This window comes from Mercenaria mercenaria, chromosome 12 (genome assembly GCF_021730395.1).
Source record: "Mercenaria mercenaria strain notata chromosome 12, MADL_Memer_1, whole genome shotgun sequence".
NCBI lineage: Eukaryota > Metazoa > Mollusca > Bivalvia > Venerida > Veneridae > Mercenaria > Mercenaria mercenaria.
In genome coordinates this window covers 41,682,506-41,754,594 of record NC_069372.1, presented here as the reverse complement: position 1 = coordinate 41,754,594, position 72,089 = coordinate 41,682,506, and the positions used below count along the sequence as shown (strand labels likewise).

General features: G+C 35.3%; 3 protein-coding genes and 2 long non-coding RNA genes across 10 annotated transcripts in view; 1 reads left to right on the top strand and 4 right to left on the bottom strand.

Annotated features, from left to right (window-relative positions):
• LOC128547349 (uncharacterized) overlaps nucleotides 1-9,617 on the bottom strand; it is a 10,551-nt gene extending 934 nt beyond the window's left edge. The window contains exons 1-3 of the long non-coding RNA XR_008366470.1: nucleotides 9,472-9,617; nucleotides 8,165-8,214; nucleotides 3,529-3,673 (exon numbers count right to left, since the gene is read on the bottom strand). This is a non-coding gene — a long non-coding RNA (uncharacterized LOC128547349). The remainder of the gene's footprint in view (nucleotides 1-3,528; nucleotides 3,674-8,164; nucleotides 8,215-9,471) is intronic.
• Nucleotides 9,618-13,073: 3,456 nt separating this feature from the next.
• Nucleotides 13,074-14,399, bottom strand: LOC128547552 (uncharacterized). Its single transcript, XM_053520540.1, has one exon. The coding sequence runs from the start codon at nucleotides 14,397-14,399 to the stop codon at nucleotides 13,074-13,076; it is 1,326 nt and encodes a 441-aa protein (XP_053376515.1).
• Nucleotides 14,400-15,203: 804 nt separating this feature from the next.
• On the bottom strand, nucleotides 15,204-24,391 carry LOC128547347 (uncharacterized). Of its 2 annotated transcripts, none has more exons than XR_008366469.1 (6): nucleotides 23,754-24,391; nucleotides 21,627-21,696; nucleotides 21,126-21,226; nucleotides 20,587-20,654; nucleotides 17,302-19,462; nucleotides 15,204-15,449 (listed from the first exon to the last, which is right to left on the bottom strand). It is a non-coding gene; the product is annotated as an uncharacterized LOC128547347 (long non-coding RNA). The 2 variants fall into 2 exon arrangements; XR_008366468.1 differs by having other exon boundaries at nucleotides 15,204-15,452; nucleotides 23,754-24,390.
• A 14,600-nt stretch (nucleotides 24,392-38,991) lies between these two features.
• LOC123533882 (uncharacterized) lies at nucleotides 38,992-44,366 on the bottom strand. 3 transcript variants are annotated; one of them, XM_053519833.1, is made up of 3 exons: nucleotides 44,229-44,335; nucleotides 43,297-43,615; nucleotides 38,992-42,631 (listed from the first exon to the last, which is right to left on the bottom strand). In XM_053519833.1, exons 2-3 carry the CDS (start codon nucleotides 43,404-43,406, stop codon nucleotides 41,275-41,277), a joined length of 1,467 nt encoding a protein of 488 aa, XP_053375808.1. In that variant the 5' UTR covers nucleotides 43,407-43,615; nucleotides 44,229-44,335; the 3' UTR covers nucleotides 38,992-41,274. The 3 variants fall into 3 exon arrangements, with proteins under 3 accessions (XP_053375808.1, XP_045171766.2, XP_045171765.2); XM_045315831.2 differs by having other exon boundaries at nucleotides 38,993-42,631; nucleotides 43,297-43,629; nucleotides 44,229-44,366; XM_045315830.2 differs by having other exon boundaries at nucleotides 38,993-42,631; nucleotides 43,297-43,632; nucleotides 44,229-44,357.
• A 7,166-nt stretch (nucleotides 44,367-51,532) lies between these two features.
• Nucleotides 51,533-66,315, top strand: LOC123534348 (density-regulated protein homolog). Of its 3 annotated transcripts, none has more exons than XM_045316566.2 (8): nucleotides 51,545-51,607; nucleotides 54,613-54,703; nucleotides 56,090-56,206; nucleotides 57,298-57,317; nucleotides 58,564-58,654; nucleotides 60,703-60,879; nucleotides 64,790-64,929; nucleotides 66,117-66,314. In XM_045316566.2, the coding sequence occupies exons 3-8, from the start codon at nucleotides 56,101-56,103 to the stop codon at nucleotides 66,159-66,161; spliced, it is 579 nt and encodes a 192-aa protein (XP_045172501.1). In that variant the 5' UTR covers nucleotides 51,545-51,607; nucleotides 54,613-54,703; nucleotides 56,090-56,100; the 3' UTR covers nucleotides 66,162-66,314. The 3 variants fall into 3 exon arrangements, with proteins under 3 accessions (XP_045172502.1, XP_045172501.1, XP_045172503.1); XM_045316568.2 differs by having other exon boundaries at nucleotides 51,553-51,607; nucleotides 54,613-54,693; nucleotides 66,117-66,315; XM_045316567.2 differs by lacking the exon at nucleotides 54,613-54,703 and having other exon boundaries at nucleotides 51,533-51,607; nucleotides 66,117-66,315.
• The last annotated feature ends 5,774 nt before the right edge of the window (nucleotides 66,316-72,089 follow it).

The window sequence follows — 72,089 nt, the reverse complement described above, 5'->3', positions numbered from 1 at the left end:
AAGCCACTATGTTGGTTTTCTCATGGCGTGGCTCATATGTTGTTTAGAGTGGACGTAGTGGTCCAGTGGTAACGCTATCTGACTATGAAACAGTTCAAGCCCCTGCTCTTCCAACTAAAAATGACTGATATTGGGATAAGGGTCGGGAGTATGGTTGCTTTATAACTGGCATGATAAAGAACCAGGGAAGCTTCTGGAATGCAGCGTCTTCTGTTTCTAACAATACTACAAGTCTTTAAGATGAGCAGCCCATATCACCTGGGTTACCTGTGGCAACTATAAATAAGCTTACATACAAACAATACAGTAATGATATTAACGACGTAAACTATTGGTGAGGGCTGTACTCTGCGTGCTACATGCTGATCAACAGCCTTACTCAATCTACTCTAGGCTACTCCTGCTTTTAAGACATCGAGCTAGTTATTTAGGGTCCATATTCAGCAATGTTTATAAAGTCCAAAACAAAATGGAAAATATTTTGTTGTGTGCCCCAAAGTATTAATGACAAAATTTAGCAAGGGTGTTTACAACTGACGAATGTATATTCATGTCCAGTTTCATTATAATCTGTGTAAAATTTACAACGACATAGTGAAATGAAAACTTAGCATTTTAATGTTTGAGTCTGAATTTCATATTTAAAACATCAATCTTTTTAAGTCTGAAACTTATAAATATTCAGGTTGAAATAACCTTGTTTATAGTGAATTTGTACTGACTAAGTTTTGCACAGCTGATTGCATACTTGTGCAAAGCTTCTTTAGATGTACATTCTGTGCTAATTTAATTATGAGACATCAAAGAGAAAATTCAGAATTTTACAGTCTATGTTTCAGATTTAACATGTTGATAAATATGGGCCCAGGTATTTTAGTCCCGTTTCCAAATATCAGCAGAAATGGAACTATTGTGAATATTACTCAGTCCTCAGTATATACACTAAATATATCTTTCTAAATTGCAATTTCCCAATAATCTTTAGCCATTTAAGGAATGATTTTTTTTTTTGGAGTTCATGCGAAATGAATGACAGAATAGGATAAGCAAATCCATAAATCACACTAGCAATTCATGTTTCAAGTTACCAATCCTGTTATGCCGTTCATTTCTGCAAACTGACAACAATGAACAAGAGGACCATGATGGTCCTGAATCGCTCACCTCTTCCCACATGACCCAGTTTTGAGTATGACGTCATTTTTTCTATTATCTGACATAGTGACCTAAATTTTGAGCTCATGTGACCCAGTTTTGAACTTGACCTAGATATTATCAAGATAAAAATTCTAATCAATTTTCATGAAGATCCATTGAAAAATATGGTCTCTAGAGAGGTCACAAGGTTTTTCTATTATTTGACCTACTGACCTAGTTTTCGAAGGTACGTGACTCTGTTTTGAATTTTACCTAGATATCATCAAGGTGAAAATTCAGATCAATTTTCATGAAGATCCATTGAAAAATATGGCCTCTAGAGAGGTCAAAAGATTTTAATAATTTTAGACCTACTGACCTAGTTTTTGACCGCAGTTGACCCAGTTTCAAACTTGACCTAGATATCATCAAGATGAGCATTCAGACCAACTTTCATACAGATCCCATGAAAAGTATGGCCTCTAGAGATGTCACAAGATTTTTTTTATTATTTAACCTACTGACCTAGTTTTTTACGGCACGTGACCCAGTTTCAAACTTGACCTAGATATCATCAAGGTGAACATTCTGACCAATTTTTATGGAGATCCATTCACAAGTATGGCCTCTAGAGGTCACAAGGTTTTTCTATTTTTAGACCTACTGACCTAGTTTTTGACCGCACATGACCCTGTTTCGAACTTGACCTAGATATCATCAAGATGAACATTCAGACCAATTTTCATACATACCTCATGAAAAATATGGCCTTTAGAGAGGTCACAAGGTTTTTCTATTATTCGACCTATTGACATAGTTTTTGGACAGCACATGACCCACTTTTGAACTTGACCTAGATATCATCAAGATGAACATTCAGACCAACTTCCATACAGATCCCATGAAAATTATGGCCTCTAGAGAGGTCACAACGTTTTTCTATTATTTAACCTACTGACCTAGTTTTTGATGGCACGTGACCCACTTTCGAACCTGAACTAGATATCATCAAGGTGAACATTCTGACCAATTTTCATGAAGATCTCATGAAATATATGGCCTCTAGAGAGGTCACAAGGTTTTTCTATTTTTAGACCTACTGACCTAGTTTTTGACTGCACGTGACCCAGTTTCCAACTTGACCTAGATATCATCAAGGTGAACATTCTGACCAATTTTTATGGAGATCCATTCATAAGTATGGCCTCTAGAGAGGTCACAAGGTTTTTCTATTTTTAGATCTACTGACCTAGTTTTCGACCGCACATGACCCTGTTTCGAACTTGACCTAGATATCATCAAGATGAACATTCAGACCAATTTTCATACAGATCTCATGAAAAGTATGGCCTCTAGAGAGGTCACAAGGTTTTTCTATTATTTGACCTACTGACCTAGTTTTTGACCGCACGTGACCCAGTTTCGAACTTGAGCTAGATATCATCAAGATGAACACTCAGATCAACTTTCATACAGATCCCATGAAAAATATGGCCTTGAGAGAGGTCACAAGGTTTTTCTATTATTTGACCTACTGATCTAGTTTTTGATGGCACGTGACCCAGTTTCGAACCTGACCTAGATATCATCAAGGTGAACGTTCTGACCAATTTTCATGAAGATCTTGTGAAATTTATGGCCTCTAGAGAGGTCACAAGGTTTTTCTATTTTTAGACCTACTGACCTAGTTTTTGATGGCACGTGACCCAGTTTCGAACCTGATCAGATATCATCAAGATGAACATTCTGACCAATTTTCATGAAGATCTTGTGTAATAATATGGCCTCTAGAGAGGTCACAAGGTTTTTCTATTTTTAGACCTACTGACCTAGTTTTTGACGGCACGTGACCCAGTTTCGAACTTGACCTAGATACCATCAAGATGAACATTCTGACCAACTTTCATAAAGATCCCATGATAAATGTGACCTCTAGAGTGGTCACAAGCAAAAGTTTACGGATGCACGCACGCACAGACTGACGGACGGACGACGGACACCGCGCGATCACAAAAGCTCACCTTGTCACTTTGTGACAGGTGAGCTAAAAAGTGCATTCAATGCTTATCAACAATGACTAATATTTAGTAATGTAACAGTGTTTAACCATTAGCCTGCTGCAGGCATATGATTCTGCCTCTGCGACCAGTGCAGACCAAGATCATCCTGAACATCCATCCAGTAAATATCCAGTCAGTAAACTTTCGGTGAACACCCCTTTGAATAATAAATGGTACTGCCCAAACTGAATGATAGACCAATCCATTTTAGAAATTTAGCAGGCTAAAGGTTAATGCACATATATCTGGTGTGTTTTAATGGACGAAGACTTCCCAGCAGTTTCACAATTAACAGATATAAAGTATTCAAATGTATAAAACTAAATCTTACCTGAAGGTAGGCAGCAAATTTTGGCAATGCAAACTGTTTTGACGGCACCCTAGATGGATGAGGAGAAGTTGTGTTTGGTCTGTCACGTGACCCATTAGTGTTGGCCTGAATTCTAACCTCACCCATACACAACACAACTGGCTGCCTACAAGAGTAAACATGGACATTGTTAGTTAATGCATGAATATCAAAGATCATGAAGCAGAGCCATTTACACTCCCGAGTTTCATGGAAAATGCCCCCAAAATAAGGTCTCCAACATGTCCGCATGCAAACTATTTGTAGTCTCCAATGTGTTCACATGCAAATTCTTGTCAGATAACAGACAGGACAGACAAAGTGAAACCACAACTGTGCAAGACTGAAGAAGAATTTGCAATAAGTCAGTTGCCAACTTGCTGCTAGGACAGTTATAAATTAACATGAAACTCTGAACTACTAAATACATTCAAAGAGATATCCCTCATATTTCAAGAAAAGAACAGAATAGAATACTTAAATTTTTTCCAATTATGGGCCATTACTAACGTAATAAGCACATGCTATCTATCATTTATGTATAAATGAAGTCATAAAATAAGAAATGTTTAATTCTGATTGTTATAATTAACATAAGAAAATAATTAATATTCAATAAAATGATGTTAATAATATAAACATAAAAGATTATGACTAAAATAATTGCTCTAATTAAGCTGTTGAATTGATAATGAATATTAAATTTTGTTACAAGTTTGCAGTGCGAGACTGCACATACAGCATACTGGGATATCTTTAACATTCATGTGGGACAAATTTTCGTGGCTTTCTTGGTTAAGTCAACCCATAAATTTAATAAAATTCCCATTTATTTTGCATGCAAAAGTTGAAATACACAAACTCATCAATTTATAAAATACCCATTTAGACCCAAACCACAAATTTCCATGACCATGAAATTAAATCATTTTACAGTATTATATCAAATGTAATGAACTAAGTACTAATGGGGGCCAGTTGTAGTCAGTGCTGGCAAGTAAGCCTTAATCGCCATAATAATCAGAGGAAAAAAAAACAAAGCAAACTCAAAATAAGGTGTTGAACTGTTACTTTAGCCCTAACCCTGCTAAATATCTTTAATGAACTTGTCCATCTTTCAATTTGCACAGTGCCAATTACTGTTAAAACGGGTGCTTACCAAAAAGATACATTTTTCTATTGACTGAATGGTGAACGGTGCAGATCTTGATCAGACTGCACAGATGTGCAGGCTGATCATGATCTACACTGGTCGTAAAGGCAGAATCAATCATGTCCAGCACGATAAGGGTTAGACCAGTCATGAAACACAAACTATCCTTACTGAATGGCTTGCTAGTCAATAGTCAAAACTATTGCCCGAGGTCTGTAGACATTCAGTAAGTATTATATGACATTAGAAATATAATCATATACAGTTTTATTTTAAATTTCTGACTTGTTAGCCCAGTAAACCTTTGTTGAATATAGACTTGTCATGCAGCACAAAACTATGGACTGGTGATTTATATAAGGGAGTTGTGTAATAATATACAATAATGTATGGCGCCAAACTTTGGTAACTGATCTTACATCTGAATACTGAAAATATATGCAGTTTTGGTTTTCAGTTGAATGTTCTTATAATGTGGCAAGGTGAAAACTAAATTAAAAGGGTCAATGGTTTTGCCAAGTGATACTCTTCAATTTGGTAGTTTTAGCAGTATTTTGTCAAAACTGGGATTTTTTTTTAAACAATACCTAACAGATGTCTGTATCTTTACAATGATATGTATTTTTGATGCTCTTTCTTATCAAAGGCTCATAATGCCTTTACTTTAAATGTGGCTGCCAATTATTTCCGTCATGAGTACAAAAAATATAAATTTGTTACTAAATCCTATTTTCGATAATTGTTTTCTCTAATATTTGTTAAAGTTTTGAATATTGATGAATATAGTGAGACAGTTTAATTGAATTGTTTTTGGTTATCTCCCTTTATGGCTCTAACTAACATATTAAAAGTATCGGTAACTCTTTCCTGACCATGTAATTATGCATATCATCTATTTAGACAGCTGTTTCATTTGTTTTAACCTTTAGCCTGCTGGCGGCAAGTGATTCTGCCTTGGCGACCAGTGCAGGCTGATCATGGTCTTCACTGTTCGCTATCCAATCAGTAAATTTTCAGTGAACACCCCTTCTAATAATAAATGGTTTTGCCCCGATTGAATGATGGACCAGTCCATTTTAGAAATTTAGCAGGCTTAGGGTTAAACAAAAAATATAAAGCCTTATGGAACTTTAATATTGCTGCACTTCTTGCACTGAAAGATTAACTTTCCATCACAATTGAGTACAATCGGGCCTTTTTGCGTCAAACTTTGGAGAAATTATTTTTTTCTATCTGAAATATGACCCAATAATGGCTATAAGATTAGCAAAAACATACTCGGAAGATTACTGAGAAAATCTGATGGCTTTTCAATTTAACCGTACACAGATACAATTAAATATTGATGGTCTCCGCTGCTGAGCATGAGCTTACAAAAATTGAGATTTTCAGGAGAAGCAATTTCTACATTTTGTTTTCTGAAATGATGCAAAAAGTTGGTTATAAAAATGTAGAAATTGCCATTTAATATCTGACTTTTTGAATTCCAATATGCAAGGTGCTGAGGTAGCAATTTTTCGGCAAGTTTGCATATTTACCTTTCCTTTTTTCCCTCCAACTGAGGTTTTTCAATGTCAGTGTTGTCACCAATTGTAACTGTTGTTATATTTTCTGATACTTTGGAATCATGGGGTCCATTCACTTTCTATGTAATGGAGTTCCGCTTAAGCCGTTGCTAGGGGGCTTGAAGGGGGTTGCACTTTCTATTACTTCTCATGAACAGACTCAGTCAAACCAAGTCTGCCATTATTTTGCTTTGGTGCATTCTATGCTTCCAAAAGATCTTAATATAAATTTTATTTATAAATGAATTCACAGACTGGTTTAGTTTAAACATATTTTATTTCATCCAGTCAAGTAACATAGTCATCGTGCAAAATACATTTATGAAATATTGGATCAGAAAACAAGCATTGTTAGTAAATGCTTATATGAGCCGCGCCATGAGAAAACCAACATCCGCGCAGTCTGGTCAGGATCCATGCTGTTCGCTTTTAAAGCCTACTGCAACTAGAGAAGCCATTAGCGAACAGCATGGATCCTGACCAGACTGCGCGGATGCGCAGGCTGGTCTGGATCCATGCTGGTCGCAAACCCACTATGTTGATTTTCTCATGGCACGGCTCATATTAATTCCTTTCAATTCACAGGTTTACTGGTGCTAAAACTGTTAGTTTAGCATTTAGTTTGGGGATCATCCACATGTTTTTAAGTAATTGCTATCAACATACCATAATTGTAGAAGGTTGAAAGAATGGAAACATGCAGACCTTTTTTTATATCATTTTGGGAATGCTACCTACATTGGGGAAATTGGGAAAAAGTTCTCTGAAGTTCTCAGTTGGAAAAACAAAATGTGTATAAAGATATTTTTTGTATGTAAAGTTTACAAATGTGGAATGGTAATTTAATAATGTTAATAACTGTGTATATTACATCTGTTGTTTACAAAACCACAATATAAACAGATGCAGTAGAAAAACTACTAAAAAACAGCACAATTTTTATGTTTAGAATTCAAGAAATCCATACTGGTTCTGGACTGCCTCCTTTAACTGAAAGTAGATTTATTGTGGAAAAAAGCCCTCCCATTTCAGACATAAACAAGGAGCTGCGTTCAATAAACGCTTGATGCCCCCAGTGGCATCATTGTCAATACAAAGCAACCTAAGTCCAAAACGAGGTCAAGGTCAAACTGAGGTCAGGTGATGTTTGAAGATGAGGAATGGTCACAGGTTACATCTGTATTAGTATCAATTCATTCTAAAACTTGTAAGCGGTATTGATGCTAGACAAAACGGTCCCACTTGGTTAACTAAGAGATGGCCCATATAAAGCAACCTAAGTCCAAAATGAGGTCAAGGTCATGGTCAAACTGAGGTCAGGTGATGTTTGAAGATGAGGAATGGTCACAGGTTACATCTGTATTAGTATCAATTCATTCTTGTAAGCGGTATTGATGCTAGACGAAATGGTCCCATTTGGTTAACCAAGAGATGGCCCATATAAAGCAACCTAAGTCCAAAATGAGGTCAAGGTCAAACTGAGGTCAGGTGATGTCTGAAGATGAGGAATGGTCACAGGTTACATCTGCAATAGTATCAAGTCATTCTAGTAAGGGGTATTGATGCTAGATGAAACGGTCCCATTTGGTTAACCTCGTACGGATGGACGGACGGACAGGACGGTCACTATATGCCTCCCGCATCAGTAGATGCTGGGGGCATAAAAATATGATCAGCTACTTAACCATGGCATAGAAGAATCATGAAACTAGTAAATGTTTCATGATGTGATCATTCACAAATTTTAACATCTTAATAATTTCGTCAAAATTCCCTAAATCTACTCAAAAGTGCATGTAAAATGTTTTTTTATTAAACACTGATGTGGACATTTCAACTGATCTCCAGTACCATTAGAAATGTTTATTAAAATCACACAAAGATTCAGTTATATATTTACCTGATCTCCTCATTGACATAACAGCTTGACAACCAGACCTTGTCAATTTCCTGTAACAGAAAAAACATAACTTGTTGTTTCTAGTTTTTTACTAATTTACTTCTACAGCTGTTTCAACAAGAGGGCCATGCTCACAATGTCATGAGTTTCACAGCTTGAACAGTTTCTGTAGAGGGTCACACAAGTGAAATAAATATAAGAAATTATTTTGACACAGGGCCAGTGTTTTTTCACAAGTTCCCACTTATTAAATATGGATGAGAAATGTGTGACAATATTAAGAAACCCAAGAAACAAGAAGTAAAACTAGATGTGTGTCACTAAGACACTGGTGTCCCCACTTCCTGTCCATGCTTCCATGGACCTCAGTGAAATATCTGTAAAATATAATTATGCAACAAAAACTTTTAAGCACTTTTTGTGTATATTTCACAATGTCAAGAACCATAACTCTGGTCTAGCTCAGTGAAATCCCAAAGAGAACACCAAAAGCACAACTTCACATGCCGTATAACAATCCTCTTATGTTTTATGACTCAAGTACATTTTGAAATACATGGGACACAAACTTTTATGCCCTTAATGCATATATTTCACTAAGTAAATGGCCAAAACTCTGGTCATGCAGAGCAAATTCAGGCTGAACAATATTCCTACATGGTCTAATGCCTCTAAGTAAAATATTTTTGAAGCTACTTTTTTCACAGAACGATTGAAACTCCTCAGCGATAAAAAAATGTTATTTGTACATGGTCAAATAATTTTGTTTTCAATTCTGAAGCAGTGAAAATCTACTTCCGGATGTAACAATACTGATGTTGGGCCATAAAAAAAACGAGACAGAAATGGTACTAAATGATTATGTAGCATTAACATTCAGTTCAGTTTCACAGATGATGGCAGACATAAGCAGGGCCTTCTCTGCCATTTGCCAATGTAGCCAAATGCTACAAATTCAAAGAACTGGCAACAGATTTTTGAAAGCGGCGGCAAGAATTTTATCAAAATGTGGCCAAATTTCAGCTATTCACCTTCACTTTGGCAGTTTCTCTCAAAAAGAGGCAACAACTTTCTGAGGCCAAATCATTTTAATTTTCGCGTCCTAGCGCGAATTTAAGACCGCGCTATTATATTTTTTATTTTATTTTTTCATTTCAAAAATTGAAAATGCGCGAATTAAAGCCCACGCGAAACAGTCCTTTTTTTACGTTTGCACGAAATTTCATGCCAGGAATTTAAATGATTTCACAGTAATAGTATTTCTAGAAATACATAAAAAAGGAGAGAAAAAACAACAAAGAAATTACCACTTGTAGACCTTCCTTTATGGTGATGTGAATATTGTGAAAGGCTCCAAATCCTGTGCGGGCAATTTTGACTAGTATCCCTGTCTTCCTTTTGATAACAAACTGAAGAATCAAGGCTAGTATCCTACAAAACAGCAATAATAGAAGTCAATGTTACAGAAGAACAAGAGCTTGTAGAACTCGAAATACACTTGATTCATTCAGTAACTACGAAAGGAACAGAAATAATTTGGTGACTGTGCACTGGACGCTTGATGTACCGACATCAAATCAATAATTATGGGTCATTTACCAGATCTTAGACTTAAGCATTCTTTAGTTCTTTGGCAAAAAGAATTCTACTGCTCTGGGTCAATGTGACCTTGACCTTTGACCTAAAAATCAACAGAAATCATCTGCTGGACATGATCAACCTCCCTATTAACTTTCATAATCCTAGGCTCAAGCATTCAAGTTATCGTCCGGAAACGGTTTAACTGTTCCGGGTCACTGTGACCTTGACCTTTTACCTACTGATCTCAAAATCAGTAGGGGTCATCTGCTGGTCATGACCAACCTCCCTATCAATTTCATGATCCTAGGCCCAAGCATTCTTGAGTTATCATGCGGAAACTATTTAAATGTTCCGGGTCACTGTGACCATGACCTTTGACCTACTGATCTCAAACTTTTATTAAATGATATACCTGTTTTTTTATCTGTAGATTTAATATAGAACATTCCCAGGACTGTTTCTGTTCATGAGATAAATATATTACCTACAGCAAAGTAAAACATTTCTTCCATTTCTTAAAGGGGAATATTCAATATCTGACCATGTATGCATTTTGAAAGACTTTAATAAAAAAAAGAATCTGGCAAAAAAATATGAAAATTGGACTACAAACATAGAAGGTATAATATGGCAATTGAAACGTTATAATGAAATGGCAGCCTTTTTGGAGACAGTGACGTCACTGTTCTGTCCTTATATAGGCATAGCCAAATTTGGCATATTATATAGCAAAACTGTGTTAAAAACAAACATAAAATTTAAGGTATACAATTTCACAGCTATTAAGGTTCATATATTATGACCTACTAAATATGATTTTCTTACTTGTTATTCACAGACTTGGCAAATATGGTAAAGCCCATATAAAGAAATAATGATGATGTCATTGTGCCCAAAATGCTTGCCGTTTCATTAATAGATGGTATTCAAATGGTTCTATCTTTTTTTATAGTCTGATTTTGATACTTTCTTCGTCAGTGTTTATGTTTCACCTAGTTCTTTCTTAGTAAGAAATGTTTCAAAATGTTGCATGTGGATAATCAGATTTTAGCCATGTAACGGATTTGTTCAAAACTTTAGCATCTGATCATTTACACTCATTTATGTTCACTTAATACAAATTAGATTTTCACTGGAGGTATTTTTAAAATTTAATTTTCCTATCCTGGTTGCCCAACCAAGATAGAGTTATTTTATCATAAGTATAAATTTGATAAACATACTTTGCCTAAGGAAATGTATAAATATTAGACATATTGTAATATATTTGTAAAATATTTGCATTAAAAATTATGTATTCATAAAAATGTTAAAGTGAAAAATGTCGAAATTTTTCTTAAAACTGTCTAAACTTTATCCAATATGTCTCTGCTTAATTGAAGTGAAAAAATTTTTTGAAAAAAAAGCATAAAATACCTTTCTCCTAATTGTTTACAAACAATGTACGTTTTGAACGTTTTACCTAAGTGTCAACAGTCATCATGGACAAATTCGGAAATTCTCTGACATTGATAATAATTTTGTGAAAGTGAAATAACTTTAATAAAAAAGTACAGTAAATTTCATTTTCATTCATTTCATTTGAAAGAAAGATTTATTAAAGACTATTATACGTAAATGAATACTGGCAAATCCGACAAGTTCAGTTTGTTTAAAAATATTTTAACTATAAAGGGAAGTAATAATTGTACATAACATTTAATATTATGTTAGAACTTTTTTATTAATTTATTTATTAATTAATTTATTTATTTCAAAATCAAATTATTCAAGATAGTGATATATACAGACAAACTATTAAGTTTGATTACTTTATAGAAAGAAATGTTTAAATCTTCATAACTATGCAGTTAATTCTTGCATTTTTTCATTTGTTATCAGGCTTAAAATTTCGGATGTTGAACTATGATTGCAGATCTAGATCTACGTTCTAATCTTTACAGTAAAGAACAAATGAACACCTGTTGATCTACGACCTGAACAGTTTTGAATGTTGATCTACAGTTTGCAGACTCGGACTTTACATACATGTTCGTCTACGATCTGAATAAATCCGAATATCGGTCTCGTAACGTTGCTATTAGGCTGTAATATTCAAATGTATCTTAAAGTAACCAAACTTTATCTACTATGTTATTGTAACTGCATATGTCTAACCAGATTAGTAAGGATATTATATCGTACCGTCGTATTCGGTATTAATGATCTACACCACAACACTCTGCTGTTGCGATATATAATGTCGTACCGTCGTACTGTCGACCTCGACACCACGACAGCACGATACTATTGTGAGATATTCGATCGCTACAGCATGACAACACGATTTGATAGTACAGTTATTTGGTGATTTGATACAACAAGACAACACGATATGATAATGCGATATTAAGTCGTCTTGTCGCATCGCACTGTGCTATCGCATCGTGTTATCGTGCTGTTGCATCGTGTTATCTTACTTTAGCATTGCATTATCGTGCTATCATATCCTGTTGTGGTTTTGTTGGACCCTGTTATCGTAATATCGCCCTTACCTCTTAAGGGGTCGACGGTATAACTATACGATCGGTCTGCCAGAACACCATTATGTTGTCTTAAACAAAATATTTTAGGAAACACCTACTTTTTACAATAATAAAGATCGATAATGACGCTAAATATCTGAAACACCGGGCAATCATGAAGTTAAAGGTTATCGATGAGTTCGTATCGACTTTAACATGTAAGAATATTCCAAAAAAGAGAAAAAGAATAGCTAAATTTTATAAACGCACGTACGCTGCGTATATTTTGTGTGACACAGCCTAAGCTCCTTAAGTGACAACATAACTGCGTCCAGTAGATCAGAAAAAAATGGAAAGATTTATAAGACTGGATTCGAATGGCAATATTTAAGGTGATTAGTAAAAGTGACTTGTATTATTCTGCTGTTTTTTGTTTTGTTTTGTTTTTGTTTAGTTTAACGTCACACCAACACAATATAGGTCATTTTCAAGCTTTTATGGTGGAGGAAGACCCCAGGTGCCCCTCCATGCATTATTTGATCACGAGCGGTCACCTAGGAAGAATTCATCGCTCGAACCCACATCGGTGAGGGGCAAGTGATTTGAAGTCAGCAACCTTGACCACTCGGCTACGGAGGCCCCTTGTATTATTTTGTAGTTTTGACTACTTTTAATACCTATTTATAATGTTTACATCTAAAAATCAAACTTACAGATAAGTTGCAAGAATGAACTTTAGTTTAAAATTGGTAACTTATTTAGATGTGTTTAGGCACAGCTCTGAGTTGCTTTGAAAATTTTAAAGCACAAATGTATACGTAAAGTCAATCGGATATATCAAAAATAATTACTTTGTCAGAACTAGCACATGTTGAGATTAAACAACTCCTTTTGTCGTCATAATGTAACGCAATTGGTTTCTGTAGACCAGTGTCTTTGGCTACCAACTGTCCGAGGCATTTCCCATTCTTATCAAACATCACAATATTGTGTGAATCGCATCCAGACAGGAACACGGTTCCATCACTAGATACACTTACACCTAATGTGTTGACAAGCCTTTTGTCCCGCAGTTCTCTTTGTACCGTATAATCTCTTCCCAGACAGACGGCTCCATCACTGCAATCTGTTACGATAACAGTTTCCCCACTGACTGCCATATGTCGAATAGCCGATTTAAATATATTCTGACCATAGATATCTTTTCTAACAGTTTTCAGTAGAGTACCGGATGTACTGTAGACATTTACACCTTTTCCGGTAGATATCCACAGTTCTCCAGGACAGTAAACCATTCCCAAAAGGTATCCAAATGCTACAGTTATCTCTCTTAGCTTAGAAAATGAACTGCCGACTGATATAAACTGAACCTTGTCGTTGCTCATTTTTACAGCGACTTCATTCTGACCAGTACAACAGATACCCATAGGACAGCCACCTAGGTCACAGTGATCCTTGAAGTTATAATTCATATCAAGCCTCTTAATATTCCTATTATCGCAGTCAGCCAGTATGATCGTACCGTCCTGTAGCTGACATACATCAATTATATAACACGTCTTACGGTCGTTTTGCATTTTGATATTTATCTTCTTTTTTGATTTCACCTTATATATTCTTCGGGCAGTTTGACGTTCATTTTCTGTAACGGTATTCACATGTCCTAAAGTTGTCGCTGTCAAAATGGAGGTCTTCAAATCTGTATTTTCTGTAAAACATAAAGCTTTACAACCTGCCGCCTCGCGTTCTTCAACCAATTTTTCTGCATCATTTACAGTCTGTTGTATCAGTTTCATCTGAACAAACTGTTGTCCTGCTTCTATACTGGTAACTGTCTGCAACTGACTACTTACAGTCTCAATTTCCTTTTTCGAATTTGCCATCATGTTGATATTATACTGCAGGTTTTCTTTCTCAGAAGTATAGTTCTTGTTAAGAGCGCCAATTGCTCCATGCTTTAATTTCCGGATATGCTCTATGAAGCTCCTCTCAATGTCCTCGATTTTGGCAAGCACGTCGTCCCTTTGCTGTTCAATGCTATCGATGTTTTTCTGTGTTTTCCTATCAATGGCAATAAGACGCTCTTGAATGTTTCTCGTCTGATTCTGTAAACGTTGTACTTCTTGTTGGTCGACGAGAGATGTGTGCATGTCTTTTATTTCACTAACGTCATTACAGGACCTAAGAAATAAAAGAAAACAAGCAGTTTTATTAACCGCACGTGACGTTGGCAAAGAAAAAAGGCTCGGTAAAAGTGATTCGGAAATAAATTAGATTTATCTAAGTGTTATAAAAAAAAAATCCTAAACAACGGAAGGCGGACAACAAAGTCCCCTTCCCCCTCCAGCTAAATTTGACCAAGGCGAAGAAAATCCCCTCTCTGATTTTAATTATAACCTTATCAATTGTAATGCCTTAGTCATGATACCTTTACAAAATTTTGAGATTGTATTTAACGAAATCAAGGGGTAGAAGAACAAACTTGGGTCGAATTGGGTTGGACGGATTTTGTCCTCTAGTGGGATGATTTTGATCTACATGAAAATACAACACTCATAGTAATCTTATACGTATATTCTAAATTATTGAGAATCGTTTTCATTTACAAGTAATACCTAATAAACAAATGAAAGCCCTAAAAGTATTTTTAAAAATGGTAAAATCTCATTACTTTCATTATTGTCTATTTTGAAAATTATTAAATTTTCTAAAACTATTGAGATCCAAGAATGTAAATATACAAATAATGTAAATAATAAATTGTCATCTGCTGTTACATATTGTTGTACGAAGGTACATATTTTGTTTCAAATAACAGTATATTTGTTAAGCAATTATGTCACAGGGGTAATTAAATAGAGTTGTACTATGTTCCTTTGCTATGCACTTCGCACAGTAGACCATATCATGGTTCCACAGTACATCTCAATGTCCTGTTTGGATGGTAAACGACATTTTGTAGCTATGGTAACCATATTCCTCGTTTTGTAGCAACTGTGTCTATTAGCTTATGTGAAATAAAAGCTTTTCTTTGACCATGCTGGTTGGTACATTTTGTACACAGATACTCCTCACATTCTGGACAGTACTTGACAGCTTCCTCCCTTACATGGTATCCCTCACACTTGGTACATGTGTACTCAAAGTCCGCATCCGAACCGTCTCTGATTGATGCGGAGAATCTTCCTGCAGCCATTTTACTGCTATGTAAAATTTAAATTTGTTTGTTTCATTTTAGTTTTCAGATGGTAGGTATTTTGATAAAATATCAAACTTCATGTCTTTATCTCTCTTTATCATAGTTATACATGTTTGTAAATTTGAATTAATATCTTTATCAAAATGATATCACGTCAAGTCCAAACTAACGGTTCAACTCACTATGATATTCTATTGTTCCGTGTTTTACTCTATTTGTCAAATAAAACTCTATCATATTTTGTACAAACTATTTGAGAATGTGTGTTTAAATGGAATAAATTTGAAATCGGGCCATCTAATATAAAATCACACTAGATTAATATGACTAGAGGGTCATGATGACCCTGGATCGCACACCAGAGTAATATGAGCTACATGTTTCAAATGTCAAACTGATATTTTTAGAATTTTTTTGGAAGATTTTCTGATGTACAATCAAGTAACCCCTGGGGCGGAGCCAAGTTTACCCCGGGGGTCATGAATGGAACAAAGTTTGTAGAAGTCTACTAGGCAATGTAACATATCAAATATCTAAGATCTAGGCCTTCTGGTTTATTTTTAGCAAATTTATGAAGATTTCCCTATATACAATCAAGTAACCCTTGGGGCTGGGTAAATTTGACCCTAGGGGGGTCCAGATTTGAATTTTTTTTGTAGAAGTCTACTAGGCAATGCTACACGTCAAATATCTAAGATCTAGGCCTTCTGGTTTATTTTTAGAAAATTTTTGAAGATTTTCCTATGTAAAATCAAGTAACCCCTGGGCCGGGTAATTTTGACCCCGGGGTCATGATTTGAATAAATTTTGAAGAGGTCCATTAGGCAATGCTACATGTCAAATATCTAAGCTGTAGGCCTTCTGGTTTATTTTTAGAAAAATCTGAAGATTTTTCTATGTACAATCAAGTAACTCCATTGGGCGGGGTCAATTTGATCCCAGAGGTCATGATTTGAACAAATTTTGTCTACTAGGCAATGCTACACGTTAAATATCTAAGATCTAGGCCTTCTGGTTTATTTTTAGAAAATATTTGAAGATTTTCCTATGTAAAATCAAGTGACCCCTGGGGCGGGGTCAATTTTGACCACGGGGTCATGATTTGAACAACTTTAGTAGAGGTCCTCTAGGCAATGCTACAGGTCAAATATCTAAGCTCTAGGGCTTCTGGTTTTTGAGAAGAAGATTTTTTAAGATTTTCCTATGTAAAATCAAGTGACCCCTAGGGCGGGGTCAATTTTGACCCCGGGGCCATGATTTGAACAAACTTGGTAGAGGTCCACTAGGCAATGCTTCACACCAAATATCTAAGCTCTAGGGCTTCTGGTTTTTGAGAAGAGGTTTTTAAAGTTTTTCCTTTCTGTTGCCATGGCAACCAGAGTTCTGCATGGAATTCAATTCTTTGAACAATTTTTAAAGAAGACCATCCAAGGAACATCCCTGTGAAGTTTCATCAAAATTGGCCTGTTGGTTTAGGAGGAGATGTTGTTTAAAGGAAAGTGTGGACGGACGGACGCTGGACGGACGGACGGACGGACGCCGGACGGTGAGCGATCACAATAGCTTACCCTGAGCACTTTGTGCTCTGGTGAGTTAAAAAAATACAAACTTATTCAATTTCACTTTTCATTGTTTTCTTGTTTCACGGACCCTCAAGAAAAATAGGTAATAGATCTACCCCATTATTCACACAAAGAGATTTTTAAAAAAATTATCAGAATATAGATTATGATTTTATTTATATATTTCACAAGATAACATGCTTAGACACGAACTGTATATAAATACGACCAAATTAACTGAAACATTTAAAAGCAGTTATTTCCGATAGTTATATACAAAACCTAACTTACCGAAGTCTGTTAGAGAAATTTTCTTTCCGAATTTACATTATAAGACATAGTTTTTAAACATTTTTCAGTCCCCTGTCAACAAAACACTTCTCTTGTTTACAAGGAATTTGATATGGGTTAAATTTCCTTGCTCTATTTTTAATGTTTAAAGGGAGAGAAGTAACTGAAAATTTCTGATTCTTGCTATCTGCAGTTATTACTCATGTTCATAGTTATTTTCCGCAATGCTAAGAATTGAAAACATAAACGTGCGTGTTCACCTTTGCTAAACCATGAAAAATCTAATTAAGTGTGGTGTTCTGGAAAGAATATTAATGTGACACAATCGTGGCACCGTTAACTATCGCACCACCGTTAAATGTCGCAACCAAAGTCAAATATAGAAAGGTTGACGTGATATGTTACAACCACCGCTAAATGTAGACATTGTAACTAAAAAATTAAAACCGGAATTTTTAACATTTTGACTCCAAATATATATTGCCAACTGCATCAGATAATATATATACAATATTTAAATGCTGTGTGTTATTTTTTAAAAGAGATATTTACTCCAAAAAATTTAGTCCCCATAGCATTTTTGGAAATAGGATAGACAACTCCTGAATGACTATCTCATCAAATTTGCTGATATAAAAATCAACTTAGGTATTTTCCCGGGATACCCTCATTAAAGTCTGTTTCTTCATTTCATTCAGACATGGAATGTAAACAAATACAGGAACAACTTAACAGTACAAGGACATCAAACAACCTATTTCATTTTCCTTCAGGACAGGTACACATGTTAGGTCATACTTGTAGTTAATAAACCAAAATGTAAAACAATTAATTAGCTCATCAAAGAAATGAAGACTAATAACTTCACAATATTTTATTACCTCCCTTCATTACATTTATCATCTACATTCTACATATTTTTTATGGAATTACCTCCCTTTATCTCAAATAAGCTTTCTTATAATTATTGCAATTTAATCAGTCAGTATTTTTACCTTAATTTTCAGACAAATAAATTTATATTTTTTTAATCCATGGTAAGATGAAAAGCATAAATTATATTAAAGAATACCATAAAGCATTTATCACACATGAATGCAAGGTATACACAACAAATAATTTTGAGCCTTGTTGCCAATGACAATGTTGAAAAATATTAAAACTCAGATTGCATAACAGTGAGATAAAATCTTTTTAAGTTAAGTTAATAATTCCCATATTAACTTATGACTACAAAAAATTTAAAGTATGTTGTTATTCCCATTTCAGTCCAACATATCTAAAGAAGTAAATACTACAAAGACAGTATATCAAATTTTTGAAAATAAAATTCCACCAACATATTTTGTTCTTATTTCTTTTATCTTGATTATGTAGTGTACTTATCTAGAATGATGAGATATTTTGAAATGTATATTTCTTTATTCTCCTGGATGGAAAAAAATAAAATATATAAACAAAACAACCAATTATACCAACCAAATTGTAAAATACTTAAGTTTCTTTGATGTTAGTAATTATATGTTGAGACATGAAAACAACATAAAATATCAACATAAAATATAACTAAAAAATTGTGGCACATCATATGTAGATTAGATTAGACTGTATTATACAAATATTTATATGAAAATATGTGACAACTCTGGTTAAATAGAATATTAGTTAACTTATGGTAAAATGTTGAACTGCTTTAACATTAATCTAAAAGTGATGAATGAGTTCATCTTACCATAACTTTGACATTTAATGTATTATTAAGAAAACTATAACATACAAGAAATGACACACAGACAGTATAAGTTGCTGAATGACTGGGTCAGTCTCCACCACAAATACTATGAAACTTAAAAAGTCCAATTAAATGTGTTTTCTTTAAATTAGATTGATCACATTTTAACACTCTATGAATGCAATAGTTAAATGCTTGCTTCTTACATGCATGCAATAATGGAAATAAAAATGATTTAACAATATATGTATACAGTCTTGTCATGATACACATTCTGTACAGATGATAATACATAGAAAAGTCAACATATTTATTATATGGGTCCATCTCAGTTTACAGCTGGTGCATGGCTGTCTTGCACTTGAATATACATCTTGCAGCACAGTTGGGGTAAATTCCATTTCACATGACAACACACTTGTAGCACTTCTGGAAATACAAATGTAAAACTTTATTACATAAAGAGAATAAAACATGATAGTTTTTAAAACAATTATAACATCATTTTAGACATTTGCAGATATTCTAATCTTAGAAATATATTATCAAGCAGCAAGTCAGGTAACTCTACAAATTGACATTTTGTCTAATTTCAACTTGTCTAAGGAATTACCTGTTTTAAGCAGCAAGATTGTGTTGCTACTTGGCTTGCTGGTTTATTTAAATTTTACATATACTTAGATCCACTAAATGACAAGTTATTTAATAGGACTTTCTGAAAAGATTGCATATTTTATAATATTCAATGTACATATATTCAATAAAATGGTGAAAAAAATAAACAGATAAATCTGATGATGTTCACCTATGATCTCACCTAAAAGCTCCAACAACAACCTACAACCTCTGATTAGTATATGATGTAATAATGATAAACTACCTAAAGTGTTTTTATATAGCATGCAAAAACAATGAACTTGAGAACTGCCAAAACTTCACCTTATGAGTAATATATGTTCACTTTTCCCCTTGTTGAAAGTGTTGTTTTTCTTAAAGCATTTGAAATCATAGATATTATAAGTACAATGCAACCTATGTAGAGCAACACCCTGTGGGATATACAAATATTTTAGTTATTTTGAGGTTGTTGTTCTGGAGAAGTAAATTTGATAGTTATATTTCAGCTTAGGGAAATTCTCATGATGTTGTTATAGAGAGGTTTTTGCTTCAGAGTGAGCTACTCTGGAGAGGTTGTACTGTGAAAATTGCTTCAAACTTCATCTCCTTTAACTGAGCTAAATGAAGAAAAACAACAAAGGATTTTCCAAATTTAGAATTTCCTTGTTTACAATTTGACATTTAATGTTAGGCAACTATGCAGACATATTTTTATGTGACACAATGCCGCCTTTAACTATTTTATTCCAATGAACAAATTGTCAGTCTTGACAAAATCATGTGAAAAAAAGATCACAGTAAAAAAATTAATCCTAATCATTTTATATATATTGCAAAATCAGCTTTACAGAACTCATAAGTGACAAAAAATTAAATTCAAATATTGCCTTTGTGATGTGCAGCACTGGCCATGTCTTTTTATCACAATAGTTTACCTTATTTATATCTGTTACTTTTGTCATAACTTCTATGTCCCTTCTGCACTAACAATTGTCTTCAAGTTCTGAAATATTGTAAAACATTAATTCACACACATTCTAGGAAATCAACATAAAATCAGTGTCAAGCATTTGAATATAATTGTTTTAATTATCTTAATACAAAGATACAAATGTACTTCATGTTTTTGCTGACTGATACAATATACTGAAATTTGTATTTCAATATTTATTATCAAAGTACATGTTCATTCTATTTTTGAAATGTTGACATTACAAAGCTATCACATATTTATTACTAAACCATATCTATTATCATTATTTTTAATGGAGATATGTACTTAGTAAATTGAGGGATACACAAAGCTACAGGAAAGAAATGTTTATGCCAGGCTGACATAAAGTCCAGAAGGTTCACATCTTGTCAGGAATGTCAGTCTTATAGCTGTCTTGTACAGTTATTTCAGGAGCAAGAATGTAGCCATACAGCATATAAATGCTTTGAGACCTTTGTTTAACATACAAAAGCATAATACCTCCTGCATTTTTCATAATGGTAACATCTTCTTGGACTGCCACAGGGTAAGACAGGTCAAACAACTGTACATGTACATACTCAAACTTTTCCCTACCAAAACTGAAAATGAAAATTATACAACATTTTTTTTTTCCTTTATTTTTGTACAAAAGATGACCTATGCATTTAATACAGACTTTTTACATTTATTAATCTAAATATATTAAAATTTATAAAATATCTCATAACTCATTGTATGATTAAAATTATAATCATTAATAAACTATATCAAACATGAACCTGAAGTGTTCTAATTTATAAAGCTGCAATTAATATCGAAAAAAAAATGCAACTATTGTATACAATGTATATTAAAAAAAGTATCACGAACCTGATTATAAAACAGTCTCAGTTCAAATGTAATAACACATGACTGTCAGAAAATCAATGTATGTTGTACTTTAATGATATCATCATGACATGAATGCCATCAATAAACTTCATATATAACAAACTATACCACTATGTCAGCCTCTTTCTTGTATTTTCTACAGCTTCCAAAGACAGACTGCAACTACATGTATCAAACACTGTAAGTAAAAGATACAAATAATCATTACACAAGAGAATTTTTCATGTTAAATAAAGGGAGTTAATTAATTGCAATCTGAGAATTTTTGCTAAACATAAAGGGAAGTAAATTATCAATAAAATGAATGAAGAAAAATGCATATATAAGGGAGGTAATTTAGAAAAAAACAACAACTTCAAATGTCAGTATAATGATAGTTGACATTGACAATGACCTATATCAAGTATGCACAACATAAGAAACAGCAAGCACTTGAAAAATGCATTATATTTCCTTGCAATATCAAGAATATTTGACTGTATGTAAGGGTTCTCTACATGCTGTTATACTGAAAAAACTTTAGTCTAAATATAGCTTACTGGTACTGATGATAAACCCGGACAGATGATAAAGTCGATCACCTTAGAAATATTCGACTGCAATTGGTTATTTATAAAATTGAACACACCATCTAATAGTTTTCACTTACAACACCAACTGTTGTAAACAAAAACAAAATTGGTAAATATTCTGTATAAATAAATGACTTACATTTATTTGTATAAAAAATATTTATCCAAAATTACTGGGGAAGAGGGTGTTTTTTGCGCATGCTCACTGTCGAAACATGAAGGCCTGACATTTGATAACTTTTCATTACTTGACCAGGAATGACTGTTGCAGCTTTTTGGGGAACGTTTCAATATAATAATACCAAGAAAATTTTGTAAATGAAAAAGTGTTCGAATTTATCATCAGTCAACGTTCATACAGTCCCCATTTTACATACCCCTTTCATGGCCTCACTTCGTGAGAGTTTGCTTACGAAATACAAATTTGAATTATGTAAAGTTTTCAGCAAAGGTTAAGCTTTATTTTGATACCGACCATTGATTACAATTTGCAGAAATAAAAAAGTTACAGGTAAAAAACCTCATTTTCTGTTCGGGTTTATCATCAGTACCTGTAGATCTATTTATATCTTCAAAAAAAGGAAGTCCCAAATTTCCACAGCTATTCACAGGCTGAAAATTTTAGGTACTAATATCAGCAAAGAGGCTGATATCTATACTTTTTAATAACTATCGTCAAAGGTAGGGAAAAACTTACTGGAAAGGCATAAACTTCTGATCCACAGGTGCCCGTCCAGTCTTGGTGCCCATATGGGTGCCGCCCCCTCAAAAAAAAAAAAAAATAAATAAAAAAAAATAAAAAACACTGTTTTAAGCCTAAAACGAAAAAAAATTTTTTTTGAATTTTTTTCCCCCCCCTATATATACTCTTATATGGAAAAGGTGCATGTGTTGCCGTAACGCTATGGAGGTTTACTAGGACACGCTGTGGAACAACCAAAATGTCCAGTTCAGTACCAATGCAAGCTCCCCTGCTGCAATTTACACATCATGCATTTATAAATAGTAAACCATCCTTTTCTACCTAGTAAACAGCCTTAAATAACTTACATTTAATTCAAACAACCCAATTGTCTAGACACTTGCAAAATAACAGTGACGATCGGCCATTTTGTTTCAAAACGAAAGTAGAAAACCTATTCCGTTGTTTGCGTCTTAGAATTTAAATGTAAGTTATTTAAGGCTGTTTACTAGGTAGAATAGGATTGTTTACTATTTAATAAATGCATGGTGTGTAAATTGCAGCAGGGTAGCTTGCATTGGTACTGAACTGGACATTTTGGTTGTTCCACAGCGTGTCCTAGTAAACCTCCATAGCGTTACGGCAACACATGCACCTTTTCCATATAGAGTATATATATGGAAAAAAATTTTCAAAAATTTTTTTTTTTCGTTTTAGGCTTAAAACAGTGTTTTTAATTTTTTTTTTTTTTTTTTTTTTGGAGGGGGCGGCACCCATAAGGGCACCAAGACTGGACGGGCACCTGTGTTCTGATCTAGTCATTTCAATACATTTTCAGCTCATTTGCATATAAGAAGAAATTTACAGAATTCCCCCTGTTTCTCTTCATTTTCAAAAAAATCACCAAGATGGATATAAACCAAAACATTCTCCTATGTGTCAGCTATCAGATATATATTTCAACAAAAACTGTCAACTTACCTTGTTTTTAGAAGAAGACAAAATTCCATGTCAACTTTCGCTTCCCCGCAAAACTGTACCGGTGCACACATAAAAAAATCTCAACTGTGATTTTCAAAATAATACAGTCAGACCACAATTATTTCCCTTGAAAATAAAATGCTCTACATAAATGCCTACAGATTTGGATAGTTGAAGCAGATTTCGACAGTCTTTCATTTTTAACATTTTTATGAAATACATGCAAAATTGTTGTATAGTTTTGTCAAGAGTTCTTTCACTTTCACAGATGAAAATTTGAATAGACTTTCATCTTTACAAAATGATGAAATAAATTAAAATGCATTGCGCTTTAACGTTTCATTTTTCATTTTCACAGACAATTTGTTGAATTCTAAAGTTGTTGCTTCATTTAAACTAAGTGGAATATTAGACAGAATACAAAGCTGTTGTACCTTCGACACTCGTTTTAACTGTATTAAAATTTAAATTGTTTTAAGTCTTTGAGTGTGTATTTCTGCTTTTAAAAACTAGTTCTCATTCACTGTTCAAACGAATTTAAATTGGTATTTTTGTCACATGGAAAGCTGTGACTGTGAACACAGTGGGGATCGAACACTTGACCTCCGGATTGAGCAGTTCGGGGTAAAATTATACATTAACAGAGTAAATATCTTCTATATATTGCACATGAAAAAAAAATATGGTACCGGGTGATTACTTTGAGCTTTCACAAAACTTGTCCGTATAGGGCTCAACGTAAATGAAGACCTCACACGATATTAAAAGCCTTAGTAATTAATGCTACTGTGACCTAAGATATATGTCACTATTTCATATTATTTAGCTTTCACAAAACGCAGCCGTATACGACTCAACACAGGAACGAAAATCGCATTACAAACTTGTTTTAATCCTGGGCTACAGTGACATGTGTTTGTCCCTCCCTGTCATTGAAGGTATATCTTTGAAGCTAACATTGTGATCAACAATTTGAGAAGTTAGATTGCCGATTCGGTGCTTTGGTTACGGCAGGGTGACGGTATCAATTCGGAATAAAATTATATATTTACAGAGCAAATGTTTTTGTACGTTGCATATGAAAACATTATAGTGTACCGGGTGATTACTTTGAGCTTTCACAAAACTTATCCGTATAGAGCTCAACGTAAATTATGACCTCACACGATATTAAAGCCTTAGTAATTCATGCTACTGTGACTATATATCACCAGTTCATCTTTTTCAGCTTTCACCAAACGCAGTCGTATACGACTCAACGCAGGAACGAATTACAAGCCTGTTTTAATCCTCGGCTACAGTGACTTATGTGTTTGTCTCTCACCGTCATTGAAGGTATATCTTTCAAGTTAACATTGTGGTCTACAATTTGAGGGGTTACATTACCGATTCGGTGCATTGGTTAGGGCATGGTGACGGTATCAATTCGGAGTAAAATTATATATTTACAGAGAAAAGGTTTCAAACAGTGGTATAAAGGGGAGCGGTATTATACTTTTCACTCTTTCTAACAGTGTCATGAAGGGAAGCGGTATTTTACTTTTCACTGTTTCAAACCGTCTGACATGAAGGGGAGTTGTATCATATCTTTAACTGTTTAAAGTAGTGACATGAAGGGTAATGGTATTATAAATTTCACTGTTTCAAACAGTGTCATAAAGGGGTTCGGTATTATAACTTTCACTGTTTCAAACAGTGGCACGAAGGGGATTGGTATTATACTTTTCACTGTTTCAAAAAGTGGCATGAAGGGGAGAGGTATTATAGTTTACTCTGTTTCAAACAGTGACATGAAGGGTAGTGGTATTATAAATTTCTCTGTTTCAAAAAGTAGCTTGAAGGGAAGCAGTATTGTTATGTGCTAGCAGGGGTTCTCTAGACAATGAAATCTAGAGTTCAATAGCTAAACATTTTAGAGCCCCTGTCTGTAACCAGGTTCTCAAAATTAATTTCTGTTAAATAAATAGATCTATGACAGTGTAACAATATTTCATCACCATAATCAATATGCACAGATGTTCTGATGATTTTTATAGAATTCTGTTTTGATTGTTATCCCAAGGCTTCCGTGTTCACGAATTTGCTTAAAGAGCAAAAAAACAGCACGGGCAAGACAGTGGTACCAGTTACCGTAAAGTTCTAATAAGCATATATAATTGTTTATCAAACTTCATTAACTATCTAAATAAATCTTAGTTCCGTAATGAACATTGTTAATAATCTTATTCTGTCTTAAATAATCCAGAGTAGGGTGATAGAAGATTGTATTTATTGACTTTTCTCTACTTTTGTGTTGAATTTACTGTTACTTAAGAAGAAATATGTGCTTTCTGAGAAAAAATTGCGTAAAGATGTTTACCGATTGAAACCAAAATTCTGAATGCCAGATCGACCAAAAATTGATACTTTTATACTAAGTCTGGGTCGGAATGACCAAAAACAGGCCGACCCTACCAGAAACAGGTAAAAACATACAGATTTGGGTCGAACTGACCTTAAAGACGCTCACTACTGTTTCGTATTTTTCCCCAATAATAGATTTTGATGAAATGTTCTGTATTAAAAGATCATGTTATGATGTATTGAAAAAAATGAAATAAAAATACTAGGTCAGCAGCTTTGTTTCAATTCTATTTGCCCCTAGATATGATGCTATTTTTAACATTTTTCAAAATTTCTGTAATCCTAAAATATATTTCAGTAAAGTACGATAACCAGCATAAATTTGATATCTATGCATTTTTATAACGGAAAACAATATATCTATTTGAAGCATGCTCAAAAAATCAAAAGAAAATGATTTTTTAAAGAAAGGAATACTTGTTCAGCAGGCCCAAGGGCTATTTTTGCATATTTTTGTCAATTTTAAGTTGGTACTTCTGCTATTTTATCGAGTTTCACATAATAGAATTAAACCAAACTCTGCCCATACCTTTGGTTATGTCTACCTAATCTAAAATAAAAAGAAAATTGCTAGGTCACCGTATTAGATTTTGCTTAAATCAAATTACAACCCGGATGGGGTGTGGCGGGCATTTATACAACGCAGGTTGGTACGAAATTTACGTAATCAAATTTTATTTCAAACAAGGGCATATATTCAGCCAAACTCTTGACAGTATTCTGTATTTGTCCACAGCTTAAGACAAAGATATTTAACAAAAGGATCAAATGGCCCAAGATCGCTCAACTTAGGAACATTTGGAATAAACTCGCTGAAAGTGTGAGTGTAGAAACTATTTTCTGGATTTCTATAGGAACATATTGATCTTAAAAGCAATAGGTGTTATCCACTCTATTTAGCCAATCATCCCACTAAGTTTGAAGAGTACAGGTTAAAAGATTCCCGACAAATGTCACTGAAACCCTTTCAGTGTTTGAGCAAATGACTTAGAGATATCATATCAAATTATCAAACGGCATATTTCGTAATAAGCGGACTTTAACGTGTTTCTGAAGTATTTTGATGTCATAGAACGATGTAAGTTTCCGCATTTCTCCGAACAAAACCTAAACTTTACGAATACGAAAGTACGGTATTGGTACGGTACGGGATTAGAAACGGTTGTCACTCAGGAGGCAGTAAACAGTTTTCTGAGCTTCTCGGCCTAGAGTCGCCTACCCAACTTTCAAAACCTCACACAAAAGTCTGTAACCACACACCTGAAATAAAGATACTGCAACATTAACATCACTGTATGTCTATCGTTACAAACCATCTGCAATACATCTCTAATATCTAGTTTTCTGTTAACAAGACCTGAATTTTGTGCTCTCCCGGTCGCGGAAACTGATGACGAAAAAAGCTAAATTTGCCAATTTCCAAATCACTGTAGAAAATTCCCTGCAAATGATAGCCCCAACTGCTACACTATTCCATACTCCAGTAACACTGTAAAATCTAACAATAAGCTCAAATATATGTGCCATCCGTACCGTTTTTTCACTATTCCAGTTTTCCTGAGGTCCCTGCTAAAATGACAACCCCACTTTAAGCTAGCTCAGAGGAAGCACCTGCAAATCATTACGTCATACTATCAAGATCAAGGCTACTCAACTGATTTTCTTTAAATAAGTGAAACTCAATTCTAGCCGGTGAAACTTCAATTCTAGCAATTATTATTATTTTAAACTTCAAATATCCACTTCAATCCGTAAATTGCCTCTAATTTGTAAATTTGACCTGGCCAATTCGACACTAACAGCTCAAAACTGTTTACTGCCTCCTCAATGCAAAGTTGGAGCGGCGGTATAAATTACAGACTCGGGAATATACCAGATTGAAGCAATTTGAACTAAAAGCACTTTAAATGTATATATTTTGTAACCATGGTGATACTAACTCTAACCTCTAGTCAGTATATCATACATATTTTACACTAAATGCGTGCGAACATGCAATAATTTGCGTATTTTTGCCGTACGCGACATTAGATAATCACTTCCGGGCATGCGCAGAAGACCGCCCCAACTCTGGAATGAGCTACATCGATTAGAAACAACCAAACTGGCACGGTGTTGGGGTAAATATCGACCCGTCCGGAAAAACTATCGCGAGCGCCTTTAAGTTTGTCGCGACCCAAAACGGGACGGTCAAAACCTGGTAAAAATCAGGTCGAAAACTAATGCGCTAAATACGAGAAAAATGGCGGTTAACAAGCCTATTAAAAATTAACACAATGTCCAATACTGAAACTATTACAATAAATAGGGTAATAGATTTAAGCCCCTTGGTAAATCTATTACCATATTGATTGTAATAGTTTCAGTATTGGACACTGTGTTATTTTTTTCTCGCATTTAGCGCATTAGTTTTCGACCTGGTTTTAACCGGGTTTTGACTGTCCCGTTTTGGGAAAAACCATAATTACTCTAGTATGAAAAGGTGAGTATTAAGCCCCTTGGTAAATCTATTACCGTATTTATTGTAATATTTTCAGTATTGGACATTGTGTTGTTTTGATAGGCTTGTTAACCGCCATATTTCTCGCATTTAGCGCATTAGTTTTCCAACTGATTTTAATCGGGTTTTGACCGTCCAGTTTTAGGAAAAAACATAATAACTATTACAATAAATACGGTAATAGATTTACCAAGGGGCTTAATACTTGTCTTTTCATACTTGAGTTATTATGCTTTTTCCGATGACTCATCAGTTTACATAACACAATGCACTGCGCAACATCCGATTAAACATGGCGTCTAAGAAGAAACAATGTGTTTATCAATACAAGCGTTTAAGAGTTTAAATTAGGTGATAAAACAGTGGAATAAGACAAAGTTACCTGGCACAAATGCAGATAATGTGCAGCATTTCATGCAGGCATACAAAACTAGGATTGGAACAATGGATTTCACGAGTTGTACATGAAAATAGTTGCAACAGGAAATAGATTCATGGAAACATGAGACATGACCCGGAACCAGCAAAAGATTACTAGGATAAAACATCTAAAATCCGAAGAAAACACAGAAAGATAAATGGCAAGCACTATGTGTTTCATGTGTAAGCTGTCCTGAAAATAAACCAGGTCATTCTGCATATTTAATGTATAGTGACTTGTCTCATGCTTCACAAAACCATCTAGTGCGGAAAAAGGTCAAAGAGGCTTATAGCCAGTATCTTGAGCACATCCTAAACTTGAACAACACTGATGCCTCACTCCCAAATAAACCAAATACTAAGAAACTGTACTCGCTCATTAAACACTCGAGACAGAAATCTTCCTCTGTCCCTCCCCTTAAGTATGAAAATAACCTCCATCTGGATGATCAAGCTAAGACAACAATACTGAACAAACAGTTTCAGTCTGCTTTAAGCCCCAAATCACCACTATAAACCTCGCCTCGCTCACGGGTGAAACACAATATAGGGAGCATTTAGAATATCACATTGTTATACATGGTTTTCATAAATTTCCTAACCCTTTATTGCAATTTAACATTTACACTTCATAACACTAAATATGAAGAAGTTCTGTGCCAAATTTTATTGATCTAGCTCAAATAGTTTTCAAGCAGTGGCAAAAAACGCATCTAGAAAAAGTCATTTTTGAAACGTTATGTTGTTGCACTTAAAATTTTCCATATTTTTCAAATAAAATAATGGTATGATATTATATATTTCCATGTAAATGTGTGTTATCAGCATAAAGACAATTTTTTAAGGATTATTTTGGTGTTGGATTTGTTATGAGTGGATGAAAATTGTTGAAGCTGTCGAGAAAAATGTGAAATGGGTAAGATGTTATGCAGTTTTTCACTGAAATTACTTCCTTTTGTTATAATGAATAATTGCAATGTTAACATTATTTTTTCTTTAATATTTTGGTCCAGAATCATTTCTCTGTTGTAATAGTACTTAAAGAAAAAAAATCAAAATCATGCATTTCTGAAATTTAATTGTATGAATTTTTGAAACTGAAAATCAGGTTTTTATGAAAAGTTGTAGAGTCCGTAACCAATTGTATTTTGTAGATTTGTAAGATATTATGAGAGTCTTTATTGATTTTTTCTTATCAAATTTAACTTTTGACATTAAATTTTTATGCTATTTCCTTTATCGTTAAGTACATTTTTGCTGTAGCACCACTAATATGGTTACGGACACTACAAAAACACTGTAGTGTCCGTAACCTGTCTTTCAATGGTGTAAATAAACATTTTTTAAAATTTTATTTATAGTTATTCTTATGAAAGTAATAACTGATTTCATAAGTTAATTAATCAACTTTATTTTTCATCAACTTGTTGATGTTGCAACCACATTGGAAAACCCTTATTGCGGCATCTTTATAAACAGCATCATTTTCTGTTGCTGCAGCATGAAATCGAAAGATGTCATAGCAAACATGGAAGCGACGAGAGATAAAGAATCACTATTTTTTTCAATATGGACGGTTCACTGATGATAAATTTAACAAAGTCTATTAATAATTTCACTACAAAAGGTAAATTTTGTCTATTTAATAATGCTACTTGAAACTGTAGTGTCCGTAACCAGAGCTGAAAAAATTAAATCTTGCATCTTTTTACATAAAAATGAAAAATTATCATTTTAAAGTTTATTATTATTGAGAAAAAACAAATATATGTATTTGTTGACAAATATTTTCAGATATAAAAATATAGATACAGTTCAAAAGTGCTAAAAATCATGTTTATCATCTAAATTGCACAGATTTATATTAAAAATGTAAAGATGTGATAATGATAATTAACTGTTATTCACTAAGACAAATTTCTTCAGGAGCATCATTGTTAAGATAATTCAAATTCATGTAGCTTACAATAATGTTTCTTTTCAAAATGTTTCAGCGTGACGGTGTTATCTGGTTACGGACACTACAGAAATTAAAACAGTGTAAAAAAAAACCCACAGTATTACTGAAATTTCTGTTTAAATTATTATACATCTTATAGTTCAAGTGAATAAATCTTTACGAGTATTAATGATTAAAAGTAATATCTAAAAACTTGCAAATGAAAGAAAAACTCTTCAAGAAGTACAAAGTACAAACCATGTGATGACAGGTACATGTATATTCATTTAGATGAGATTATATATTTATGTGATGGGCAAATAGTGTTCTATGCATGTATGTCTGTCAGTTCATTCAAAACCTCGTGTGTCAAACTCCTCCCACCATTAGACTGCTCTGCTTCAAACTTTCATAGATGAACAGCCTTGATGTGTAGATAACCATAAAAGAAGGAATTTCTCAGGGACTATTTCAACCACAGTCATGATACTATGATATTTTTACATAGAAATATTGAATAAATCTAGAAAAATCTTGTGTGTCCGACTCCTCCCACACTATTCGCCTGATTTGATTCAAACTTTTCAAAGATGAACAAGCTCAAGATGTGTATATTACAATAAAGCAAGGAATTTTTTCCTGTGACTATTTTACTACAGTTATGACCCTTCGATAGTTTCTGTTTTAATCATAAGGAATATAGAGAAACATTTTTTTGTGTCCAACTCTTCCAACACTAGTAGCCTGATTTGTTTCAGACTTTCACAGATGAACAAGCTTGATGTGCAGATGACCGTAAAGGGAGAAATTCTTTCTGTGACTGTTTTTACTTTAATTATGGCCCTTTGATAATTTTTGCTATATGGAATGTAGTATGATAGGGGAAAATCCTGTGTGTCCAACGATTCCCAAACTTTTAGCCTGATTTGCTTCAAACTTTAACAGATGAACAAGCTTTATGTGCAGATGACCATAGGGGAAGGAATCTTCTCTGAGTATATTTTTACTGGCGGCAGTTATGATCATTTTTGCTTTATAGAGAATGGCACAGTATGTGTGCGCATCTGTGTCGTATGGTTATAATATCTAGTTTTATATTGCAATTTAATTGCTTTATACGTATGTAGAAGTATTTCTGATTCACTGTGCATTTGTGATTCAGATATAGAGTTTTGATCTGATGAGGCAGCTGCAATGCTGAAACTTAAAAGGCACCAAAATGCTGAATAGGTTAGAAGAGGTTAAATGGCAAGAAAGGCAGAAACTCAATCCAGGCCAATGTGAAAATTAAAAGAACAAGAGGACCATGATGGTCCTGAATCGCTCACCTCTTCCCACATGACCCAGTTTTGAGTATGACATCGTTTTTCCTATTATTTGACATAGTGACCTAGTTTTTGAGCTCATGTGACCCAGTTTTGAACTTGACCTAGATATTATCAAGATAAAAACTCTGACCAATTTTCATGAAGATCCATTGAAAAATATGGTCTCTAGAGAGGTCACAAGGTTTTTCTATTATTTAACCTATTGACCTAGTTTTCGAAGGTACGTGACCCTGTTTTGAACTTTACCTAGATAAAGGTGAACATTCTCACTAATTTTCATGAAGATCTCATCAAAAATATGGCCTCTAGAGAGGTCACAAGGTTTTTCTATTTTTATACCTACTGGCCTAGTTTTTGACTGCACATGACCCAGTTTCGAAATGGACCTAGATATCATCAAGGTGAACATTCAGATCAATTTTCATGAAGATCCATTGAAAAATATGGCCTCTAGAGAAGTCAAAAGATTTTAATAATTTTAGATCTACTGACCTAGTTTTTGACCGCAGTTGACCCAGTTTCAAACATGACCTAGATATCATCAAGATGAACATTCAGACCAACTTTCATACAGATCCCATGAAAAGTATGGCCTCTAGAGAGGTCACAAGGTTTTTTTATTATTTGACCTACTGACCTAGTTTTTTAAGGCACGTGACCCAGTTTCAAATTTGACCTAGATATCATCAAGGTGAACATTCTGACCAATTTTTATGGAGATCCATTCACAAGTATGGCTTCTAGAGAGGTCACAAGGTTTTTCTATTTTTAGACCTACTGACCTAGTTTTTGACCGCACATGACCCTGTTTCGAACTTGACCGAGATATCATCAAGATGAACATTCAGATCAATTTTCATACAGATCCCATGAAAAAAATGGCCTATAGAGAGGTCACAAGGTTTTTCTATTATTTGACCTACTGACTAAGTTTTTGAGGGCACGTGACCCACTTTCGAACTTGACCTAGATATCATCAAGATGAACATTCAGACCAACTTTCATACAGATCCCATAAAAAATATGGCCTCTAGAGAGGTCACAAAGTTTTTCTATTATTTGACCTACTGACCTAGTTTTTGATGGCACGTGACCCACTTTAAAACTTGACCTAGATATCATCAAGGTGAACATTCTGACCAATTTTCATGAAGATCTCATGAAATATATGGCCTCTAGAGAGGTCACAAGGTTTTTCTATTTTTAGACCTACTGACCTAGTTTTTGACCGCACGTGACCCAGTTTCAAACTTGACCTAGATATCATCAAGACGAACATTCAGACCAACTTTCATACATATCCCATGAAAAATATGACCTTTAGAGAGGTCACAAGGTTTTTCTATTATTTGACCAACTGACCTAGTTTTTGATGGCACATAACCCAGTTTCGAACTTGACCTAGATATCATCAAGGTGAATGTTCTGACCAATTTTCATGAAGATCTTGTGAAATATATGGCCTCTATAGAGGTCACAAGGTTTTTCTATTTTTAGATCTACTGACCTAGTTTTTGAAGGCATGTGACCCAGTTTCAAACTTGACCTAGATATCATCAAGGTGAACATTCTGACCAATTTATATGAAGATTTTGTGAAATATATGGCCTCTAGAGAGGTCACAAGGTTTTTCTATTTTTAGACCTACTGACCTAGTTTTTGATGGCATGTGACCCAGTTTCGAACTTGACCTAGATATCATCAAGATGAACATTCTGACCAACTTTCATAAAGATCCCATGAAAAATGTGACCTCTAGAGTGGTCACAAGCAAAAGTTTACGGACGCACACATGCACGTACGGACGACGGACACCGCGCATTCACAAAAGCTCACCTTGTCACTTTGTGACAGGTGAGCTAAAAATAAGAGAGAAAGAAAGAAGGATTGTAGAATGAGACAGTGACAAGAAGTAGAGAAGAGTAACTCAAAACTAGATTTGTTAAGAAAGCAGAACTAATATCAAAAGCACATGATGAAGGAAAAAGAGCGGAAAGAAATTTTTGTGTCTGCACAAATAGGATCTGTCATAGGAGATAAGAGACAATTCGTTTCATTTATAGATGAAACTACTATGACTGATAATAGGGCTACATTTTCAACACCAAGACATCTGAAAATTTGAAAAAAAAAGTTACAAAAAGATTATAGATATGTGTACTTTCGTTAGATAATTCATAGTGTAGTGTCCATGACCATGAACTTAATTTCTTTTTTCTGGTTAGTGACATTCTTGAGTAAAAAAGTGTGTTAGTTGTGTGATATGAATACAAAGTATTGATAATAATGTATCACTTAGAGAACTTAATATTGCTTATTAAGTTACCAGATTTCATGAAAACAGGAAGTTTTCAGATTTTGCTATTCTGTTTTCTTTTTCATTGGTTTTAACTTGGCAAGTTGTATATTTTTGTTTGAAGAATATCAAATTTAAATACACTTTCCATTCAGATATCATTTTAACATTATACCAAGTAATTCATGAGTGGGTTTAATGTTTTTAACATAATCTAATGCAAAACCATCATGAGGCTTTTTTGTAGTGTCCGTAACCAATTACTGGTATCTATCAATATTTAGGATTTTTTTGAAAATTAATCACTTTCCCTTTAATCCAAGTCATTTTGTTTCAACAAAGACAGAATTTGTGTTGATTTTTCATTAAGTTTTCATCATTAACACCGAAACTGAAGATGTCAGATGATTTGAAATATACATGTTTTTTTAGCAACAAAATAATATCCAACAATATTTTTCTTTTTTCAGTATCTATACCTTTCCCAGTCCTATTTTTGCCTTGCATTATGTATTTCCATGTGTTTGTCCTACAAAACAGTAAAAAAAGTTCAAGTTTATCATAAATTTGAAGCTTTATTTTACAAAATGTACCACTTGTAGTGTCTGTAACCAGCAAAAATATGCATTTCATCAGCCTTTAAAAATTACATTTCCGATGCAAGTACCAGGAAACCACTTAAGTTGCTTATACTTCAAGTACACTACTACGTAGAAAAATACTTTTTTTGCCAAAATTAAGAACTTATTTTTTCACCTCCAAGTGCAACACTACTGTTCCCTATATTGTGCTTCACCCGTCAGCAAAATGAAACTAACTCCAGATGGTAATTCAGTCCCTACTGTGGCCAAATGGTATTGAGAAACTTCTCAGAAACCTGAACCCCCATAAGGCCAGTGGTCCTGACAAAATCAACCCCATAATACTTAAAGCACTCTCTGTAGAACTATCCCCCATCCTTGAGGTCATATTCCAGAAATCCCTGGAGGAAGGATCACTTCCATCCCAGTGGAAATCCGCATATGTTGCCCCCATTTTTAAAAAAAGTGATAGGTCAAATCCAGTAAATTATAGGCCAATTTCATTAACATGTGTCCTATGCAAAGTTCTTGAACACATTGTTTCCTCATCTATTGTTAAGCACTTCACCAACCATGGTATTCTGTATGACCTACAGCATGGATTTAGGGAAAAAAGGTCATGCGTTACTCAGTTAGTTATGATAGTAAATGATCTGGTCACTTCAGTCTACAATAAGAAACAAGTAGATCTTATACTACTAGATTTTAGTAAGGCTTTCGACAAGGTTAGCCATGAGAAAGTCCTTCTAAAAATGCACATATGGAGTCGAGTTAACACACTAAGATGGGTCAAAGGCTTCTTAGATAATAGGATCCAATCAGTAGTCCTAAATGGCACTATCTCTGATGCCATCCCAGTATCATCAGGTGCCCCGCAGGGGTCTGTACTTGGTCCCCTGCTCTTCCTAGCTTACATAAATGACCTCCCACAAAACGTCAGTTCCAAAGTCCGTCTGTTTGCAGATGACACGGCAATATATCTAACTTTGTCATCTGCAGACCAATCTGTCACTCTCCAAAATGACCTAAAAATTCTAGAAAAGTGGGAGTTGGAGTGGGATATGGAGTTCAACCCCTCCAAGTGTCAAGTGATCCACGCCACTAGAAGGAAACATCCTATCCCTACCCAGTATTACCTACATGGAGTCCAACTTGAATCGGTCAGCTCAGCTAAATACCTAGGCGTGGATATCTCAAATGACCTATCATGGGACAATCAGATAAACAGGTCAACCAAGAAAGCTAACCAAACCCTAGGGTTCTTACGAAGAAACATTAAAGTCAAATCCCAACCCATTAAAACCATCGCTTACCAGACTCTAGTCCGACCCAAGCTCGAATACGCCTCCGAGGTATGGTCGCCCCACACCCAAACTCAAATTGACCAAATTGAAAGCATCCAAAGGAGAGCCGCCCGTTGGATCAAGACCGACTAACAGATATGCTACACTCCCTAAACCTTCGCCGACCGGATTTAAGGCGTATAGATTATAGGTTATCACTCTTCTATAAGATTCATCATGATCTGGTTGCTATCCCAATCGGAGATTACCTGACCCCAATGATCCGATGTGTCCGCTATGGCCATTTCCTAGGTTAATTACTGCAACCACTGACTATTACAAGTTTTCTTATTTTCCGAGAACAGTGTACCATTGGAATCACCCCCCCCCCCCCCCCCCCAGTGTCGCCCACCTCCCTACCCTAGAGCAGTTCAGTGCTGCAGTTTGCAGCCTTGGACATGCCTCGCCCTAGTTATCCTGCAAACTCAAGTTTTAACCTTTTTATATCACCAAAGTTATTTTTAGTTTCTTCCACTCTAAAATTTTATCACTATATTCTTTCTCTTTTTGATTTTGACGCGCAAAACGTCTACGTTCCCTCAAGGGGTTTGACGTGAACGGAAGATAGATAAAACCACGGAGGTCTTGGGGTTTTCAAATAAGGTAAAATAACACTCAGGTAAATATTCCTTAATTATGAAAACTGTAGTCCAAATACGTGAGGCATAACAGTATTACACTTTTCCCTGTTTCAAACAGTGACAAAAAGGGGAGTGGTATTATACTTTTTATATCACCAAAGTTATTTTTAGTTTCTTCCACTCTAAATTTTTATCACTATATTCTTTCTCTTTTTGATTTTGACGCACAAAACGTCTACGTTACCGCAAGGGGTTTGACGTGAACGGAAGATAGATAAAACCACGGAGGTCTTGGGGTTTTCAAATAAGGTAAAATAACACTCAGGTAAATATTCCTTAATTATGAAAACTGTAGTCCAAATACGTGAGGCATAACAGTATTACACTTTTCCCTGTTTCAAACAGTGACAAAAAGGGGAGTGGTAGTATACTTTTCACTGTTTCAAAAAGTGGCATGAAGTGGGGCAGTATAATATTTTTCACTGTTTCAAACAGTGACATGAATGGGATGATATAATAACTTTGACTGTTTCAAACAGTGACTTGAAGGGGCGTGGTATTATTTATAACTTTCACTGTTTCAAAAAGTAGCATGAAGTACAGCAGTATAATACTTCTCACTGTTTCAAACAGTTGCAAGAAGGGAGCAGTATTACACTTTTAACTGTTTCAAAAAGTGGCATGAAGTGGATCAGTATTATACTTTTCACTGTTCCAAAAAGTAGCATGAAGTAGATCAGTATTATACTTTTCACTGTTTTATACAGTTGCAAGAAGGGAAGCGGTATTACCCTTTTCACTGTTTAAAAAGTGGCATGAAGTGGAGCAGTATTATACTTTTAACTCTTTCAAACAGTGACATGAAGGGGAGTGGTATTAAAACTTCACTGTTTCAAACAGTGGCATGAAGGGGAGCAGTATTATACTTTTCACTGTTTCAAACAGTTGCAAGAAGGAAAGCGGTATTACCCTTTTCACTGTTTAAAAAGTGGCATGAAGTGGAGCAGTTTTATACTTTTAACTCTTTCAAACAGTGACATGAAGGGGAGTGGTATTATAACTTCACTGTTTCAAACAGTGGCATGAAAGGGAGCGGTATTTTACTTTGTTTCGAACAGTGGCATGAAGGGAAATGGTATAATACTTTTCACTGTTTCAAACAGTTGCAAGTAGGGAAGCAGTATTACTCTTTTCACTGTTTCGAAAAGGTGCATAAATTGGATCTTTATTATACGTTTCACTCTTTCAAATAGTGACATGAAGGGGAGCGGTTTTATACTTTTCACTCTTTCAAACAGTGGCATGAGGGGGAACGGTATTATACTTTTCAGTTTTCAGCCAGTGGCATGAAGGGGAAAGGTATTATACTTTTCACTGTTTCAAACTGTGACATGCAATGGAGCTGTATTATAAATTTCACTGTTTCAAATAGTGGCGTGAAGAGAGGCGTTATTTATAACTCACTTATTTTAACAGTGGTCTGAAGGGGAGCTGTTTTATAAGTTTTACTGTTTCAAACAGTAGCGTGAAGGGGAGCGTTATTTATAACTCACTGATTTTAACAGTGGTCTGAAGGGGAGCTGTATTATAAATTTCACTCTTTCAAACAGTTTAATTCGTGGGAGAGGACAGGTGGTCTAGTGGTTATGATTCCGGCCGCTTATTCCGGAGGTCAAGGGTTCGAGTCCCACTGTGTTCACGGCCACACCTTTCTATGTGACAAAAATACTAATTTTAAATCGTTCAGGGAATGTGAACTTGTTTTTACAAGCAGAAATACACACTCAAACACTGAAAACAATTTAAATTTTAATACAGTTAAAACCATTGTTGAAGGTACAACAACTTTTTATTCTATTTAATATTCCAGTTAGTTTATAATAAATGAAGCAACAACTTTAAAATTCAACAAGTTGTCTGTGAAAATGAAAAATGAAACGTTAAAGCGCAATAGATTTTAATTTATTTCATCAGTCTATTTAAATTTTCATCTGTGAAAATGAAAGAATTCTTGACAAAACTGTACAACAATTTTGCATGTATTTCATAAAAATGTTAAAAATGAAAGAATGTCGAAATCTACTTCAACTATCTAAATCTGTTTCTCTCTGAAGTACAAAAATGTAATGAAAACTATAACCAATATTGAGCTCTTACATTAATTTGTGAAAGTGAAATAACTTTTGACAAAAAGCATACAGTACATTTCCCCTAGATTGTTTACAAACAATGTAACGTTTTGACGTCTACCTAAATGTCAACAGTCATCATGGACAAAATCGGAAATATCTCTGACATTGATAATAATTTTGTGAAAGTGAAATAACTTTTAATAAAAAGTGTACAATAAATTTCATTTTCATTCATTTCATTTGTAAGAAAGATTTATTATAGACTATTATACGTAAATGAATACTAGCAATCCGACATGTTCAGTTTGTTTAAAAATGTTTTAACTATAAAGAGAAGTAATAATTGTACATAACATTTAATATTATGTTAGAAGTTATTATTATTAATCTAATTTATTTATTCATTGATTTATTTTAAAATGAAATCATTCAAGATAGTGATATATACAGACAAATAATTAAGTTTGATTACTTTATGGAAAGTAATGTTTAAAATCTTCATAATTATGCAGTTAATTCTTGCATTTTTTTTATTTGTTATCACGCTTGAAATTTCGAATTTTGAACTATGATTGCAGACCTAGGTCTACTTTCTAATCTTTACAGTAAAGAACAAATGAACACCTGTTGATCTACGACCTGAACAGTTTTGAATGTTGATCTATGTTTGCAGACTCGGACTTAACATACATGTTCGTCTACGATCTACGATCTAAATTCGAATACCGGTCTACCAGTCATAACGTTGCTGTTACTGCTGTAATATTCAATTGTATTTTAAGATTTGTAACCAAACTTTATCTACTATGTTATTGTAACAGCATATGTCTAACCAGATTAGTAAGGATATTATATCGTACCGTCGTATTCGGTATTAATGATCTACACCACAACACTCTGCTGTTGCGATATATAATGTCGTACCGTCGTACTGTCGACCTCGACACCACGATACTGTTGTGAGATATTCGATCGCTACAGCATGACAACACGATTTGATAGTACAGTTATTTGGTGATTTGATACAACAAGACAACACGATATGATAATGCGATATTAAGTCGTCTTGTCGCATCGCACTGTGCTATCGCATCGTGTTATCGTGCTGTTGCATCGTGTTATCTTACTTTAGCATTGCATTATCGTGCTATCATATCCTGTTGTGGTTTTGTTGGACCCTGTTATCGTAATATCGCCCTTACCTCTTAATGGGTCGACGGTACAACTATACGATTGGTCTGCCAGAACACCATTATGTTGTAACGCTTTATTATTGTTAAAAAGTAGGTGTTTCCTAAAATATTTTGTTTTAAAGATCATGACGCTAAATATCTGAAACATCGGGCAATCATGAAATTAAGGGTTATCGATGAGTTCATATCGACTTTAACATGTAAGTATATTCCAAAAAAGAGAAAAGGAATAGCTGAATTTATAAACGCACGTACGCTGCGTATATTTTGTGTGACACAGCCTAAGCTCCATAAGTGACAACATAACTGCGTCCAGTAGATCAGAAAAAATGGAAAGATTTATAAGATTGGATTCGAATGGCAATATTTAAGGTGATTAGTAAAAGTGACTTGTATTATTCTGCTGTTTTTTTGTTTTGTTTTGTTATTGTTGAGTTTAACGTCACACCAACACAATATAGGTCATTTTCAAGCTTTTATGGTGGAGGAAGACCCCAGGTGCCCCTCCATGCATTATTTGATCACGAGCGGTCACCTAGGAAGAATTCATCGCTCGAACCCACATCGGTGAGGGGCAAGTGATTTGAAGTCAGCAACCTTGACCACTCGGCTACGGAGGCCCCTTGTATTATTTTGTAGTTTTGACTACTTTTAATACCTATATATAATGTTTATATCTAAATATCAAACTTACAGATAACTTGAAAGAATGAACTTTAGTTTAAAATTGGTAATTTATTTAGATGTGTTTAGGCACAGCTCTGAGTTGCTTTGAAATTTTTAAAGTACAAATGTATACGTAAAGTCAATCGGATATATCAAAAATAATTACTTTGTCAGAACTAGCACATGTTGAGATTAAACAACTCCTTTTGTCGTCATAATGTAACGCAGTTGGTTTCTGTAGACTAGTGTCTTTGGCTACCAACTGTCCGAGGCATTTCCCATTCTTATCAAACATCACAATATTGTGTGAATCGTATCCAGACAGGAAGACGGTTCCATCACTAGATACACTTACACCTAATGTGTTGACAAGCCTTTTGTCCCACAGTTCTCTTTGTACCGTATAATCTCTTCCCAGACAGACGGCTCCATCACTGCAATCTGTTACGATAACAGTTTCCCCACTGACTGCCATATGTCGAGTAGCCGATTTAAATATATTCTGACCATAGATATCTTTGCTAACAGTTTTCAGTAGTGTACCGGATGTACTGTAGACATTTACACCACTTCCGGTAGATATCCACAATTCTCCAGGACAGTAAACCATTCCCGAAAGGTATCCAAATGCTACAGTTATCTCTCTTAGCTTAGAAAATGAACTGCCGACTGATATAAACTGAACCTTGTTGTTGCTCATTTTTACAGCGACTTCATTCTGACCAGTACAACAGATACCATAGGGATAGTCACCTAGACCACAGTGATCCTTGATGTTGTAATTCATATCAAGCCTCTTAATCTTCCTATTATCGCCATCAGCCAGTATGATCGTACCGTCCTGTAGCTGACATACATCAATTATATAACACGCTCTACGGTCGTTTTGCATTTTGATATTTATCTCCTTTTTTGATTTCACCTTATATATTCTTCGGGCAGTTTGACGGTCATTTTCTGTAACGGTATTCACATGTCCTAAAGTTTTCGCTGTCAAAATGGAGGTCTTCAAATCTGTATTTTCTGTAAAACATAAAGCTTTACTACCTGTCGCCTCACGTTCTTCAACCAATTTTTCTGCATCATTTACAGTCTGTTGTATCAGTTTCATCTGAACAAACTGTTGTCCTGCTTCTATACTGGTAACTGTCTGCAACTGACTACTTACAGTCTCAATTTCCTTTTTCGAATTTGCCATCATGTTGATATTATACTGCAGGTTTTCTTTCTCAGAAGTATAGTTCTTGTTAAGAGCGCCAATTGCTCCATGCTTTAATTTCCGGATATGCTCTATGAAGCTCCTCTCAATGTCCTCGATTTTGGCAAGCACGTCGTCCCTTTGCTGTTCAATGCTATCGATGTTTTTCTGTGTTTTCCTATCAATGGCAATAAGACGCTCTTGAATGTTTCTCGTCTGATTCTGTAAACGTTGTACTTCTTGTTGGTCAACGAGAGATGTGTGCATGTCTTCTATTTCACTAACGTCATTACAGGACCTAAGAAATAAAAGAAAACAAGCAGTTTTATTAACAGCACGTGACGTTGGCAAAGAAAAAAGGCTCGGTAAAAGTGATTCGGAAATAAATTAGATTGATCTAAGTGTTAAAAAAAAAAATCCTAAACAACGGAAGGCGGACAACAAAGTCCCATTCCCCCTCCAGCTAAATTTGACCAAGGCGAAGAAAATCCCCTCTCTGATTTTAATTATAACCTTATCAATTGTAATGCCTTTGAGATTGTATTTAACAAAATCAAGGGGTAGATGTTAACAAACTTGGGTCGAATTGGGTTGGACGGATTTTGTCCTCTAGTGGGATGATTTTGATCTACATGAAAATACAACACTCATAGTAATCTTATACGTATATTCTGGATTATTGAGAATCGTTTTCATTTACAAGAAATACCTAAAAAACAAAGGAAAGCCCTATAAGTATTTTTAAAAATGGTAAAATCTCATTACTTTCATTATTGTCTATTTTGAAAATTATTAAATTTTCTAAAACTATTGAGATCCATGAAGGTAAATATACAAATGATGTAAATAATAAATTGTCATCTGCTGTTACATGTATTTATACGAAGGTACATATTTTGTTTCAAGTAAGAGTATATTTGTTAAGCAATTATGTCACAGGTGTAATTAAAATAGAGGTTGTACCTATGTTCCTTTGCTATACACTTCGCACAGTAGACCATATCATGGGTTCCACAGTACATCTCAATGTCTCTGTTTGGATGGTAACGACATTTTGTAGCTATGGTAACCATATTCCCTCGTTTTGTAGCATCTGTGTCTATTAGTTTATGTGAAATAAAAGCTTTTCTTTGACCATGCTGGTTGGTACATTTTGTACACAGATACTCCTCACATTCTGGACAGTACTTGACAGCTTCCTCCCTTATATGGTATCCCTCACACTGGGTACATGTGTACTCAAAGTCCGCATCCGAACCTTTGATTGATGTGGAGAATCTTCCTGCAGCCATTTTACTGCTATGTAAAATTCAGATTTGTTTGTTTCATTTGAGTTTTCAGATGGTAGTTATTTTGATAAAATATCAAACTTCATGTCTTTATCTGTCTTTAACATAGTTATACATGTTTGTATTTGAATCAATATCTTTATCAAAATGATATCACGTCAAGTCTAAACTAACGGTTCAACTTACAATGTGTACAATCAATGTCGTATATTCTACTGTTGCGTGTTTTACTCTATTTGTCAAATAAAACTCTATCATATTTTGTACAAACTATTTGAGAATGTGTGTTTAAATGGAATAAATTTGAAATCGGGCCATCTAATATGAAATCACACTAGAATAATATGAAAAATACAAACTAAATTTCACTTTTCACTGTTTTCTTGTTTCAAGGACCCTCAAGAAAAATAGGCAATAGATCTACCCCATTATTCACACAAAGAGTTTTTTTTAAAAATTTATCAGAATATAGATTATGATTTTATTTATATATTTATATATTTCACAAGATAACATGCTTATAGACACGAACTGTAAATACGAGGAAATTAATTGAAACATTTAAAAGCAGTTATTTCCAATAGTTGTATACAAAACCTAACTTACCGAAGTCTGTTAGAGAAACTTTCTTTCCGAATTTACATTATAAGACATAGTTTTTAAACATTTTTCAGTCCCCTGTCAACAAAACACTATCTCTTGTTTACGAGGACTTTTGATATAGGTTAAATTTCCTTGTTCTGTTTTAATGTCTAAAGGGAGAGTAGTAACTGAAAATTTCTGATTTATGCAATCTGCGGTTATATCTCATGTTCATAGTTTTTTTCGCAATGCTAAGAATTGAAAACATAAACATGTGTGTTCACCTTTGCTTAACCATGAAAAACCTAAGTAAGTGCGGTGTTCTGGAAAGAATATCAATGTGACACAATTGTGGCACCGTGAACTGTCGCACCACCGTTAAATATCTAGGTTGACGTGATATGTCACAACCACCGCTAAATGTCGTAAAATCATCTGCCGTTAATGCCGCACCTGTAACGCTAAATGTCTCAAGAATCTGTCCGCCGTTATATGTCACAACACCAATGCTAAAAGTTATATCATTTTCACAAATTAATGTCAGAGGTCAATATTGGATATAGTTTTCTTTAGATTTTTGTACTTCGGAGAGAAACAGATTTGGATAGTTGAAGTAGATTTCGACAGTCTTTCATTTATAACATTTTTATGAAATACATGCAAAATTGTTGTATAGTTTTGTCAAGAGTTATTTCACTTTCACAGATGATAATTTGAATAGACTTTCATCTTTACAAAAAGATGAAATAAATTAAAATGTATTGCGTTTTAACGTTTCATTTTTCATTTTCACAGACAACTTGTTGAATTCTAAAGTTGTTGCTTCGTGTAAACTAACTGGAATACTAAACAGAATACAAAGTTGTTGTACCTTCAACACTCGTTTTAACTGCATTAAAATTTAAATTGTTTTAAGTCTTTGAGTGTGTATTTCTGCTTGTAAAAACTAGTTCACATTCACTGAACGAATTTAAACTGGTATTTTTGTCATATGGAAAGGTGTGACTGTGAACACAGTGGGTATCGAACACTTGACCTCCGGATTAAACAATTCGGGGTAAAATTATACATTAACAGAGCAAGTATCTTCTATAGTTGCATATGAAAAAAAAATATGGTACCGGGTGAATACTTTGAACTTTCACGTAAATGAGGACCTCACACGATATTAAAAACCTTAGTAATTCATGCTACTGTGACCTAAGATATATGTCACTAATTCATATTTTTCAGCTTTCACAAAACGCAGCTGTATACGACTCAACGCAGGAACGAAAATCGCATTACAAACTTGTTTTAATCCTGGGCTACAGAGACTTATGTGTTTCTCCCTCCCTGTCATTGAAGGTATATCTTTGAAGCTAATATGGTGATCTACAATTTGAGGGATTACATTGCCGATTCGGTGCATTGGTTACGGCAGGGGGACGGTATCAATTCGACACCAAACCTCGCTATTTTCCGTTCAGGCCCGAATTTGACGCACGCTCACGAAACAAACAGACCTTAATTCACCGGGGTGGCCGCTATGCCGGGTCCACATGCATGGACCCCCTCTATAACGGCCACTCGGTGGGACCACAGTTTCTTCTACGGTTACGACCAGGCAATCTACTGCTGGAGGTGAAATGGCGTTTTCAAGCGTTCCTGACCAAACACACAAGTCCGCCCTTGCTCGGAAACCAGACCCTTACCGGCATGGCCACCACCCGGGCGTGGACGCCCTCTCTCTATAACACCCACCCGGTGGCATCCCAGTTTCTTCTACCGTTGCGAGACTAGACTCCGACACCAAAACTCGCTATTTTCCGTTCAGGCCCGACTTTGACACACCCCCACTCATTGGGTACCTTCAAATACATTTTCTTTATTCTTTTTACGTCTCCTTTGTTCTTTTATTATGTTAAATAACTACTTGAATATTAATGCATATACGCCTTATATATACATTTTGTTCCCAGGACACAACACGAAACTATTCGAAACGTTTTTTTCAGGCCACAATAATTTTCTATGCCACTTTACAAATAGGAATTCCCTACTTCCGATAATCATAAAGGAATGCAATAACAAGGAATTCTTTGTGATTAATCTCCCTTGTTGAGGTTGTAACACTGCAGTTGTAGCAGTTAATTGTTGTTAACTGCCAGCAGTTGTAGCAGTTAACTGCTGTAACTGCTAGCAATTCTAGTTAACTGCTGCAACTGCTAACTGCTTATTTCCCACCGATGAATATTTTATATGTTCATTAACTGTAATTTGAACTCACACGGAAAATACAGTTTTTGTCCGATATCTATATAATATGTGTAACTTTACTTTTACTGACATTAGGCAATAAAATGTGGTCCTCAAAGGTCCCGAATGGTGATCTGATCTCGGGTCACTAATTCCTACAAATAAGCCAGCTTTATGATTAGAATGTCATGTCATTAGAAAATCAACGTTACACTTTTAACACTTGCATAAATATGTGCATTTGGATCAATATAAGCGATAGTAAAACATCGTCACTATATGATAAAAATATAGCAAGTTTATATTTTGGATTCGCACCTGCACCGCCGAGAGCATGTGTGCCAATATATATAGTACCATGGCGCTCCATCTAGTTACATATAAGATGAAAAAGTCCTTCTATTTCTCGACTTGAGTGGACGCAGTGGTTAAGTCGTAACATTGTCTTACCACGAAAAACCATTAATCGTGAGTTCAATCTCCCGCTCCTCCAACTGAAAATTACTGTCTAAAGATAAGAGTCCAATATGTGGGTGCTTTACTGGCACGCTAAAAAAACAGGGGAAGCTTCTGGAATTGGAGCGTCTTCTGTATGTTCCATTAGCCTCCCACTAAATTTACTAAGTTTTCTGGAGGAGTCGCCCGTTTCGCGGGTTTCCGGTGTAGGGTACAAATAAGTCATATCAATGTAACCGTGGCAACAAAAGATAATAGGTAAGGGTAGATTTCTCGGAAGCACAAAGCACCGCAAACTCAGAGCCACGCATTTGTAAAGTAGGTCCACAGGAAAGAAGCTGTAACGGAAAAATGTTATAGACGGGTTGCTTCAAAAATCCAACCAGTACATTTTAATTATTGCAAAATATACAAAAAGAGGGGAGGAAGGGGTAGGGGTAGAAAAAAAGAGGGTGGGGTGAAGGGGAAAGTGGAACAAGGATGAATATTCAAAAGGGATGGTACGTTCCTTAATCACAGTTACCTTACAACGTAAACCACAGCAGCGCAGACACTCATGTACAAAAGACGCACGCATGCACGCACGCAACTAACTTAATAGATTAACAGACAAGTAAGATACAACAATACTGTAGGGCACCGCCTAAGACAACACAGACGCACAAGCCCACAAAAGCACACACATGAGCAGGAAAACGACAACAAACGGGCACCTCCCTAGGACCCCGGCAGCCAAAATTAAGGTGGGCACGATAACTCACCCACAGCAAAAGGGGAGGGGATGCCAAAACAAGGGAGCGTAAATGAAAGTGGAAAGGATGGGGCAGGGGGGTGAGGAGAAAACCACATTTTGCAACGAAAATTAACAATTCTTGCAATACTCTTGATAAAAAGATACTACATATACTTAGCACAGTATTTGTGTTTGAAATACACTAATTTTGGTGTTATACCTTTTGTTTGAGATAACTTAAAAGATTCCTTCATGAAATATTTTTCAAGAATACTCGTACTCCGTTATGAATACTCACCAAAATTTCTCGATTGTAGTGGGTTCCGTCTCTAATCATTTCGATGATTCATCGCAGTCTGGAAATCACGAAAATACGTTGAAAGATAATTATTTTAATAATGTTGTCACACTGCTTTAGAAATACCTTAGAAAAAGTTCTCTTTTATAGGCATAAAAGCATCTCATTCACATAGAAGTGTAGTAAAAGCGCCTGGACTGGCAATACGTACATCATTACAGTTTGTCCCGTCATTTTACTGCATGATGATGTTTTAGGTTTCTAAAGCGTATGTAAAGATTCCATGCACAATATAGGCATATGAATGAGTTAAATTCTAGAAAGACTGTATTATACATGAAAAGAAGTGCAGTATTTTTAGTGGGATAAGCAGCTGTAGTACTTAATAGCTGACATTAATGGTTGTAAGAATGTGTTGTGTTCATTTACTTTAATCTGAACTAGTCATATGGCCACGATGAAATCACTATTCTTTATCCAATACTAGTGTCAAATGTAGGTACTTTTACTTCTGTTTGTAAAGGTTATTAAACCCAGACCTCCGGGGCCCCAAAACGCTGATTTAACCCCGGTCAACTATGACTTCTACTAATAAACCAGCTTCATGATTAGAATGTCATTGTAAAGCCAAAGTTACGCTCTTGGCAACGGTATCTGACTGTATTTGGATCTACATAAGCGATAATGAAACATCACAATATGTTTAAAATGTAGGAAGTATATAGTTGCACCGTAGACAGAACATGTGCCAACATATATACAGTGTCAAGCACTGCTGCTTCATCTACTTAGATTAAAGTTGAAAATGTCCACCAGCATCTCATCTAGAGTGGATGCAGTGGTCCAATGGTAACATTGACTGACTTCGAAACCAAGAATCGTGAGTTCGATGTTCATTTTCTTTTTTTAGTCCCCTACTGGTTGAAAGCCAGTTTCGGGGACAATAGGAAAGCGCTTTTCCGTCATTCTGTCATTCCGACTGTCCTTCCGCAATTTTGTGTCCGGTCCATAACTCTGTCATCCATAAAGGGATTTTAATATTACTTGGCACAAATGTTTCCCATGATGAGACGACGTGTCAACAAAAACCCGGAACCCTAGCCTAAAGGTCAAGGTCACAATTGGAGGTCAAACGTCAACAGGGCTTTTTTAATGTCCGGTCCACAACTCTGCCATCCATGAAGGGATTTTCATTTTACTTGACACAAATATACCTCATAATAAGACGATGTGTCATGTGCTTTCAGACCCCTAGCTCAAAGATCAAGGTCACACTTGGCAGTCAAATGTTAACATGGCATGAACAGGGTCTGTTTCGTGTCCGGTCCACAACTCTATCATTCATCAAGGGATTTTAATATCACTTGGCACAAATGTTTCCCATGATGAGACGGCATGTCATGCGCAAATCCCAAATCCCTGGCTCAAAGGTCAAGGTTACAACTTGAGGTCAAACGTCAACAGGGCTTTTTTCCTGTCCGGTCCACAACTCTGCCATCCATGAAGGGATTTTAATATTACTTGGCACAAATGTTCCCTATGATGAGACGACGTGTCATGTGAACAACTCAGACCCCTAGCTCCTCAAAGGTCAAGGTCACAATTGGAGGTCAAAGGTCAATAGGGTCTTTTTTTCCTGTCTGGTCCAGAACTCTGTCATTCATCAAGAGATTTTAATATTACTTGGCATAAATGTTCCCCATGATGAGACGACGTGTCTTGCGCATAAATATTCCCCTGGATGAGACAATGTGTCATGCGCAAAACCCGGGTCCTTAGCTGCAAGGTCAAGGTCACTCTTGGAAGTCAAAGGCCAAAATGGCTTTTTTCCTTTCCAGTCTGTAACTCAACAATCCTTAAAGGGATTTTAATATTACCTGGCACAAGTGTTCACCAGTATCGACGAGACGTCATTGGTACTGCCAAGTCACAGCAGTATAATTTTGATGTAAGTTTACAATAAACAAATGTGACAAGAGAAATCTCTATTAGAAGATACATGACCCGTACTTTTCTTTTCATTTTATGTCTGTTTTATCTTAATTATTTAAAATGAGGTAAGGAGTTGTTCTCTGAAATAGGTCTAGCTATGTTTGGAAGCTCTTTAAAATATATCAGTTTTATATAAAATATAAAAGTCAGATGTTTATATTGAAACGGGGCTTGGATTAGTTAAGAAAAAAGTGTAGGGAAACCCATAAGAATCAACGAGGCATAAGCTGACTGGATACAAAGGTAATGTTTACAATAATAAAATTTATGTCAAAATCAAGCAATGCGATGTTTTCTGTGAACTTTGGGATATTTTACAAGTGTCTGACTGAATGCATGACTTTTTAATTGTCAATTTTGGTGTATGTGACAGAGTCATTTCTTATACATTCTCACTCATCAGAGATTTGTCAAAACCACGAAATGAACCTCTGATTTCTTTCTTTCGTTTATCTGGTGGGCATGCACACTTAATAATTGCATGTTGATTTTAAAACTTCAAACAACAGCTGAGCAAAGTACTTGCTAACAATGAATAAAGATGACATTGCAAGACAGTGTGATTAATAAAGATTTAGTCCACTAATCGAATATTTGTAAATTTCTACCTCAAGAAATAATAATATTACTTGTAATTTGGCGTTGATATTGGAAAGGATGCAGTCACGCTTTTCACAGCTGATCTTGATTGGTTCGCGAAGATTTGTCACGAAATGCCGCTGATTGGCTGAAACTTTTTACCTTCATTGTAACCAGATTTAAAAAAATGGCAAAATGAGTCAGGGTTTCAACCAAGGAACTATGGTAGACCTCTAATGTAACGATTACTGAATGCATAAAGGGAAGTAATTCCATTAATATGCAAATTTGTAAACCTGTCAATTGTCATTGGAGTAAAATGGCAGTATATAGGCGCGATAAATCACCTTTGGTTTGGTGATGAGCTAGCTTTTCACCGACGTGATTTGTGTGTGTCTGTCCGTGTGGATGCCAGTACATGGTACTAAAACGTTACACTAATATGCGAAATTTTTTCTTATAATGGAACCCTATGGCAAAGTCAATAGCAGTGCCTGGCCTATAGGCCTAACTAAACTAAAGGAACCAGCGTGGGAGCCATCTGGTCTAGTCGCGTAATGGCTGCCAGGTATTTGAACACTAATTGTTCACTTGGCATGGCAACAGAGGTCTAAATTGAGGCTAGTTTCTGTTTAAATTTCATTGTGGATGTATTGTTGACATTTTGGTAGGGCAAATGGGAGAGCAGGTTGTATTTGGTGAAGTCAAGCTCAGTTTTAGTATGAGTAGTACTTCCAGGTCACAGCAGTGTGATTTTGATGTCAGTTTACAGTAAGTAAATGTGACCAGAGAAATCTCTCTTAGAAGATACATGACCCCTACTTTTCTCTTCATTTTATATCAGTTTTATCATAACTCTTTAAAATGAGGTAAGGATTTGTTCTCTGAAATGGGTCTAGCTATGTTTGGTAGCTCTTTGAAAAAGGTCAGTTTTATATAGAATATATAGGGAAAACTATTTAGGCTATTGTGACCTATATAGGAATACTATTTAGGCATATATGACCTAGAAATACCAAAAGCAGTGACTGACCTAGCTGATAAAACGGCGTTGTTAGAATATTCCTTTTGTGACAACTACAAGTCATCGCGACGAGGACCATAAAAGTAACAATTTAATGAATTCTGTGATTCTTACAGTATGAAAACCATAGTCTATATACTATCAAGAGCGTTCTTAACATGCCTGATTACAAATTACAAGAGAAAATACTTTAGAATAAAAAATAAAAATGTTATGATAAATTGACATCAGTTTCCGCGATCCAAAAATGGTATCGGTCTCTTCCATAACCATCAATACTTTTGATATTTAAGTACTTTGAATATGGCTTGATGTGTTTATGACATAAGTAATTAATTATCCGTTTTGCATCGTGTGTCTGTCTGTAAAATTTAGGGCAAAAGTGGGTACCAAGAGGCCGATATCGATGAAAGTAGTTCAGCCACAAGTATTGACTAACATCCGTGACTTGACTGATAGTATCAGTGACACTGATACTCTTATTTTTTTAATGTCTTTACATATATTGTTACCAAGTAACCCTATATTTTCTTATTAAATACTTGTATAGATTGTTCAAAATTTTCTAGTTGTAATGTACATCAGGCCAAAGAAGTATAAAATACATAGAATGGCAACAAGAGATAATCTCGGATAAGCTCGTGTCAGCACATTATCTTATTGAAGCGTTTACTGACTTGATCACTCAGATCAATAGACGCTAATTAAGTATTACACTGGCAATACTGCCGGCACGTAATAAACCGAATCTGGTCCAATTTTCAAACGACAACAGTTACTGTTGATTTCTCAGACTTCCAATCATAAATTCATTCCTCAATTGCCTGTGTAGAAAATACTAATTAATAACATTCAAAAGATACTATTATTATTATAAACAAACGATCTGATGAAAAGTTTTTCACAACACATTTTTTTTTTATCCTTCTCCTGCCTGTTTCATACACCAGTAAAACGAGATCTCATTCAGATCCCACTAGTGATGTTGGCGAGGTTTGCTCTATATTAGTGTTTCATAATTGGACCAAAAGTGCTATCGATTATCAAATCGAATCGGAAGGGTACAATCGATTGATTATTAATTGAAACACACATATGGTTTCACCACCGGCTACACTCAAGAACAGTAATGACAATATATTGTCCTTTAATTTATTTCAGTTGAAATGTATACAAAATGTACATGTAATAACAAGAGTAACATTCAAAACAACAAGAATCAATAATTGTAAAATTGTATTGTCACATGTTTCAAACTAACAATTTTCTCCAACCTTGGTGTATTGATGTTATTATCTCCGGATAATAATTAAAATGGAAATATGACATAAAATACATTGGTCACCATTCTTGTTTCAGAGCTTTTTCCACTTGAAAATAGCCAAAATCAACAAAATATCTAAAAAAAAAAAAATCTTGAAAAGGAGCTTTCTCCAAAATAAAAACAGTGATCTTTATTTCATACTTTTATTTTCTGTTTCCTCCCAACTGTTTGTACACACACACAAAACAAAAATATTTACAGTAAAATAAAAAAAAAAAACACAAAAAAAACCCACTAGCTGTTGGCACATATATCTCCAGGAATTATATTTCTGCTTGTTAAAATCAATGAGTCCACGAGACCTACAGATATATCTAAAGGATTAGTGCATCACATCAGCAGTACATTCATGTCAAAGATCAAAGCGGTACTCTGTTTGAAGTTTAAGAATTTTGATTGACAGGTAGAAGTGGTTACATCTGGGTGTGATGTCCCACTGTGTATTGCAAATATTACGAATTTTATGAATTTCTTTCGCCAGTTAATAGGATGTTTTAACTTTTGTAAGTTTTTAGGGTAAGAAAATTTTGTTTGTGTAATATTTTGACACGTTTATTTGACTTGTGAAATATCAGTGTAGTTTTATCCCCTGAGCAGATTGAACAGATTATGCAGTGAAAAAAGATTGAAACTGAAATTAATATTTGTTTGTATAATTGTTTGAGAAATTATGATTGTAATAAATTCATGATTGTTACATATATGCAACTGACAGAATGATAGCATCTTACGATCAGTCAGATAGTTGATTTTAACTATCTTTTGTGTATGTGACAAATCCATTTAAACAAGAATATAATTATGTAAACCCCCTCGATTTTTCTCACTTTTTTGTTGGTAAACAATTGCTTCACATACTTCACATACTATCCGAACTTACAGGAACAGAAAATTTTCCAAGTTACCGGTATTTCAATGCAAACAAGTGCTCTTCCTTGACCAAAAATTTTGGTAAAATGGCGGAACAACTCCCATCGTCGGAATCGGGTCCTGAATAGGTGTAGCCTTATTCAGCAGGTTAAGTAAATTAATACATGGAAAATAGTTCTATTATTACCCGACAATCAATTGCATCTCACACAATTGATTGTCGCCGACATGGAAAAATTAACGGCGATTATTCGATTATCGGTGACAATCGGGAAATCACTACTCTATATGCCTTTCAAGTTGCCGATCTGTTTATTTTTATAGGTCTCTGATCAGGCCTAAAAAACAAATTCATTGTTTCCAGTAACATGCTAAAAAAAATTAGGGTAGGTAGGTCGGAATTTTTTTTTTAATTTTTTTTTTTTAATTTGATTTCTAACATCACTGACCATGTCTGAAGCATAAAAGCATAAAAGTGCAGTTATGCAACTTTTTGTCAAGAAGTTGAAAAAAATATTCTCCGAGGCCATAAAAACATTTAGGGTCGGGCCAAAAGTTTAGGTTAGGTTGGGATACCGGAAACAAACAATTTTTTTTTACGCCTTGGCTTATTTCGTTGGGGAAATGTTTTGACACCATATTATTTTGACCTTGTATTCAAAAGTCAGGAATTTCTGTTATGTAATTGCATTTGAATTTGTCAGTGCACGACCCTCACCTGTCAGTCATGCTAAAATAAAGCCTGATGCCAATTGCAAGCTTAATTTTGTTGTGTTTGTATAATAAAGTTGAAAATAAATGTTTTTCTCTTACTACGGTATAAATATTAGTTTTGTATGACTTTCAGTCATTAGCATATTTACAATTCAGACCAATTATTTTTGTGTAATTCAGCGGCTGGTTCCCACTGTTCCACTTTTGTCGGGTCACAAGGGATCCAAGTGAGAAGGTCATCATAGTGATTAGAGATCTACAGTTAAGTGAAGTATGCTCCCTGAAGAAAATTATTGACATTTTAAAGCATTTGACAAAAAACATCTTTTAGATTTAACAAAATTAACAAAAACAGTTTAATGTAATTCAGTTTAATACTGATATGCATTATAAACATGAAGCAAGTACACTTTAAATTCATAAAAAAAATCAATCTGAATTAAATAAATTAAAGATAATTGATTTTTTATATTCTGCTTATGAAAATATATTTATCCTAAACAACTTTTCATTCTTCAGTTTGCCAATTGTAATTAGGTGCTACCTAAAAGGCAGAGGCTCCCTTGAAAAATCAACATTGCCCCCACAAAAAAGAAGTGTGATATCCCAATGACAGTGTCTACTGCCGATACTTGAGTATAAACTATAATGCGCAGGTTTTGACCCAAAGGTTCTCAACCCTCACCACCCCCTCTAGAAATGACATTATCAGAACTGTATAATGATGTATAGTTATAGTGTTTTTAAGCTACTTCCCTTCGATCTTAACGGGGTTGATTCCCTAGGAATATTAATAAATTAGTTGGATTCCTCAGCATTGATGAAAAATCTTGAATAAATTTGTCGAGAATGCATTTTGCTTCAATGTAGTGTTTCCTCAATTTTTGGCATATTATAAAAAATTTCAGGGTACAGTTATCTTATAAAAAAAAAATCCAAAACACCTGATTCAGAAAAATTTTGAGCCACACCATGAGAAAACCAACATAGTGCATTTGCAACCAGCATGGATCCAGACCAGCCTGCGCATCCACGCAGTCTGGTCAGGATCCATGATGTTCGCTAACGAATGCACAAATGTTGGTTTTTTCATGGTGTGGCTCAAATGTTGATGAAGATTAATGTATGTGTCAAGTAAATAACTACAGACAATGCTGTGTATGCACAGTGCTGTTTTAAATTGGAAGGCCTTGTATGAAAAAGTGATGTAGTCTAAATTATGTTAATTACATAGAAGAAAGTGGCAGTTGTAATTATTATTTTTATCATTATTATAAATTGTTTGTGTTATTCTATTCTGTGATTTAGCCAAAAAAAGACACTGTAATTCTGGTAATGGTATCAGTGTTAATGTTAACCCTTATCCTGCTAAATTTCTATAATGAACTTGTCCATCTTTCAATTTGGATTGTACTATTAACTGTTAAAAGGGGTGCTTGCCAAAAGATACTGACTGAATGGCGAACAGTGCAGATCATGATCAGACTGCATGGATGTGCAGGCTGATCATGATCTACACTGGTCGCAAAGGCAGAATCAGTCGTGTCCAGCATGGTAAGGGTTACAAATGTAACTGTAATGTCTGTAATTAACAGTCAATATCTGCAAAGTATCATCCTGAAAATAAAGATGAATCTACCAGACATTTAAATTTCAGACCTGTGTACAATGGCAGAAGCAGCAGAGCCTCTAGCGGCAGCAGAGAGGGAATTTTTCACTTACTCTGGTCCCACTAAAGGTGTACAGTATCCTTTCAAAGTGCAGTATTGTGGAGGTAATTATATATTTGCTTACATCAGTGTTCATACATGTATGGTAGGCAAGAAACTGACATATGACTTGAAACAAGGATTTTGTAAAAGAAGTTACTGGCACAGAGCTTTCTGTACGTAAGTTAAGCTTAAATTACGAAACACAAGGAGAGCAAATGTGACATTGAGTTTAATTAGAGCTAATTTTATAGGCACTTGGCAGTCAACGCAGTTTTGGGACAAACTTCATGATATAATACAATAAAACAAGTCACACTCCTTTCTCTTCAGTTGTATGTGGGGAAGTTGTACATCCCAAGTTACTCACCTTCCTGTTCTGTTGTACGTGGGGAAGTTGTACGTCTCAACTCTCAAGTTACTCACCTTCTACAGTTTGTATGTGGGAAAGTTGTACATCCCCAGTCTCTCACCTCCCCTTTACGATACACAAGGAAAGCAAAATTTAGTGTGACATTGAGTTTAATTAGAGCTAACTGAATGGGCACTAGGCAGTCCGCACACTTTTGGGACAAACTTCATGATATAATACAATAAAACAAGCTTGCATTGATAAAATTCGAATTTTTTGATCTGAGGATCCACCACACCCCCATGATTTACAGGAGGGATGACTCCTCTCCCACTCCCTCCCCAGTTTCTGTTTCACATGTGTTTCAATTCAGTATTGTCTCAATTGTGTCGGAATAGGTTGGCTGTGCCCCAGACTTCCATGGTTTTCTCCGGAACAGGAGGTACATTGTATAAGGTATTGGCTGTTCATTGCATACAATGTAGGTAGAAGATTTAAACCTCAGAGGCCATGACCACTCCTGGTATTTGTAGGACACCGAGTTTCAAATTTTCAAATTTGATTGGGGACAAGGCTCAGAATAGAACCTTACCATTAGTTAGTTTCAAAACAGACTTGGAATCAACCAGTCAAATGCTGGAGTTTTTATACTGGTATTAAAGCCTTGCACCCAGTGTTTAATTGTATTGATAGAGTCAGGCTTTCTTCTTAATCTGGCTTAACTCAATGTTGGACACTTGATTATCACCAAAATGTGCCTTGTCAGTTTTGTTTTGTTTTAATGCATTTTCTTTTTCTTTTCAGAATGTAGCATGCCAATTGAAGTAAGTATATTCTACATTTAATGCTAAAAGGATTTTTTATGTAAAATTTCAAATAAAAATGAATATCATAATATAGCTATTGGGCAGTATTCATCTTTAATTCAGTTCAGATGCTTATATTTGTATTAAAAATTTTCTATACAAAATTAACTACAAATGGTTGATTGAAATGGACTTGTGTATTTTCCAGTTCATGATCATGGTTCTCATAGTTTACCTAAGGGCACAGCATTTTCTTTCTGGTCTGAGTCCAGTGGTTTGATCCACCTTTACTTGCATGCCAGACAGCATTATGTTCTTTTGCTGGTGCTGGAAAAGCTTGTCTTACAAGCCAGGTTGTAAGATGACTCACATGCTAAAAATTTATGAATGGATGCATTAATTCATATACTACTATAATAAAATAGTGCTTAGAAGAAAAGTATTCATTCTGTTTGATTTTATTTTAAATCAAAGAATATAGTACGCATGAAAAAGAATCTGTCACTAGTTGAAGGTGCAGATGGAAATATCTGGCTCTCTGGTAACTGTTTTGCTGTAACTCAGCAGAGCCTCGTTATTGCCTAAACAGTTACACTAGAGCCAGATATCTCTATCCACACTGTTAACAAGTGAAAGATTCTTATAAAATAATCTTATATTCCATTACAAGTTTCTTGCTAGATTTCTCATAGGATTATAGAGTTATAAAATAATCTTATATTCCATTACAAGTTTCTTGCTAGATTTCTCATAGGATTATAGAGTCCCATTGTAAAATTCATCCATTTTCAGAACAAAAACTTAAATATTGCCTTTATTTGTTCATGTGTTGTTATTTTTACAAAGGGAAAAATACATCTTTGGCCATAAAATTGACATTTATTTATTCAAGATATATCACAAAATTCAAGATGTTCCAACTTCCACCCTTGGAGGTCTTTGGAATGATTAATTATTCATATCTAGGTCTTGCATTAATTCAGAGAAAACCCTGTTACAGAATAGGTGGATCTAACAGTAGGCACGAGTACTGAGTACTGGCTAGTAATTTAAGAAGCAGTAATCCAGCATAGCGAACTAAAAGTCCCAAGAAATTTCTAAACAGTTGAGAGTATGTTGAAACTACAGAGTTGAAATCAGCTCTTCTTGATTGTTTCTGCATAACTAGCAAAACTCCCTGTTCTGTTTGTAATTCTGTTCTTAAAAATAACAATATTCTTGTGGATTTGTACAGTATTGATCCAGTTTTTCATTATATTTACAGTATTGTGAGTTCTACCCAAATTATGACAAATGTAAGAAATGGCTCGAGTCCCATTTACCAGATGAATTCGAAAGACTTGTCTCTTGTAAAGGTTTGTTACATTTTTTATATGCCTTAACCCTTAGCCTGCTAAATTTCTAAAATGGACTGGTCTGTCATTCAGTTTGGACAGTATCAATTATTATTCAAAGGGGTGTTAACTGAAAATTTTTCTGCCCTGATGCAAACAGTGGACCATGATCGCTGCAGGAATGTGCAGGCTGATTCTTGGTTCTGCACTGGTCGCAAAGGCAGAATCATTTTGGCCCACGAGGCTAAGGTTAACTGTTGGGTTATATCCTTGATAATACTTTGATAAGTATCATTTTGTTGTGTAAACTCTAAATGCTTTGTTGTACACATTATCTCGGCAAGGATAAAGATGACAGTATGATTTAAACTTTTCATTTTTATGCACCAGTCGGAATCAATATTTTCAAAACAAGTTGAACAAATTGCATCCCCTGTCACTCTACTTCCTCTTTAGTTGTATATAGAGAAGTTGTGTGTCCCTGGTCTGTATGTGGGGAAGATGTTCGTTCCCAGTCTCTTACCTTACTCTTCAGTTGTATGTGGGGAAGTTGTACATCCAAAGTCTATAACCTTCCTATTCAGATGTATGTGAGGAAGTTGTACATCCTCTTCATATGTATGTTAGGAAGTTCTGCGACCCCAGTCCTCACCTTCCTCTTCAGTTGTATATGGGGAAGCTGCGTCCTCAGTCGCTCTACTTCCTCTTCAGTGTATGTGAAGAAGTTGTACTTCCCCAGTCACCCACCTTCCTCTTCAGTTGTTTGTGGGGAAGTTCTATGACCCCAGTTCTCACTTCCTCATCAGTTGTGTGGGGGGAAAGTGTGCATCCTCACCTCTACTTCCTCTTCAGTTGTTTGTGAGGAAGTTGTGCATCCCCAGTCACTCACCTTCATCTTCAGCTGTATGTGAGGAAGTTGTACATCCCCAGCCACTCACCTTCCTCTTCAGTAGCCTGCCCCCTACAAGCTCAATAAGGAGAGTGCAGATCTACGGATCACGGGCTTATGAGTTTGATCCTTGGGGTGTGTTCTTCGTGATGATTAGATAAGAGACAATGTGTTTGAAATCATTGGTCCTCCACCTCTGATTCATGCGGGGAAGTTGGCAGTTACTTTGGGAGAACAGGTTTGTACTTGGACAGAATTCTGGAACACTGGTTAGGTTAACTGCACACAGTTACATAACTGAAATACTGCTGAAAAATGGCATTAAACCCCAAACAAACAAATCCTCTTCAGTAGTATGTGGGGAAAAAATTGTACATTCCCAGTAACCCACCTCTGCAGTTGTATGTGGAGAAGTTTGGATACCCCCAGTCTCCTTTCATTTCAGTTGTATGTGGTGAAGTTGTACATCCCCAATAACTCACTTCCTCTTAAGATGTATGTCCGGAAGTTATTATTCAATTTTATAATGATCACCTTGTTTCTGTAACCTGTCATTGACGTTTGGCTTCAGATATTTTCAAAGCCTATATGCCAAATTCACAGGAATGTTGGTGGTCCTCCTCAAAGTTGTTCAAAGAATTGCATTTCATGCAACAGTCTGGTTGCCACAGGAAGCAAATTTTTCGAAAACTTTGTTAGAAAGAGTTGACCCAATTTCAAAAAAATCACGGAGAAGTGTTCCTTGGGTGATCCTCAACCAAGTTTGTTGAAGCAGTCGTGATAGGCTAAAGACATGACTGCCAGCGGAAGGGACCATATTTCCATATATTGCTGTAATGAAAAGTTAAAATGAAATTGCTGGCCAGATTGCAGAATTCAGATTATCCTGACTGATAAAAAAAACATGGCTGCCGGCAGATGTGGTCACTTTTCCCTGAATGAATTAGAATCTGATAGTGTTGTGACCCTCTTCTTTTAGAACGAGGGTGTACATTTTCATTGCCAAATCAGGCTCCATCCAGTTACATTGTTACACTAGCTGAGTGCTGTTTGGTCACTAATATGTAAGAAAGAACATGATACAAACACAGGTTGACAATGTTGCAAAGTTCTATGAAAAGATGAACAGTCATTTCACTGTGTACTATGATCCTAATTTCTGAATTGATTTACCTTGTAGGTGAAGGAGAAGGTGGGGCTGAGGGAGACGATGGAGAGAAAAAGAAGCGACAGACGAGAGGTGGAAAAGGTGCAGTGAAGGCAAAGAAAAAGTCTGAGCCCCAGGGCATCAAATTGGCCACCGCGAAACGAGGCAAGAAGAAAATGGTGACCATCGTCATGGGACTGGCTTCTTATGGTTTGTATAACATTGGTTCTCTTCTCATACAGAAGCTGCCTCCCTACAGTCTAGTGAATTCAAATTTGAACCTGCTGGTGCAACTCTTTCATGTTTTAATTTTAATATCTTCAGAATTGAGCAAACTGGAGCTAATTTCTGTAACTTTTTAGCTCACCTGAGCACAAAGTGCTCAAAGTGAGCTTTTGTGGTCCCCCTGTGTCCGTCGTCAACAGTGGTCAATAATTTGACTGTTAACACTCTAGAGGTCACAATTTTACCCTAATCTTAATGAAACTTGGTCAGAATGTTACCCTTAATAAAGTCTTGGACGAGTTCGATATGGGTCATCTGGGTCAAAAACTAGGTCACCAGGTCAAATCTAAGGAAAAGCTTGTTAACACTCTAGAGGCCACATTTATGACTTTATCTTCATGAAACTTGGTCAGATTATTAATCTTGATGATCTTTAGGTCCAGTTCGAATCTGGGTCATGTAGGGTCAAAAACTAGGTCACCAGGTCAAATCGAAGGAAAAGCTAGTTAACACTCTTAGAGGCCACATTTATGACCATATCTTAATGAAATTTGGTCAGAATGTTAATCTTGATGATCTTTAGGTCAAGTTCAAATCTGGGTCAGGTGGGGTCAAAACTAGGTCACTAAAGCTTCTTAACACTCTAGAGACCTAATTTTAAGTTTGAAACTCATGAGAATTGATCAGAATGTTTGTCTTGATGACCTGTAGTTCAAATTCAAATCCGGGTCATGTGGGGTCAAAACTAGGTCACCAGGTTAAATCAAAGGAAAAGCTTAACACTTTAGAGGTCACATTTATTACTGTATCTTCATGAAACTTGGTCAGAATGTTAATCTTGATGATCTTTAGGTCAGTTTGGAATCTGGGTCATGTGGGATCAAAAACTAGGCCACCAGGTCAAATCAAAGGAAAAGCTAGTTAACACTCTAGAGACCACATTTATGACCATATCCTAAGGAAACTTGGTCAGAATGTTATCCTAATGATCTTAAGGTCAGGTTCCAATCTGGGTCAGGTGGGGTCAAAAACTAGGTCGCCAGGTCAAATCAAAGGTAAAACTTGTTAACAATCTAGAGGCCACATTTTTGACTGTATCTTCATGAAACTTGGTCAGAATGTTAATCTTAATGATCTTTAGGTCACTGTCGAATCTGGGTCATGTGGGGTCAAAAAACTAGGTCACTAGGTCAAATCAAAGGAAAAGCTAGTTATCAGGGGTTAGAATTAGGTCAGGTGAGCGATCCAGGGCCTTCAGGGCCCTCTTGTTTAAAAATATATTAAAATAACATTGAAACGTTTCAGGTTTGTTAAAATGGCTCCGACTGACTGCTTATATGGGCACCAGAGCAGCCATTACTTCTGTTGTACTATATAATGTCTAGCGGTTGATTTCACATAGGAAGACATTCTATCTCATGCTGAATATTTAAGATGGAGTCCTCAAGACTTACTCAGCAGCATTTAAATTCATGCAGAAGACTTGTACAGTGTTTAATATTGTGGATTTGCATGGCACAAGATTTCAGCTTTAGTGATTGCCCTGTGTCCGTCGTCCGTCCGTCTGTCGTCAACAATTTGACTGTTAACTATCTAGAGGTCACATTTTTGGCCCAATCTTAATGAAACTTGATCAGAATGTTACCCTCAATAAAATCTTGGACGAGTTTGATTTTGGGGTCATTGGGGTCAAAAACTAGGTTCACCGGGGTCAATTAAAGGAAAAGTTTGTTCACATTCTGAGGTCACAATTTTGACCCAATCTTAAATGAAAACTTGGTCAGAATGTTCCCCTCAATAAAATCTTGGAGGGTTTTTGATATTGGGTCATCTGGGATCAAAAACTAGGTCACCAGGTCAAATCAAAGGAAAGCTTTTTTAACACTCTAGAGGTCACATTTTTGGCCAATCATAATGAAACTTGGTCAGAATGTTACCCTCAATAAAATCTTGATGGTTTGAATCTGGGTCATGTAGGATCAAAAACTAGGTCACCAGGTCAAATCAAAGGAAAAGCTTGTTAACACTCTAGAGGTCACATTTTTGGCCCAATCATAATGAAACTTGGTCAGAATGTTACCCTTAATAAAATCTTGAATGAGTTTGAATCTGGGTCATGTAGGATCAAAAACTAGGTCACCAGGTCAAATAAAAGGAAAAGTTTGTTAACACTGTAGAGGCCACATTTATGACTGTATCCTCATGAAACTTGGTCAGAATGTTAATATTGATGATCTTAAGGTCCAGTTTGAATTGGGTCTTGTGGGATCAAAAACTAGGTCACCAGGTCAAATCAAAGGAAAAGTGTTTTACACTGTAGAGGCCACATTTATGACCATTCTTAATGAAACTTGGTCAGAATGTTAATCTTGATGATCTATAGCTCAAGTTCAAGTCTGGGTTAGATGGGGTTGATCTTTAGGTCAAGTTTAAATCTGGGTCAGGTGGGGTCAAAAACTAGGTCACTTGGTCATATCAAAGGAAAAGCTTGTTAACACTCTAGAGGCCACATTTATGACTCTATCTTCATGAAACTTACTCAGAATGTTAAAAAACTTGATGATCTTTAGGTCAAGTTCCAATCTGGGTCATGTCGGGTCAAAAACTAGGCCACAGGGTCAAATCAAAGGAATAGCTAGTTAACACTTTAGACGCCACATTTATGACCATATCTTAATGAAACTTGGGTCAGAATGTTAATCTTGATGATCTTTAGGTCAGTAGATCAGGTGAGCGATACAGGGCCTTCATGGCCCTCTTGTTATGTATTTGAACATATTAATCGCCCACCACGAGTTGTAGGAATGGTCTCCGTCCGTCTGTCCGTCCTTCTGAAACATTTCGTGTCTGCTTTGTATCTCCTAAACCCCTTGAAGGATTTTCATGAAACTTTGGTCAAATGATCACCTCATCAAGACGATATGCAGAACCCATAAGTCAGCCATGTTGGCTCAAGGTCAAGGTCACAACTCAAGGTCAAAGGTTTGAGCCTTCCATTTCGTGTCCGCTCTGTATCTCCTAAACCCCTTGAAGGATAATCATGAAACTTGGGTCAAATGATTACCTCATCAAGACGATGTGCAGAACCCATGAGTCAGCCATGTCGGCTTAAGGTCAAGGTCACAAGCCAAGGTCAAAGGTTTGAGCCTTTCTTTATGTGTCCGCTCTGTATCTCCTAAACCCCTTGAAGGATTTTCATGAAATTTGATCACCTCATCAAGACTATGTGCAGAACTTATGAGTCAGCCATGTCGGCTCAAGGTCAAGGTCACAACTCCGGGTAAAATGTTTGAGCCTTCCATTTTGTGTCCGCTATGTATCTCCTAAACCCCTTGAAGGAATTTCAAAGAACTTGGGTCAAATGATCACCTCATCAAGACAATGTGCAGAGGTCACAAGTCGGCTTAAGGTCAAAGTCACAACTCAGGGTCAGATGTTTGACTTTCCAATTTGTGTCCGCTCTGTATCTCCTAAACCCCTTGAAGGATTTTCATGGAACTTGGGTCAATTGATCACCTTACCAAGACTAAGTGCAGAACTCATGAGTGAGCCATGTTGGCTCAGGGTCAAGGTCACAACTCAAGGTCAAAGGTTTGAGCCTTCCATTTTTTGTCTGCTCTGTATCTCCTAAACCCCTTGAATGATTTTAATGTGACTTGGCTGTAATATTCCGCTTATCAAGACAATGTGCAGAATTCAAAATTCACCCCTGCCAGCTTATGGTCAAGGTCACAACTCGAATCATCTTAGAATGTTTATTGGTTCCACTCAATACCATCAACCCTTTCACTATCCATAACAGTGGCGGGGGATATAGCTGTCTTTCAGACTGCCTTGTTTTGCAAATAAGGGTATTGATTTTCATCCACACTTTCAAGATTATTTGTATTTACAGATATAGACATGAAAGAGGCGAGCAAGTTTTTTGCCAACAAGTTTGCATGTGGTTCAAATATACAGGCCGAGGATGAGATTGTGATACAAGGAGATGTAAAATTTGACCTCTTTGATATATTACCTGAAAAATGGAAATCTGTAAGTTTGATGAAAGGTTTGAAAAAAAAGTTTTTTAATGAGCAGATACATGCTGTTTTAGCGGCCTCCGTGGCCAAGTAGTTAAGGTTACTGACTTCAAATCACTTGTTTCTCACTACTGTTGGTTCAAAATCTTGATATAGTTTTGATTCTTAATTTCAAGAAGTGCCCGAGGTGTGTATAGAAGTATGTAAATCAAAACCTCGATGTTGTTATGCTGATAAATGGAAATCTATGAGTAAACAATGTCAATTATATCCATAAATTTATGCACACTTTAATTTGTGTCATTAAAGTAACTTGTCAGCAGGCTGCTAACTTTTTCGTCCCTAACACAATGTAGGTATGATAAGTACATTGAAAACAGTTTAATTCTCTCTGTAGGTAAATTATTTTGTGTAAACAGTATTTTGGGAAGTCTACAACAGTTTAATTTGTTACTGTCGCTTATACATAGTCTGTATGTTTTAAGCAAATCTGTGACAACTACGTCAGGGAGTCCACTATTTGGCTTAGTGGTTAGAGCATTGGACTAGCACCCGAGCGACCCGGTTTGAATCTGCCACCGGCAGTTGGATTTTTTGAATAAAATGCTAGCTCTTGATTGTTATGCTAAAAGGGTAAGATGGGGCTCCGGGTTTTACAAACTTTATATCAGCCGAAAAATGGCACTTCCATGTCAAAATGCCTAACACATCATAAATGATGACTCCTTGAAAAGGGGAAGTGTTATGGTCTACACTATCCTGTACATTTAAAGCCAGTCTCTGACAACTGCATCAGGGAGTCGACTCTGGCTCAGTGGTTAGAGCATTGGACTGGCACTCGAGCGACCCAGAGTTCGAATCCCGCTACAGGCAGTTGGGATTTTTCGTCATAAAATGCTATGCTCTTTGATTTGTTACGGCTAAAAGTCGTAAGAAATTATACGAGGTTTAATCTTTTTGTATGCTGTACACTTGTCTTTAAAAGTCATTAAATTGTATAACTGTCTGATGTAACAAATCGGGTGAAATGTTAGTGTGTTATGCGTTATTCTCTGATGCAAAAATTGAATGAAATAGTAGCAAGTTATGTTTTATTCCTTGATGCAACAAATTGATTGAAGTGTTAGTGAGTTACGTGTTTTGCATTGATGCTTATGTTGTTTTCATTTATGCTTACTGATTTATGTATTACTTTTTCAGATAAACGAAGATGATATTGACGATATTGGTGAAGTGAAGAAATGATAGGACCTTTAGAAGATTTATTATTATATTTATTGTAACAAGCTGAAATAAAATTGGAGATATTCCATAACATCAACTTTGTCAGAAATAAACAGGATGATATGCAGACAAAGGGAAAGGCTTTTTTTTCCATTTATATCATGGTTCGCACAGGTCCTTGAAAGTCCTTGAATTTGATCCTAATCCTTGAAAAGTCCTTGATTTTTTCTTTCAAAATCCCCTGAAAAGTACTTGAATTTTGAAAAAAAAAGGTAGAAAAGTCCTTAAATTTGCTAAAAACGGGGGTGCAATCGTATTGTAAGGGGAAAAATACAAAAAATAAAATAATAAATAAGTTCAAAAACGAGCGAAAAAACGGGGTTTTTTAAAATAAAAATACATGGGACACCCACGAGGGAACGCTAGTTGAACCCGTTTCGGTACGGAAGTTAGATACGGAAAGCGTTTCACAACGTTAAAATATTATGCGCAAGGTCATTGTAGCAGACTTATCAACAAAACAATGAGTGGCCCAAAAATAAATGTTTTCGCCAATAAATGGCTTACACAGGATGATTTTTCATCGTGGTTAAAGGAGTTTTAAATCAGACAAGCATAAGTGGTATGTGATAAACCATTGATGTCGGAAAATATGGGGGAAAGTTGCGTTGAAATCACCGCGGAAACAAAAAGTGAAGTCCTTGAGGACAAATTGAAAATAGTCTTGAGAGCTTGAAAGACTTATAAAAAACATGTACTAAGTATGGTATAAGGCAAATATGCTCATAAAAGGTAATCCCCTTGAAGATCTCATTAAGGTTAAGATATGCTATTGTAGCTTATGGAAAAAAAACTGTTTTTGTAACTTTTCTTCTGTCATAATGCCTTATGAAGAGCCTAAATGGTTTTGTATTTAAGATTTAAAGCGATTAAATAGTCCTTGAAAATCCGTAAAAAGTCTTAAAAGTCCTTTAAAAGTCCTTGAATTTTTTTGCCAAGTCCTATGAACAGGGATCATCCTACAAAGGCGATTTGAAACGTTTTCGGTCGCTTAAAATCGGGCACTTCGCCTATTATCGCCTCCGGGCGAAGTCCGAATCGCCGAGTTTTTTTTAGCGAGTGATTATCTGTTTACTTAAAGTTGTAAAACTTTATGCATATACTAGATTAAAATTTTCGATAAATCCATAGTCAACCCGCTACCGCCTGTCAAACTTCAGCCATCGTTAGCGTTAATATCCCACAGTGTCATCAATATATTGTAAGCCGCCGCCTTTTTGAAAATTTTCAATCGGCGTGTAAAAGCCGATAAACTTAACGAGAGCATGATCTTATGCAACAATTGTATAATTATTTTCTTTCATTTTATAAAAGATTACTTCAAAATTTATTTCAATTTTCAGATTACGGTCAGTTTCTGTAAATGAATTGCTCGGGTACTGCGGATAAAAAATGATTTCGCGGACGTCAGAACTGCCGTACAAAATATTGTAAAAAGATCGCCATTACCTACGAGTTCGGTGTTATTTTCGAAAAAAATAAATGAATGAATTATATGTATAAATCTGAACAAGTTGATGCAAAAATCAGGCATTATAAAAGCACGAGAATCGAAATACCAATGTAAAATTTCATGGCGTTTTGATCGTGCACCTGTTAAATTACGAGCTTCGGACATGTAAATTTCGGATAAAAATATAAAGGCGACTTTTTCATAGCTTTGTTTATACTTATTTAGAAATTCATGAAAATGATAATGCAAAATCAATTTCCTTAAATAATTATGTTTATAAGTTACAGCTAGACCACAGAAAGTGGATATATTTAGGCAGGAAACTGAATGCTATGCCGATTCTTCTCCTTAAATTCCTCAACTTCTCCCTAAATTCTGCGGAGAAGAATCACTTCTCCCTAAAATTTTGACCTAGGATGATCCCTGATGAACCATGTATATATAAGTCTTCCATGAAAAAACACTGACAAATCCAAATGACGTGATAAAATATACCAATTTAATTCTTCAGTTGATCGATTAAGAGAGGCTAATATTTTAATTAAATCATAAACACTTGAAGGATGTGTATTAAAAATCAGCTGTTGAGTTCAATATACGATAACATTTTTTTAACAGTTTAAAACAAAGGCTACTTTGATCAACCTTTAGCCTGCTGGCGGCAAGTGGTTTTGCCTTTGTGACCAGAGCAGACCAAGATCAGCCTGCACATCTGTGAGCCAAATTGAATATTAATTTTGTATTTCTAGTTGTTGAATATAGACCTAGGTATCTCAGATTATATTTTATCAGAATCTGAATTTTGTTAAACCTTCAATGTTCTGACTTTTTTTTACCCAAGATGCTTGTTGAAATATTTTCCTGAATCCTACAGCATGCTCGAACTACAGGAATGAAATCTCAGCCTTCATTGTTATGTATTTCAGTTTCAAATACTTTCTTTTCATGAGATACTGTGATGAAATTTTTATCTCGTATATCAATCTTACTAATAAATCTATTTATCTTCATGTTGTGTTTCAGTTAGTTTTGGTGGTAGATTAATAACTACAGAGTGTTTTAGCCTACAGAAGTCAAACTTCATAGAATGATTGCCTGAGATCAGTCAATGACCCCTATTGTTTCAGGTCAGGTCAAGGTCAAGTGACATTGAGACTTAAATTGTTTCCATTCAGTGCTTGGGCCTACAATGGTTAAACTGATGTGATGATTGCCTGTGGCCACCTGATGTCCGCTGTTGTTTTAGGGGTCAAGGTCATTGTCACAGTGTTTAACAAAACCAGTCTGGTTTGTGTCAAGTCTCCCTACCTGGGTATGAGGGCCTCAATGGCCAAGTGGTAAAGGTCGCTGAATTCGAATCGCTACTCACTGATGTGGTTTTAGCTTCTTGCGGAGTTGAATACTTCTCGTGACGAAGCCATCCAGCTGCCTCGTGGAATTTGGTGGTTCTATCCAGCTAGAAAGTCACCATGTGACCTATAATTACATTGGTGGGAAGTTAAACCTTATGATATTGCATAAACATATTTAAGGGTCAGTTCCACTTGCAATATTCAGTAAATAATATTTTACCTAGAGTAAGACCTCTATAGAATAACAATCTGGGGAGTGAAAAGGCCAAAGCTTATGCACTCTGTGATGATAATGCATCTTGTCGTGTGTCCCCCACATTGGACTGATGCGGGAAGACTGTCTGTTACATTTGGAAAAAACTTTGAAGTATGTTTAAAAATACTGTGCCATGGTTTGTTCTTTCCTACGTTTTACGACATCAAGAGGAAAACTTTCCTACTGTCACCTATATTTGTAATAAATTTCATGAAGGTCCATCATTGGTTTACTTAAGTTTCGTGGGAATTTATGGACTGAAAATAATGAAACGGCAATAACTCTAGATACTGAAGCAAACCTGATGAAAGTTGCACTTGCACCACAGCCCTATATTGTGATCAGCATTTGTGTAAAGCTTCATGAACATCCGTCAAAAGGTAATTAAGAAATAGTTACCAAATCAAGGGGAAAAGCTCCGCTTCTGGGTCAAAGGGGTAATATTTACGTGAGCAACGCTATGTACTAATTGATAATTATGTGAGGTTTGGTGAATCTAGCTAAAATTCTTTTTGAATTATAAGCCTTTGACCCCACATGACCCAGCTTCGAACTTGACCTAGAGATCATTAAAACAAACATTCTGATTAAGTATCCTAAAGATTGGGCCACAAATGTGGCCTCTAGAGTGCATGGAGTGTTTAAAAGGCAAATGTTGATGGGACTACAGACGATGCACGACGGCGGACAATGACTGGTCACAGTAGCTCACCTTGAGCACTTCCTGCTCTGGTTAGCTAAAACCAAGTGCTTTTTTAAGCACTATTTTGTTTGTTATAGTATTGTATAATTTATGCATTCATTCATAAATTGCAGCATGTGATTCATCTTCCACCCTGGGGTGTAAGACGAGTTTTCTAGCATGATAAAAGCATGGGAAAACAAAATGTTTGGAAACCCCAAGAATACACTTTTCCTAGAAAATCTCTAGTGCCTGGTAAATTACTAATTTTCTTGATTTCAAAAATGTTTTTTCTCCTAAAGATACCATAACAACACAATTGTTCATTTGGCAGAGTTTATTAGCATTATCATGTAGTAACTTAAAACCATTTTTATCGAAGTAACAGCATAAATTCTTTCACAAAATACTACATATATTTCAACATCCACAGTGAAACCCGACTCGCTCGAGGTCGCAAGGGGATAGCAAATGCCGAGTTATCCTTGGTTTCGAGCAACCCAAACATTGACCAACATACGAAGAAATTGAGGTTTGTTTTACCATTGTCATCAAGACCATTTGCAGAGGAAACGGTGATGCGTAATCATAACGCACTTTGACGTTTTCACAAAAAAATATTGCAAACGTTATTTTTTGATAGATTGTAAATGGCACATGTGAAAAACACCCAAGACATTTTATTTTTCATGGGTTTTTTTTTATTTATTTTTTTTTTTTTTTATTTTAAATACTGAAATCGAATTCGCAATTTTCTTCTCCAAATTAAGATCTCGTAATTATTGTCTCAATTTTATGAAAAGGCTATCTTATTTCCTTTATTTGCGTGCAAACAACTGTTGATTAAAATATCAAGACCTCATAATTATCTCTTCGATCCCGCAGAAAAAAGTAATAATAACAATTTTGATTAGTAAAAATTTTCTTCCACCTTTCGTCAATAATTGATCTCATTATCATGTCAAATATACCGACAAACATACATTTAAGATAGTCGGGGAATAAACCATGCAACTCTCACAGCGTGCGAAAATTTTAAATTAACCCGATACATTCTGGCCGCTGAGGGGGTGAAAAATTTGACACCTCTGCTCGAGTTTGCCATAAGCAACAAAGAGTAAATTAATATACAGGGACCATGGTGTCATTTCTCGAGCGATCGGGTTATCGATGCTCGACCCAGCCATGGTAATTTCACATAGAAAATAGAAGGAAATCGGCCGGGACCACATGAATTTTCCGAGCGAGCCCGGGTGCTCGAGTCATCGATGCTCGAGCGAGCGGTGTTTCACTGTAATCACTTTATTAACAACAAGGAGAAGGCCATTTATATTTTTCTATAATGCTTTTCTTTATCAAATTTGAAATGGGTCCAGACAATAAGAGTAAAGTTTGGTTTTAAAGGATGCCAAAAAACTGCCGAAAAATGACAGACTAAAGCATTCAAAAATCAAGTAAAAAGAACAATAATATCTATGAAATAGAAACAGTTTTGGCTACTATTATATAAAAATGTCCTTGTATTTCTTACGTTTTCTCAGTACAAATATATACTTTATGCAACGTTTTGAATAAAAACAGCCTGGAACTATCTTTGTGTATAAATGGATGTGATGTTTCAAAATACAGTATAACCTCTCTTAACAACATCTCAAAGAAGTAAACACCTCTCTACAAAACTAGATATTTTCCTTCCCAAAATAAACAAAAGTGTTGGCAAATTAACCTCTCCAGTGCAACAATCACTTTACAAGAAAAACAATTTAGTACTTTCAGTGGTGTTCATTCTACAGAGGTTGCGCTGTACAGAAAGTTACTGTAAAATCATTTAACTCACATAAATTCGCAGATTTCAAACTCTTTTAGGTAGAATCAATGGAAAATATGATTATTTCTTGGGATTTAATTTCTTTGATTGATGGAACCACACTAAATAGTCCCCCAAGAATGTTAATAAGTTAACAGTATATGTAATATTAATTTTGTATTGACTTATGTCAATAATACAGTTAGTGCCCTTGCATGAGGTCTGATTTCTTCTCATCATGCTTAACATTTGTGTAAAGTTTCTTTTTTTTCTTCGGACAGACTAACTTAATGAACAGAGATTTTGTTTCATTACCATACATCAATATATTGCATGCAT

Coding starts and splice junctions, on each gene's coding strand:
- LOC128547552 (XM_053520540.1), bottom strand. CDS start 14,399: ATGCACACATCTCTCGTCGACCAACAAGAAGTACAACGTTTACAGAAT.
- LOC123533882 (XM_045315831.2), bottom strand. CDS start 43,625: ATGGCTGCAGGAAGATTCTCCACATCAATCAAAGGTTCGGATGCGGAC. Junction 42,632..43,296: donor TGTATAGCAAAGGAACATAG/GTACAACCTCTA, acceptor TTTATTTCTTAG/GTCCTGTAATGACGTTAGTG.
- LOC123534348 (XM_045316567.2), top strand. CDS start 56,101: ATGGCAGAAGCAGCAGAGCCTCTAGCGGCAGCAGAGAGGGAATTTTTC. Junction 58,655..60,702: donor AAGACTTGTCTCTTGTAAAG/GTTTGTTACATT, acceptor TTTACCTTGTAG/GTGAAGGAGAAGGTGGGGCT. Junction 60,880..64,789: donor CATGGGACTGGCTTCTTATG/GTTTGTATAACA, acceptor TTGTATTTACAG/ATATAGACATGAAAGAGGCG.